We start from the raw sequence: 72089 nt of genomic DNA on the forward strand, positions 1-72089 counted from the left end.
ATTTATTTTCCATTGCAACTTTAAACAAGTCAAAGGAGTTGGTTGTTTTCATGTAGCCTTGGCAACTAGCCTGAATAATATGCAGATGAAATTAAACTTGTCAACTCACCTCAACATGCCTTTTGCAATCATATAACCCACCATGGGCAATGCTTGAGCAAGACTGTCATTATGTTTGACACCTATAAGACAGGGGTACACTTTCGTTTAGTCTGCCGTAAAATGTGTCTTATACTTTTTTTGTTTTGTGGCACTCCCCCTCTGCAATGGTGCTCCTGTTTCTAGATAGACATAACTGATAAATTTTGTTCGGGACAAGAGATAAAAGCCCGCCCACACTGACAATTGATTGGTTGATTTGCAGAAACAGGCCAATCAGGATGCTCTCTGTCTTACATGCGATTCGCACACACGCACATTAGCACACACACGCAAGGTCTCTCACTCCCTCTCCCTCTCTGCCGTGCGTGCGCTACACGGTTTGAAACACAGTATCTGTTTCGCATGCGCGCTTTTGCTCGCTCGGTCTAGATTCCGGGAGATTTTAACTAATTTGCGGGTCTCAGGGAGCCGCTTTCAATATGCGGGAGACTCCCGGAACTTCTGGGAGACTTGGGATGTCTGCATGCCTGGTACACCTTGAGCTTAGTGTTCACTGTCAGCTGCTTGTTTCCCCACATTCTCTTGTTCAGCTTTGCAATGGCAGCGAATTAAATGTTGATGGTAACTGATAAGCCCAGGTAGGTGAACTGATCTGTAATCTCAAGCTTATTGTTGTTGATGCAGATTGATGGTGGTGCAGGGACATCCTGGCCCGTGGTATTTTTGGATGCTAATATTTAGAATGAACTCCATGCAGGCATGAGAAAACTGGTCCATCAAACTTTGAAGATCTTTTTCGGTGTGCAAGTTCAGAATGGCATCATCTGTTAACATCAGTTCCCTTATGAACACTGTGAGGACTTTAGTCTTTGCCTTCAGATGGAACAGGTTAAACAGCTTCCCATCACTTCTGGTGTGCAGGTGAGCACCTTCTTCTGAATCCTTGAAGGCAAAGTACAGCAGCAGCGAGAATAAGATGCCGAACAATGTTGGCGCAAGGACACAGACTTTTTTTACACTGTCCTTGATGGTGAAGGGTTCAGATGGCACACCATTGAAGTTGATAATGCCTTTCATATTGTCTTGGAAGCAGGTGATGATACTGAGCAACTGTGGGCATCAGCCAATCTTCTTCAGCAGCTGGAACAGGCCTCTACTACTTACAAGGTCAAACGCCTTGGTAAGGTCTATGAAGGCAGTGTAAAGTGGCATTCGTTGCTCTCTGCATTTTTTCTGGAGCTGACTCACTGAGAAAATCATGTCCACAGTGGATCTCTCTGTCCTGAACCCACACTGGGACTAGAGATAAACGTGGCTGCCCAGGACCTGCATTGCTCTGGAGAACATTTTCCAGTGTTTTTATTGTACAAAATTCTTCCACATGAGGAATATTGCTAAGTTACAAAACATACTTGCTTTTCCGGATACAGAAAAGTGCATGTATTCATGACCTGTAGATTATTATCATGCATTAATGGCTGAAATCCTGCAGTCTCCAAACACAAACTTCAGTTGATTAACAATTCAGGATTTGGAGTTTTTACCAGATTTAATTACCGATAAAAGTTTTAATATTCTAGCTTCTCATTGGTTTTCTACCATACTATAGTCCATCACACTCTAAAAACAAAATAGGTGTTTACGTCTATATGACTCCTATATGATAATATTTGCAATAGCCTACTCAGCAATGTACTGTATGGGACTTTTCATTACTTTTGTCTCTTTTACCAGGCATACAACTTAATTCTCAGTCATTTATTTCAGAACAAAAAATTAATAAATAAATAATCACTCAGAATAACATTATCTCATTTGTTTTCTCTGTAACACTTTAGAAAACTGTTTCTTACTTACTGCATAACGATTATTCATTAACACTTAACTCACTATTGTTAACTACTAAGGAAGATGTGTTAACTACTCAGTATGTAATATAATTTTATGATTGTGTTAAGTAACAGTTAGTTAATTAATAACTAATATATTCTGTCATACCTCCTGAAGAACTATAATTAATTATCTACTAGTTAAGGTTCAATAAATATTTATAATATTATGTATTAATTACTAATGGGTTCCCTATATTTTCACTTTAGAAAACTGTTTCGGGTTCTAAGTAATTCTTGAGGAATTATCTAATAATTCTTTATTAATTACTAATGAGTTCCCAATATTTTCACTTTAGAATAGACCTAGTGTTTCAGTTGTGAAATAGATCCTGCAGAATTATTTGATAATTCTTTATTAATTACTAATGGGTTCCCTATATTTTCACTTTGGAATACTGTTTCAGGTTCTAAGTAATTCTTGCAGAATTATGTAATAATTATTTATTAATTATTGATGGGTTCCCAATATTTTCATTGTAGAATAAGCTAAATGTTTCAAGTTTGACATAAGTCCAACAGTAGAACAAGGACACAGGTTAGTATTTCAAAGGTGAGTATACTTTAGGTGAGCGACACCCTGGTGAGCGACACCCTGAGGCCAATCCACAGAGGCGGAACCAGGGTGCATGATGGAACCAGCAGAGCGGAGTGCTCGACGGAACAAGTCGATGTCGCTGGTCGGATGTCGGAGTGGTTGGCTCGCATGCCTGAGGTGGAGCCGAGGACTCAGCTGACCAGGACGACGATGGGATGATCAAGGATGACAGGGAAACCGAAGGAAGGGAGGAGCCAGGTGAAGCCAAAGGGGTGGAGGGTCGAGGCGAAGCTGGAGACCCGGAAGTCCATGGTGGAAGCTGAGCAACGACCGACTGAAGTTTATCTGGATGGACGAGGGAGCCTGAAGGAGTCCTTGGGCAGACGGGCCTCGGTGGAGCCAAAGGGATGCAGAGCCAGCGCGGAACCGGCGGGCTGACGGGCCGAGGTGGAGACAAGGGTCTGGAGGGCCGAAGTGCAGCAGGGGACTCCGCGCAATCCTGAGCTGTTAAAAGGGAAACATCTTCAGGGCCTGACGGGAGACTGGGAACCTCTTCAGGGCCTGACGGGAGACCGGGAGACCCTCTTGGGCTTAACTGGGGATCGGGAGCCCATCCTGGGCTTAACTGGGAGACTATCGGGCGAAGATCTGTGGACAGGACCAGAGGCTCTTGACACATTTGTTGGTCGCTGTCAGAGTTGTCGTCTATAGGTTCCCCAAACACTTCTCTAAACTGGCAAATTAAATTCTGTAGGGACGAGGTGACCACAGTCTCCTGAAACCACAACGCTTCGGCCCATCTCAACGCAGCCCCAGATAATTGCAGGATAATGAACGAGATTTTCGACCTTTCTGTAGGGTATTGATGTGCGTGTTGTTCCAGGATGAGCAAGCATTGCGATAGGAATCCGTTGCAGTCTCCCTCCCGGCCAGAGAAGGGCGCTGGTCGAGAGACTGAGTTTATGATGTACACCAGCATGGGAGTGGTGTTTGCGGAAGCGCCGTCTTTGGGTTGTGCTGAATTTATAGCGGTTTGCGTCAAGCAAAACCGTCAGGATATTCACAGGATATTCTGTCAGGATATTCACAGGAGACGAAGGTAGGTGAATTCAAAGCACAGTGTTTATTTGTAATTTAAGTGCACTGTGAATACTAGGGTTTTCAAGTGCGGGCTATGTGATGATTCTAGGGTACTGGATCGTAGACAGGTGAGTACTTTTGTTGCAGGAATGTCACAGCCACAGTCACAGATTGCTCATACTCTTTCCCTTTTCTTACAGATGCCAAATTAACTCGGGGTAAACATGGGAGACTAGAGGGATCGTTGGATCACAAGCAGCAAGAGAATGCTCTGGAGTCCTGGGGGCAATAGAACAAGGACACAGGTTAGTGTTTCAAAGGTGAGTATACTTTACGTCTGGTCGTTCGTGGTTCATCAGAGGATCAGGAGACAACAGCGTATGGTCTGTTCCTGTTGGAAGCTCGACCCCAAACTGAGGCTTAGGTGTCTGCTTTATAGTTCCATTTGATGAGGTCGCTGATACACTCAACTCATGATTCGATTCGATTCACGATTTTGATTTCACAATTCGATTCGATTAATTATATTTATTTATTTATTTATAAAATGAGATTTAAGCCAAATTTTTTTATGAAATGTGTCCTTTTTTATTGCTTGGACAAAATGCTACATGTTTCTATCAGACTTTGGTTCCTGTTTTGTGTGTGTTTTGCTCCTCATGTATCTTCCAGTGATTCTTTATTTGGTCATGTTCCTTTTCTTGTTTAATTTGATTATGATTCCTGTCACCTGTGTTTATTAATTATCCATTGTATATAAGTCTGTGCGTTCTGCCTCTGTTGGGTGTACTTGTCGTTATGTTGATGTGTTTCCTGCTGTTTTCAGTGTTGATGTACCCTGTGTTCCAATGAATAAAGACTGTGTTTGAGTATTCCTCATCTCTGCACCCCTTAGATCCTGTTTTCCCTTGTTTTGTGTTCATTTTTTGAGTAGTCTTTTGTTTAAAAAAAAAACATTTTTGTGTTAAATAATAATAAAGATTTTAGAATGTCTTAAATGCAGGTGCATTTAAGGTCATAAAAAGTCATAAACACCCTAAATGGCAGACTGTGACATGACAAAAGTGGTAAATTACCATTTTAAGAGGTCTTAAATTGGGGGAAGGAAAAAAGGTCCAGAAACGTAGTAAGGACAGCTCTAAAGTAATCCATGTGACATCAGTGGTTCATCCGTAATTTTATGAAGCTATAAGAATACTTTTGTGCATAAAGAAAACAAAATGACTTTATTCAACAATTTGTTGTGGAAAGTGAAATCAGAGTCTCCAGAAGAAAAAATTATGGAGCACAAACTGAAAATAATGAGAGTCAGCAGCATAATGTATAGATGCACAGAAGTGACTCTTTCTGTATTTTTGTATGTATTTGTGTCTACAAATGGAAAAGAGGTCAGTGTTTTGTGCCTCAAAGTGAGAATGTTTATGTCATTTGTTTTCACATGACAAAATATATTTACATACCATGTATTTAATGGCAAAACCCCCTTAAATTAATCAGGTAATTTAATATATTGTATCACATTGATATCCATTTGGAAGAACCCTGGATCAAATTATACAACAGATACAATAGATACAGCCATGTAAGGGCAGGCTTTAGAAAACAAAAGTGACTCCAGTTTGAAGTCAGTTTAGAGCTGAAGAGTGAAAATTTGAAAGAAATTCAAACTGAAAAATATTTTATTTTAAACGTTTGAATGTGTTGACATCTTTTATGAGTCTTTGAAGGATCAAGTGAAAATGGCTTACCAAATGCTGAGATTTTTGTTGGTCTACTTCATTCTAAAAGGTGGGTTTAAAATCTTTTTTTTTTTTAATAAGAAAGATTTATTATTTCTTAGTTTGAACAACATGTTACTTCATTTGCATTGTTTGTCTTCTCTCATTCAGTTTTGTATTTTTAACCCATTCATTTTTTACTAAATTATTAATCTCACTGAACATGTGGGCTTATCTATTCCCCATGACCCACAGTAACTGCCATAAAGCTCTTGTCTCCTCCCGGATGGATGATTAAAATGCCATGTCAATATGAATATGAGGCTCGAGGAAGTATCCCGGAGTTGTCCCTACAGTGGAGAAGCCCCAGGAACCAGCTGCTCTGTCACCTGATCAAGCACAAAACGTACAGCAACTGCACAGCTGGATATTCAGTGCAATACAGCCCAGGGAATATTACTCTCATCATCACTAAGGTGAAGCAGGAGGATTTTGGGAGGCATGTGTGTTCTGTGAGCAAGCTTCATGAATTCTCAGACTTCAGCATCGACTTAAACCAGAAGGAAGGTGAGGATGGTGCATTAAATTAAGTTTCACTTTAATGTCTTTTTGAAAAGTGATGCAACAGTTATGAATACATGAAGTGTATCAAGTTCTCTAGCCTAGCTCACCATGTGCAATCTTGTAATATGTTTAGATCTCTCTGCTGAATTACCAAAAGGCAAGGTAGATCAGTCAGGTACAGTATGTAATTGTGTTCAGTTAATTGAGAATTTCAATTTAAAGACCACTGATAAAATTTCATGGGTAAATTTGTTAAGATGATATTAGTTTATTCATTGAGTGCCTAAATCTTACCCACAGGTTCTGCGAAGGATCAATTCTTCCTTCTTGGCTGCAGTCTTTTTGTGTCCATTTTGGGGTAATAAAACGAGAATAATTTTCATCCTCACTTTTATTCACACTGAGATAGGGGATGCCTGGGATTTATACTGAATTAGAAGTCAGTGTTTTATTATTGTTATATTGTTTTTTTATAAAAGTACCACTGGATGGCAGTATACTCATAAATATCACAAAACACCATTTTTAAGCTACATGTATGAAGTCCACAATACTTGAGGGTTGATGTTTAAATAACATTAATTCACTTTCTTTGTTAAAAAAAAATACAATAAAAGTGCAATATAAAAAATCTGCATATTAATTTGTGTAGTTTTGTGTACATTTAAAATATATAACATAATGTATATATTTATAATTAAATAATATTTAATTGTATCCTTTTATAATTAAATATTTTTTTATTTATAATTATAAAGTTCATATACTGTATAGAAACACAACACAACTCACACACACACATAATTCCAAATATGGGCAAAACACTTGGCCCTATTTTATGGACTTTTCTTGCAGTTTAATTTATTTATTTTAAAATTAGTGTGGGTGTAAGATATGTATTTAAGATCTTTCAAACCTATCAACCTAGCTGCTGTGCAACACAACATAAAGGTTTTAAAATACAGAGTGACATGTTGTTTACCAATTTATTTGCCTTTTTGATGTTAGATTGATGCTTTTTTAATCAGAATTAATCTAGGATGTGATGAAATGACACTGCCAGAATGAATGCCCAGCAGCGCTCATCTTTACAGACACATTGGCTTGCATTCATTATGGGTCTCTGACATCAGCTTGCATGAAACAGTTTCAGCACATAAACACGGATGTGTGCCTGAAGGATTCTGGCCTGATATGCCTGCATCCTTCTCAAAGACAATTCAGCCTTAGAGCATTTAATGTTCAACTTGCTATTTTAGTCAAAGTCATACAACATATCATAAGGACATTGATAGCTGCAAACAATGGCAGATGTTAATACATAAAGACGCTGTGATAACAAATAATATTTGAATTGATACAAATTCATTGTGGCTAATGTAAACACATTAAGTTCTTGTTTTATACGTGTCTTGAATTATATATTATATTTAAAAATGTATGAAGTAGCAAAAATGGTTGTATAACAAGAATGAATAAGAAAAAGATAAAGCTTCCATTTAAAGAAGATCCACCAGTAGCTGTACATGTGTAACTGGAATTAAGCATGTCATTTGATACAGCACTTTAAAGTACCATGCATAAGACATTAGCTTTGTTCATTTTGACCTGTCAGCACAGAATAATAGATTGGGCCTTGACCTACAAATTAAGGGTAGTAAATTTTTTTAAACCATAGTGGTGTCATGGCACACTGATTTTTGTGTGGTTCTTTACCATAGTACTTGCACTATATTGATCAAAGGTTTGGAGTCAGTAAAAATTTTACTTCCTTTTGTTCAGCAAAGATACACTGAATTGATCAATGGTAGCAGTAAATACATGTATAATGTTAAAAGATTTCTATTTCAAATAAATGCTGTTGAACTTTCTAATTGATAAAGAATACAGCACAAAATGTATTATGGTTTCTACCAAATATTAAGTAACAAAATGTGAGACTGGAGTAGCATCATGGCTGCTAAAAATTCAGCATTGCCATCACAGAAATAAATCACATTGTAGTAAAAACAGTATTACTGTTTTTATTGTATTTTGATCAAAACATGCAATCTCGGTGAGCATAAGAGACTTCTTTCAAAGTTTCAAACAGTAGCGGGTGGTGTTCATGGTACTTCAATGTACTTCCAAGAATACCATGGTAATATTATGACAGCTTGTCTTATAACCATGATTTTTTTTTATGTTTTAATAACCAGCATACAACAATGTATATGTTAGTGGACTATATAAAAACAATCCACTGTGGTGCATGATATTCAGAGAATCCTATTCAGTAATACCCTTAGATACTTACCATGGGAACCATAGGAGACCACCTTGTTGAGAGTGCTGCTTGGCTCTGAAGAATCAGGGGTTTATGGTATGATAAAAAATATTATGGGGTAAGGAAGTATCATTTCATTTCAGACTTTTATTATTTTTTGCCCTCATGTTAGTGGATGTTAAATGACAGTGCTGAATCATCAGATTCTCTCATTCAATTTGTTATATAACATCCACACAATCTGTTCATTTACATCCACAACTAGAAATATCTTATTCGACCAGACGGGGAGGGTTGTAACACTTTTCAGTGTATCTGCTGGATTCACATTGGGTTCACAGATTAGGGCAGTGGTTAGATTTCACACAACTGTGAGAGTGACTAACACACACACCCACGCTGTCTGTTATGATTTTAGAGTTGTTAGTCTATGTTTTATCTATTTGTTTCCCAATTTAATTTGCTCTTTTTGTTTAAAATCTGTCATATTTGTTACATTTTTAAAATTAAAATTAAATAGCATGGAGGTTGATAATTAAGGATGCCATAATAATGATTTTTAAGCAAATTTGATTGCCACAATACATATATGCACATCTTCTGAAATATCCATCCTAAATAGGTTTTTGTTTTTGTTTTGTTTTTTCCCCCAATCCATCTGATTGTGGTAAATGTTGATACGTCATACGTTGTTTATTTACAAGGTTTAGGGATGTAGCAATGTAAATTGTAGATTTCTATATGTATACGATTTGAAGACGAATTGAGTTATGGACATTATGAAAACAAAATATGTTAAATGCAATAGGCTTTCAGCCACGCCTGGCGAGCAAAATAAACTGGCACAAATCTGATTAAATAAATTTACACGGATTGCGTGTTGACAAACGGTTAAAACTTTTGTAAGTGTTGCAAATAATAATAATAATAATAAATCGAATGTACTTAAACAATATGCAATCGTTAATAATCCGAAGGAAAGTCCATATGAAGAAAACCGTGTGATAAGCGTTCGCCTGTGATGTGGAGTGTGTCGCGCACTCTGATTGGTCCATTCATCTGAAGCGCACATCATCTACAGACAGGCAGAGCGCCTTCAGAGCGCCCTACACACTGAAAGAGAGAGAGAGAGAGGCAACAGCTTTACCGATATATTCTTCAAAGTTTTACTGGACAACAAATCTTAAACTTCACAAACCTGTCATCTCAAATAGCCATGGATTGTCGAAACGTAAGTGAAGTCCGTGTTTATGTTTGTACAGTTTCAAAAAGAAACTTATGAATTATGCAGATTTGTGATGTTATATTACAGTGTTTGCGATATTCTAGACATTTTCAAAAGGTCTGTTGTTTAAAAAATATCCTCAATTTCTGATTTCTAAACAGTTAGGTAAAACTGAATGTTAGGCTATAGGATATAATCCAGCAAGAATAATAATTTAGTTGAATTAAGATTTTAGGATTTACGGGACTAATGGACACCAATTACATTAAAATATTAAACTTACAAATTAATTAAAAATTGAGAGAGAATCTGCATTATGATTATAGAGCCAGATTAATCAGCTAAAACCAACAAGAGGATTTAAGAGAACCTGCTTTATTCAATAGTATCAATGTCTTGACCGAGTAATCACAGCTTGCACATAATATTTGTTGAATATTAAAACTTTTACTGTTCTTGGAAACAATGATTGCATTTTTTTCATGTTTTGTTTTCAATATGTTTATATTAACAGTACAGAGAATGACATTTGGTAGTGTTTATTCTCAGAGAAATATTTCTCCATAGACTTGTTACTGTGTGAAAGGACTGAAATACCTTAAAGGAGATGTGCTGTGTATGCAGTTGTGTGTGGTGAGAAGGGTACTGGTTTGACAGCTGGTCTTGTGCATTCATAAGTGCTGATTTTCAGAAGTGACATGTCTGTGTCTAAAAAATAACACTTGGATGCTTGATCAGTTTATCACAGCTCACACACAAGCTTTTTTCCACATTACATATTGATGAAAATGATTAAATAAACTACAGATGTTAACTAAGGCTGTAAATAAACTAAACCTGTGACTGGTTAATGTCAAGTTGGCAAAACTGTTTAATTAATTGTCCTAATTGTTTTAACCTCTCTGTACAGCAGGACGACAAGCAGTTGGTTGATTACACAAATCATCCATTGCGAGTTGTGTGTTTGTGGGAGGGTTCAGAACTTTCTAGAAACAGCAATCATCTGTGTAAAATTTGAAGATGTGGCTTTGACTGATGAGACAGATGGTCATTTGCATGTTCCAAACTGATGGGAGAGCTTTCTGATGAGACATACAAGTAAAGTTCACACAAGATGTTCCTTGATTGATGATTGGTCTCAGGATCAGCTCCCGTCATGCTTGAGAAAGCTCTGTTGTTGGGAACATTCTCAGATCTTTGATGTTGGATGCAAATCTATGCATGTAGGTAAAATGTCAATGGATTTTTTGACACACTTGTTGTGTAATAGATCAATGTTTATCCCTGCGTAACAGTGCAGAAACCTCAGAGGAGTGTCACTGTTAGCCTGCGAAGCTCTGAATGCTTTCAGCTTCAGTCCCTTGAATGCAACGCACCCCCAGCAGGCAGGGAAAATTAGTCGAGCTGTCGGAAACGCGAGGCTCGCTAGGGACCGCTGACAGCTTGGATCCCACTGGATGAGGAGAAGAAAAGAATCAAAGAAATCAAACAAAAAGAATGTGCACTCCCCTACACATAATCATCTGCCTTTGAGATACCGTGTATTTTAATGATTTTAATTCTCAGAGAAGAGAAACTCTTTTAGTGAGAGAAACTTAAAAGTTAATGGAAAAGTATCACCAAGGAAATAGGTCACCAAATTAAGAAAATTCTGTCATCATTTACTCACCCTCATCATGTCATTGCAAACATAAAGATATTTTAAAGATTGTTGGTAACTGTGGCGAGTGGGGCGGGGCCGAGGGACGTGGGAACAAGGAGTGAGGCCGGCAATGATTGGGCAAATCAGTGGCACCTGCGGCCCACCGCCGGTCTCGAGTCCCACGTAGGAGATGGAAGGATATAAAACTGTAGCGACGACAGTGAAGGACGAGAGAGGACCAGGCCTGGGCTTTTAGTTGTGTTTTTATTTTGTGCGCGTCAGTCGTCCGTGAGGGGCTGGTGCGCTGTTTTGTTTGTTTTGTGATTATTAAAGTTTCAGTTGATTGTCCGCCGGTTCCTGCCTCCTTCTTCCGGATGAATACGAAGGTTTAATTCATTACAGTGGTGCCGAAGCCCGGGAGAAGGAGGGACGCGCTGCTGAAGATCCCTCGCCGCTGTGGTGAATCCGCGGTGCCACAGAGCAGGCGAGGAGGATGCCGCCATGGACGCTCGAGGCGGTGGACTGGAGCGAGTTGCCGGGGACGGGCGAGCTCGCTGCCGACCGCCCACGATATGGAGGGGCGGCTGCCATCCGTGAGGGAGCGGAGGAGTCGGCGCCGTTCGCCAGGGGGCCGGAGCCTGCTGCCTCCGTGAAGGTATCCGGAGGAGCAGGGAACGGGGGACTCCTGCCGGCTGCCCAAAACCGGAGGAGCCGTCGCCGTCCACCGGGCGGCGGAGGGGTGTCGTGCCATCCGCCGAGGGCCGTCCAGTGCCACCGCCAGGCACCGCGGAGGAGATCGCCCAGTTGGTGGAGGGCCGAGCAGCAGTGCGTCTGGGAACCGGAATTTTTTTTTTTTCTCTCTCCCCTCTCTCGTCTCTGTCGCTCCTCCTTCCATCTCCTTTTCTCTCGCCTCGTCTGTCCTACCCCCAGGTTCCCGCAGGTCCCCGTGGAGCGACGACAGTGAAGGACGAGAGAGGACCAGGCCTGGGCTTTTAGTTGTGTTTTGGTTTTTATTTGAGCGCACCAGTCGTCCGTGAGGGGCTGGTGCGCTGTTTTGTGTTTATTTTGTATTATTAAAATGTGTTTGATTGTCCGCCAGTTCCCGCCTCCTTCTTCCCGATGACTAGGAAGTTTTAAATCATTACAGTAACCAAAACATTTTTATGACATTTCATAAAATAAATTATTTTACGTTCCACAGAAGAACGAAAGGTGTGTAATGACATGAGGGTGAATAAATGAGGACAGAATTTACATTTTTATCCGTTGAATGTTAGAGAGTTTTATTTGTATCAGTTTACACCTGCTGGATGTTTTCATCAAAATGAAGCAGTAATATGAACAGAAATAGCAAAAGATTAAGTTCTAAAAGGAATCATATGGTAATGTAAATGCTGGAAAGTTCACACATCCAAAAATAACTCGTACCTATGCATAAAAACACATTTACCAATATCTAAACCTAAACCCAGTGCACGGTTTCTCCCAAAGGAATTTTCTAATGGGCCTTTCACCAAAAACTGGGCTGATACCTTTAAATAATTCCTTTGGGAGCAACAGAGTGCCGACTTTAGGTTTTGACATGACTGTAACAATACTTTACCATTGGCCACTCCAACATTCCACTACAGTCTTTAGAAGAACCAACATACTGTAATGGCAATTTCAGAACTATTTATTTTAGTAAGCTGGTGGCTAATTCATTCATACAATTTTTGTATGATCTTTTAACACCCCAATAGCAGTTAGGTTTAGAGGTGGGTAGGTTTATGCTTGTTTTATTTATCATTATTTCTTCTAAAGCTCATATGTTTCCGTACAAATCAAGTCGAACAAATCTACATCGTAGTATAGTTACATTTTCTAATGAGATCAGTTGAAAAGGACCTCTGAAGGCACCTTCTGAACGTACTTCAAATATCTTATGGTGCATTCAAGATCAATTTATAATTTCAGTATATATTTATAACCTTCCTCAAACCCTTTCCATTGCGACAGGGTTAAAGAGGAACCATGGACAATCTTTGGAGTTCTTGCAGGAACTTAAGGGTTCCTTTTTGTAAGTTCCTCAAACATGCTCTGCAGTCTGTAATCATTTTACACTTGGTGTTCTTGATACAGATTGGTCTCATGTTGTATTACAGTGTGAAAGTTCGTTGACATTTCAGTGTACATCTTGACAAGGAACTGTAACTGTTCTTCTGCCATGCAGTCATAGCTAAAATGGCTGACTGTGTTTTATCTGAACTGCAGGAGGGATGCACTCAGCCGCAAGATGAAGACATCATGGACATTCCCCTTGATGACCCAGCTGCAAACAAGGCTGCTGCTAAGATTCAAGCTGGTTTTCGAGGTCACATGACCAGGAAGAAAATGAAGGATGACAAGCCTAGAGACGAGGTTAGCAGCATGGGCACTACATCAAAATACATTTTCCAAGGGACACACAAAAAAAAAACAAAAAAAAAAAACAATTGCACAGATATTCAATTCAATTATTTCATATAAATACTTTGATTTATATAGGTTAGATTCACATTTGTGAAGTACACATTCTTAAATCAATAATAAAAATTATTTATGATATGTCTGCTCTGTGTTATAGTTGTAATAAGTGGTTACGCATTCATTTTCAGTAACACAGTGGCCCGTCATTGTTTTTTTTGTTTTTTTTTATTATAGCACGTTATCTCAAGACATTTTTATGTGTAGAACCACATCTTTCAACCGCAGATATTACTTAGAAACAGCACAAGGTGTATAACTATAACTAGTATAAACTGTCCAAAAAGAACACTGCAGAGAGAAATACAACTCTGTGTTTAAATCATTAGTGAAATTTTTAAATCCATCAGCCAGTTGTGTAAGTCATTTTCCAGTTAGTCGAATGTGTGTGTGTGATTTTATTTTTATTTTTTATTTTTTTTACACTCCTGGGGAAATTAAGGCAGAAATTGAAATCCTAATCAATCTTAGATTATATTTTAATCCATCTTGTATAGAAATAACAATAACCATTAAAGCCATAAAGGTTCTTTGGAACTATTGTTATCACAAACTCTACACAATCGTTTCTGTCTGGAATCAGAATTTTCCCAGCAGACGTCAGTATGGTTAAAATGGTATCCTAGCAATACCGTCTTAATTGCTTGTTGCTAAGCAATAATACAGATGGTACCCAGTTAATGTCATGTGAGTACCCTTCTCAGTTGTATTGCCTATGTATGGTAATGCTTTAGACGAAACAAATTTTGATTAAATGCCTTTTGACAAATTTCTTGGTTTGAATGCAGCAGGTCTTTTTCATGCATAGGAACATGAGACAGTCATTTGTAAATGCCAGCATTTCATAAGCATCTTTCAGGAATATTGTGCAAAACAAAAACATGTGTCATCTGTTTCAGAAACAACGAGAGCAGAAGTAGCTAAGAGGACCCCCTTCATCACCACCCGATAGCACATCACTGCAATAACCAGAGCTCTTTTGTTTAAAAAGAACCCTTCAGTGTATGATATGAAAGCATCGACATTCAAACTACATGCAGAGTTTGCCACCTGACTAACAGACTCTCTCACACTTTCCTCTTCTTCCTTTAGCATTTGAGTGTCTGTTTCTGACTTGAAACAGGTTCACAGCATGACATTATAAATTCGATTCATTTTAAGATAGAAGTTTGTTTGTGATCTGTCCGCTTTCAAATCTGAAGCATTTTTTCTTGTTGCTTCAAGCAAGGCAAGCCAAATACTCTGTCTGGAGATTTGTTGATTTGTTTGAAGTTGTGCTTTACTTCTTTGGCTGTACTGAATCTTACAATATACAAGTATGCATTTACTAAAAGCCAATGTTTTTCTAGCATACATTTTGTTATTGTCTGTTTAATAAAGCAAATTAAGTTCCTCACATAAGCTTTCTGTGTTCATTGGATCTGTTACTATTGGAATTTTTGTGTTGATGATAATAAATATGTTAATTACTGTTCAGATATTTTTTTAATTAGTCAAAAAAATGTGTTTTACATGACAAATATATGCAAGCTGTGTGATGCACTGAGAATATTGTTCGTATTTCCAGACAGTGTATTTCAGATCTATGGGATTCAGTGAAGTATTCCCACAGCTTAATCAATCTTTTAAACAGTGAGACTGTATCCTTCAAATAGCACAGATGCTCATTAAAAATGGATTTGCTCAAATGGACTCCTTGCATGCTACCCTGCCTGTGTAAATGTTGTTTTGTGTATTTGTGTTTCTGTACCTGTCTATTTGTATCAGATCATCTTCTGGTAAAATCCATTTTTACCTTGTGTTCTTGTAGCTCAACTAGTAGAGCATGGCATTAGCGGTGCCGAGGTCACATACTGATAAAATGTATAGGGCAGATGTGCTGTAAGTCACTTAGGATAAAAGCATCTGCAAAATGCATACAGATAAATGTAATGTAAATGTCACTGGACTGCATTCTTGAACTTATTGCTCAGGATTTTAAATGATGTCTGTAATACCTGTAGAAAGCTCTGTTAGTAGTTCCATTAATTTCAATGGCAGTTGCTTGGCTGGTGCATGAAATCACAGAAGCACACAATTTGAAATGTGCTATTTTTAAAAAACTGAAAAAAATATAGAACTGCAAACTGAATGTAATGTTTTTGGACACTTAATTGCATTTTATATGTAATTAAATGTAAATGTGTTTTAGTTTAAATGTATTTTAAATGCAGTTAGCTAAATTTTAGAGTGTTTTCGACTTGCTCAAGTAGAACATATGTAATTTAGGTAACACTTTAGAATAGGTAACACTTGTTAACTATTAACTACAACATTTCTCTCAATAAATTCTTAATTTGCTGCTTATTAATAGTTAGTAAGGTAGTTGTTAGGTTTAGGTATTAGGTAAGATTAGGGATGTAGAATAAGGTCAAGTAGAATAAGGCATTAATATGTTCTTAATTAGCACTAATAGATAATATTCTAGTAATATGCATGCTAATAAGCAACTAATAGGTGTTACCTATTCTAAAGTATTACGGTAATTCAATAATTGCTTTTATTGTCTTTAAAATATGGTTATAGTGTGCTGCGGAATATATGGACAAGCATATATTTAAATTAGTGCTGTCAAACGATTAATCACGATTAATCATATCCAAAATAAAATTTGTTTACATAGTATATGTGTGTGTACTGTGTATTTATTATGTTTATATAAATACACACATATGCATGTATAAATCTAAGAAAAACATGTAACATTTGTATATTAAATATAATATAAATTATATGAATATAAATATATACATAAATGCATGTAAAAAAAAAAAAATATATATATATATATATATATATATATACTGTGTGTGTGTGTGTGTGTGTGTGTGTGTGTGTGTGTGTGTGTGTGTGTGTGTGTGTGTGCGTGTGTGTGTGTGTGTGTGTGTGTGTGTGTGTGTGTGTGTGTGTGTGCATATTAAATATACACAGCTGTATACACAAGTAGCTATAGATTTATTTATTTTTTTGGATCACGATTAATCATTTGACATCACTAATTTAAATATATTTACTTGTAATGTTTAGAAATATTCATAATTAAGTTGTAGTTTAGTACATCTAAAATACCGGTACCGTATATGAACTTAAATGCACTACTGAATAACACACTACAGTTACAATTATAAACAAGTACTTTAAATATTACTTAGTACATTAGTTGACATCAAAATGAGTGTACTTTAAAGCACAACAAAAGATTATTGAGACAGTTATTTGAAATGTACTTTAAACTTTTAATTAAAAATTATTACAGTTCACTTTTTAAAAGTGTGCTTAACTGTGTTAAAAACACAGTCATGAAAGCGTTCTTTCTTTAAGTACACTTAAGGGATAGTTCATTTAAAAATGACAATTCTGTCATAATTTCAGGGAAACAGAACAGGAAGTGCTGAAATCCTAAATTTCATTCTTGCAGCACTCTATAGTGCAGAAATAGGCAAAAATGTCACAGGCCCATAAAATCAAGTCCTGCAAGAAGGGTGGCTGTTTGGTATACTTATTACATTAAAATATTATTCATCCATCCATTTACCAAACAGCTTATCCTTTGCAGGGGCATATGACATGTTATCTTGCTCTAGATAAACTAAATAGCTTTTCCGGTTGTGGTTTTGTAGCAGTAGTTACTTATTTAAATAGCACTCTGTTATTTTTTTATTTATTTTATGTTATTATTATTTTTATTTTTTTTTACTTTTAATATATATATATATATTTTTTTTTTGCGCTATAACCTATGGTACTATCTAAATACTCATACTCATAATGATGACTGACAAGGATTAACTTCCTCCTGTTTTTAATTCTTGTTTACTAGTGTGTGTTTTTTTGTTTTTTTTGGGGGGGGGGGTGATTTTGAAGGTTACATTGGGAGTCTCCTGGAAAAACCACAATAAACAGTCAAACCCTGACTCTTGTTGGTTGTAACGTGCCTTGGTTAAACATACATTTTACCAGCAGATTATTTAGCTGACATTCCATTCTTCCCACAGAGTGCTCTTTGTTGGCAGTGATAGAGTGCCTCTAGAACTCATGTTTTAATTACAGTACACAACTCACAATGGGCAGGAAAAAGTAGAGCGTGTTGTAATTATCTCTTCCTGCCCTGTCCCCTGACAGAGTTTTCATTACATCTACTCGGCCTCCTCAATGATATCAAGCAGTTAAAATAGCGCAGTGGCACAAGACTTCGTGAGTGTAAAAGACATATTATATGTGGTTAAAAATCAGGGTGCAGATGTGGATAGATTCTGGGCACATTGCACAGAATTTGCTATGAGGCCCCCTACGCCATGCTGAGAGAATGTATGCCTCACTGGGCTGTGAATATGCACAAACATTGTGGGCATAGCATAAATTGACTCAATATGTCAATTCAATGGCTGCATCCCATGTGAGACATAGTGGTGATACTCCCAAAGCTTCCCAATCTTTGCAAAATTAGAATTTAATACTAAAACATTAAGTGTTGCCATTCCTCCAAGGGGATCATACATCCTTAACCTTACGTAGGAAAGGGAGGCAAACAAGAGCAAGAAATAATTCAGTTTGCCCTGTAACTCTTTATCATCTAGGCTAGATGATAAATCCCAAGGGAGCCATAAGGGAGCTTAGGCCCTACTTAAAGTCCCGAGTGTGACTGAGGGAGATCAGCTCAAACCCTGGCTTGATAATAAGCCACACTACCTAAGACCCACTATAACTAACACTTTGTAATTTTCTTTAAGCACTAAAACAAAACCTACTCAGTCCCTGTGAATCCAGCAAGAACTTTTAGGACTGAAAACAAATGACAATGCAGAGTCTGTGTTTATTACTGCTGGACCTGCGTGCCATCCAACTGCCCACTCTCATAACCTCTCAGCTATACGCTGGAGGAGAATTGATGGAATGCTTGTATGTCATCAGTCCCAGAGGCTCTGAAGTAGCTCAAGAGAAAAGATTCATTTATCTTCCTTCAATCTCAAGACTCTTATCCAGTTGAAGAAGGCAACTGGAACCAGAATGGATGGCAACCAACCCACAACCAACCTCCTTATCCATTACCTCAGCACTGTACTGAATTTACCAGATTACTGTCATGAGTAGTGCAATATCCCTTATTGCAACACACGTTTCTTACATCATTAATCTAGTCTCAGAGCCTGATGTAAGCACTTAACCTCTTGTGCCCCTAGCACACTCCTCTCGGCACATGTCCTCACCTCTTTGAACTCTCTCATGACTGTCTCAATGGGAGTGCCGGTGCATCAAGAAGGATGGACAAGTCTGTGGTGTCAGTTCAGCACTGTTCAGCACTGTTCAGGGGACAATCTCTGCCCCTGATTCAAGTCAGAAGATCAGGTATGCCTGCAACACATCTTGTGCAAGGCATCCACAGCCTGACCCACTGCTCCATGTGGTCTGACAAACAACCAAAAGTTGGTCTGTAACCTTTTGGACGGCAAGACCAGACCCTTCAATAAGGATGCCTCACCCTGTGAAAATTAGCTAGCCAGCATCTCCTCAACATCTTGGGGGGGGGTGGGGGGGGGGGGGGGGGGGTTAGAATCATGGCTTCCTGACACAGTTCCAATCTAGCTGTGGCATGGGCCATAACATCCAATAGTTTCCCACATGTGCGGCTGATAAAAGGAGAGGGCTTGCTGCATACAATTTCTTTGCCATCTCCAACCTCATCCAGCACCTCAGAGCTAGATGTCACCAGCAAAATGCATTCTGCTGCATCGGAAGATGCCAGAGACTGGGCCTCCTGATCCACCAGATTGTGCGAGCCAGCAATCAGGATTGAGAAAAGGTGACCACTGTCTGAAAACTTTTGCTATACCCACAATCTAAGTCTTTAAGCTACCTCGGCAGACATTTGTCCCTGATCCCTCAAAAAGAGGGACAAGTGGGATGATCGTAGCTTCCTCAATGTGAGCTTGTCTCAGTAAGTTCATCCAGCAACTTTGAGTGCTGTATGTGTGTACTCTACTCCCAAGCAAACAACCTGCACATCATAGGTTTCCTCAGGTGTCAAATAACAAGTACATGAATGCACACACAGAAGTGTGTGTGTTTATCATAAAATGTTATTTCCTTTTCTTTCACATATTAACACATCTCTAAAAAAATACTACTTTCTGATCTAAAAATACTCTTTTAAGACCCATTCTCAAAAACAGGCACTTAAGGGCACATAGTTCAAATCAAAGCAAATCACAACTCAAGGAATTCATCATAGCAACAACCCAAGCATGTCTGAATCCATGAGTAGTAACTGAATATCCTGCTCTGTGTTGCGCTGTGGGATGAGAGCCTTAAGTTGCTTTGGAGCCTCTGAGCCCACTTTACGCCCACGTTGGCTCCCACTCACTCTGACACGTCCAGGGACTCAGCCGGGGGTGGGAGAGTTATGAAATATGAATTCCACTCAGGTTTCCAATGGCAACACAGACAAAATCTGCTATAGTGTTGCCTCCTGCTTCTGTTGGCTCATATGTTCGCCTTTCATCTCTGCTTTTTTTGTTGGTAAATATGCCTTTTGTTTAGAACAGAAACCATGTTCATACTGACATATACAAGCTTGTTTATGACAAGAGGTCATTACACCTACACTGACTTACAGTATATGGAAAACGAATTAGTCACTGGCTTAATTACTTCCTGTACTCTACTGTACTGTTTTTAAAGAGAAATGTGAACATAATTGTTAATGTGAATTTGGATAAGGTTCACTTTGCTTTAAGGTGATTAGCACCTAGCCTGTAGTTTACGTACAGGAAAGATTTTCTTTTTTTCTTCCTTCCTTCCTTCCTTCCTTCCTTCCTTCCTTCCTTCCTTCCTTTCTGTGTTTGCCCCAGTTCAATGAATGACTGTTATTCATTAAGAGATAAAGTCAACCTGGAGACCCTGAAGAAACACTGTCCATTTTATAGTGGGACAGAGAAAGAAGGGTCAATTTGGTGATTTAAAACCAGTGGAGGGCAGCATTGTATAAATATGCCCCATGAAACCCCAGCTTCATATCTAAACTGTTTAAAAGGTTCCTGGCATATCAAAATCTTTACTACAGTTTTACTACAGCGTGTTTTAATTGATTAAAAACATGAACAGCTTATAACATTACTGTATGTAGAAAATTACTAATAATCAGCAAAAGTTGAACAGACTGTGTAATTGTTGTATTTGTCAAATTTTGGGGTAAATTTTATATATCAAATAAATCCAGTAACGTTACTGGAAATAAATGACAAATCACTGACAAAATTCTGTTCTTGTATTGACTGAGTTTCATTTAGGCATTATATGACATCATAACTCATAACTTTCATCATAATTATTTTGAAACTATTAAAATACATTTTACCCTAAAATCTACTTTGTCCTTGCTATTTTGTCAATTGCCCATTTGCAAAGTCTAAAATCAGCTGGTTCTTGTTCTATCAGAGTCTTAAAGAGATAGTTCATCCAAAAATATGGGCAAAAATACTATGGAAGCCAATGGGAACTGCTGTAAAACTGTTTGGAGTTCTGCAGAAGAAATAAATTCATACATGTTTGGAGCAACATGAGGGCATATAAACGATAATGGAATTTTTGTTATTGTTTGAATTATCCCTTTAAAATACTGTAAATGCTGCTTTGTCTTTGTCATTGTCGTTGTTTTTATTTTATTTGTCATTTTTTTAATCCCATTATTTTAATTTCTCAAATTTAATTAATATAAGATAATATAATATTTATAAGTCCTGTTGCACAATTATAATCATTATTATTTTTAAGAATCCTGTTATTTCATTATATTATTATCTTAATTAATCAAAGAAAAAGTGATTTGTGAAAAACAACTGTCAGGCCATGAAGCAACAACAATCTCCCCACACATATATTAGAACCCCCTTCTCCCCTCTTACACAAACAGACCCATTCAGCGACTCACAAACATGCCATCATAGTACACTGGTTGTGATAATGCATGCACACATGCACATGTATGTGTGAGTGCCCGTCCGTGTGTGTGTGAGTGCCAATCCGTGTGTGTGTGTGTGTGTGTGTGTGTGTGTGTGTGTGTGTGTGTCAGCAGCAATGGCATAGCCCAGCCTTGGAAGGATGGCAAGACTCAGAGTTAAGGGACGTGCTCAGAGTGATCAAATCATGCTAATTGTTTTGGGAAGACTGTGAATGTTAGTCCCAAGATGAAGGCACAGAAGGAGGCTTTCTCTTGGGCATCGACTGTTTTTGCTGCTCCTCTCCTCCTGATTCTTGCAGTTCTGATTCATTCAGGTAAGAGGGACAAATGTAACTTTTTATCAAATAACAATGCTGCACTGTTGGCATTGACTGAGGGCTTATGGCGTAGTTATGGCTGGAAGTTAAAGAACAATTTCCCTTTTATATTGAATTTATGTCATTGCCGGTCAATGTCTAGTTCGGACTGATTTATTGATGAATAGAAACCAGAACATAACTATATTATCTATTGATGTAGACTAATAAATATTGTATTGTATTGTATTTAGACCCTTTTGGGCTCTTCTATCACACCTGTGATATATTAATTTCATAGCATAAGGTAAAAAATATCAAATCAAGTAGCAAACAAAAAAATGCTAAAGTTTTTAACTGGTATTGCTTTTTGAGCTTTTCTGGAATCTTTTAATCAGTTATCTGGAATCAGTGTGATGTTTTTGTGGATGTTTGGCAGCCAAAAATGTCACAATACTTCTTATCTTAATAACATAATATCTGTTGTTTTTCATTTGGAGCCAAATGTCTTTTTATGAAATGCTATGCTTGAAAAAGTACTATTGCACTTTATTTAACCCCTATAAATCCTATATCATATGTGATATGCAAATAAGGCCCTAAATGACCATCATAATCTAAACTTTGTTGAAAAAAATGTTGTACACAATCTTCTACCTTCTACATGCCATTTTTCATCAAAATTATATTTTTTTATATTTTTAGCATGTAAAAAGCCTTTTAGTAAATTGGTACGTCTTTTGCCTTGAAAATCTTTTCCAGTATTTTTCAGCAGCCTATAGAAATATTAACTATTAAGTGTTTTCTCTCAATAAACTCCTAATTAGCTGCTTATTAATAGTTAGTAAGGTAATTGTTAATTTTTGGGTACATGACTTGATTAAGGAATATAGAATATGCAGAATAAGGCATTAATATGTGCTTTATAAGTACTAATAAACACCCAATATGCTATTAATATGCATGCTAGTAAGCAAAAAGTTAATAGTGAGAATTGGTCCTTAAAATAAAGTGTTACCATTGACTTTATATTCTCATTAAAATTTCAAGAAAAAAACATTACTGGACTGAAGCAACTTAGGTTTAATTCACTGTTTTTACTTTTTTTGAAAAGTCAGGTTAAAATAGTATCAAAAGCAAAATAGTATCAAAAGTAAAAAAATATGCATCAGGCTTTTGAGGAACATTTTTTGTCACTAAATTATCATTGTATTGCATTCACAATAAAAACTACAGAGCACTGATCATAAATATCATCTTACTAAGACTATATTATATTATTGGGAATAAGAATAAGAATATTATTGGGCGATATAGAGTGACAGCTGCTATTTCTATGCATTTTATGTAAGTTGTATGCTCAGGATTTAATTTATTTACATTACAGAATTTCATCTTACTTTCTGGACATAAAAATTGAATACAGCAATGGAAAGTGTATTATTCAGCTTTCATATGTTGTATAAATCTCAATTACAAAAAATTTACCCTTATGACTGATTGTGTGGTCCAGGGTCATGTGTGTGTGTGTGTGTGTGTGTGTGTGTGTATATATATATATATATATATATATATATATATATATTAGGGGTGTAACGTTCACAAAATTCACGGTTCGGTTCGATACAATACACTGGTGTCACGGTTCGGTTCGGTTCGGTTCGGTACGGTTCGGTACGTTTTAGATAGCCTACAGCAAAAAGAAAAAATTAGCAGATAAATTTCCTTGATTTTTATAAAAATGTTTTATTTATTAAAACTAACAAAGTATGTTTTTTTTTTTTTTACATTGAACAATGATGGAGCTATTCTTTACCCATCTTCTATGGTGTTTTCTTAGCAGCATACTGTATAAAACAAAAACAGCTCCTTATAAAAAAAAATGAAAATGTTATATTAGTTATGAACAAATACAAAGATGTAACTTTATATATGGAACTCTATAACTCTTTATATTGAGTGTGTTTTTACTCAATTGGTTCTCTATAGGGCTTATGTTTTTTGGAACAAAGCAGGAATTACGGTCTGTCTGAAATGGGCTCGTGAAGGAATATTGTAACGGGGCTCAATTACATTAAGCATGTTCTTAAAACCTACGTTTTCCACTACAGCACAGTTATTACTCATTGCGCGGCTCGCGAGCCGCATGCGGCTCGTCAAGCTATAACTGGCGGCTCGCATAGTAGCTTACAGTATCACACTGCCACTTGCCTTCAGAGCATGTGAGGCGGGAGCGAGCGGGGAGCGCGAGCGGGCGGATCTTGGACAGAGCGCAGAGCGGCAATTTCAAAAGGACGGTGGACGGAGCGTCGCAATTCCCGCTCCAATTTCGCTCTGCTCACACCACGAGTCTGAAGCATGCTCATTCAAGCCTGACCCTGAATCCATTAGTCTTGCACAGTCATCAACAGTAGACTATTTTCAAGCAAAACTCGGCTCAATAATGGAGTTCAAAAAGTAAAATGAGAATTCATACAGGTGTAGCCTATCAATATAAGTCGCACTAAGACTGCTTTAAAACTTTCACTGAGACCTCAAACAAAAAGCACAAAGCCTGTCTTTAAATTTGATTTCGTTTTGTATTAATTGTATCTTAATTTTAATCAAGGTTTCATCAACCAATTGTCTGGATTTAATAAGAAGTAAATAGAAAATAGATAACCAAGATACGAAGGAGCCGGTGTGAACCTGGAGTTTGTCTCATGAATGAACCGAAACTCAGCGTATAGCCTACTTGCCTCACAGACCCGACAAATAGGCTATATATAAAGATTGAAATGTCTACTTTTAAACAAAACAATTCAAAACGAAAGAAAACAGACTGCTCTCCCTCCCGTATGAAATGTGCATTTCTCTCATGCGCGTTCACTACTGCGAAGATCACGAGTCAGCATCTTTCTAGCCGACAGACATAAAAAAAAATTAAATGTCTTCTGCTATATTTTACATATTCATAATCATTAATTTTGCCGGTTCGTTGTGACAGCTTTTAGGTGCCCTTAAATGTTACATGAATGCATCAGCACTGAAAACATAGAGATTTTTTTTTTCTTTTGGGGGCATTTTGTTTGACATGCATGCCAGCTTTCGCTCATCCCACTATTAAAGTAAATCTTTTCTTAAACGAAAATGTATTGGCCGTGTTATTTCTTTTTTTGTGGGATGTCCAGTTTATATGTAGAAATGCACATTTGCAAAGGTGACTTAGTATGTTGTCGTAAAAGTGTCTCGCCTTTTGATTTTGCTCTGCCAATGTGGCTCTTGTGAAAAAAATAGTGAGGATCACTGCACTACAGAGTAAGGCGCTCGCTCACTCAGTAATACACGCTGAAGGCTCGTTGCAAAATGGCTTATGCGTTTAACAGACCAGAAATAGAAGATCCTCCAATAACCAACAGGGGTGCGTTCTCCGATAACGTTGTCTCTTAGCGCGCTACGAATACTCAAAAGGTACACCTTAACTACAGGTATACCTTTGCTACGTGTGTTCTCCGAACTATACCTTAGGATGTAGCTTAAGGTAAACCTTCTTAAGTTCGACCTTAGCAGTTGCTGTCCATGGTGGAGGCGCTGAATAGGTTGATATCGACGCCTCGATGATCGATTGTGCGCTCTTTCCTTCACAGCGGTATAGGTAAAGTATTGAGAAAACAATGTTCTTTATAAAGAAGCGTTTTAGAAATAGTACAAACTGCATTTATCGGGGCTTATTGAAATACGTACATGCAGAAATAAATATGAGTATGTGTTTATAATTTAGCAAGTGTACAATCCCAAACCCTCACGGCCATAAGTGTGTTAATGTTCTCCACAACGTATGCTGATTATCCACCAGCCGTATCACATTATTGGCGTAAATCGCTCATTTCTGTAATTGGATGATTTCCTCAATAAAAGCGCAAACATGAGAGACATACCGACATTCACTATGTCGGGGAAAAAAGTCCGCAAAAAGAGATCGCCCAGCCACACTGAGGTCTTACTCAGCCCATATCCATCCCCAACAACCTCCAGAAAACTCCCCACAGCATAAAAACGAAGAGCCGCCAGCAGCTGAATTTCGGGGCTGAGGGGGTAGCTCCGTCGAGTTTGTCTTGACAAATCTGGGCCAACAAGATGCAAGAGCTGCAGAATTTGCTCCCGTGGCAGGCAAATTTTTTTACAATGGTCTCTTCTGACATGGTAGTCAGTGGACTAAAATGTTCTCTTATAAAGTAGTTGACATACACTAACTGGCTCCGCGGACGCCGCCGTCTTTGATTTAAAACAAGTACTCGCTGTCTCGCTGCCATAGCTATAAAGTTTGTGTAAACTCATCTTTCTTTATATAGACTCCTAAGCCTTTTCTGTCAAATGGTTCGCCAGCTGATGTGCCTTAGGATAGTAATTAAAAAAGCTAACAACCATTAGTGTATGGAAACTTTATTAATGAAAACACTTCCATACACTGGGTGTAGGCTATAACAACTTAAGTATTTTATGTGTATAATTTTAAAGTAAAGTAAAAATGTAATTTTAATTCTAAATCAGATTTTATATTAAAAGTTCATATAAAATTTTCTATGTGTAATTAAACTGCGATGTAAAAAATCTTTTTGCGTAGTGGTGGCCACTAGCGGTATGAACCGTAAGCAGCGATAAGGTATAGCTAAGAGCGCTCCAGACCAACCTTACGAACGCATGACTTACAGAAGGTATACTTAACTAAGAAGGTTTCGGAAACCACGTATTAACGATAAGGTACTTCTTAAGGTACAACTTAAGAACGACGTAGCGTTAAGGTAGTTTCGGAGAACGCACCCCAGGTCTGGTGTTTGGGTGCACTTTGGATTCCCTGTTAAACGCATTGGCCATTTTGCAACGCGCCTTCAGTCTGTATTGCTGAGTGAGCGAGCGCCTGACTGAGTAGCCTAACATAAACATATAAGTTGGTGTTTTTTTCTTCTTCGGGGGTGTCAGGGGCGTTGCCTGTTACGTCGTTCGGGTTATTGGGCTACCTTGTTGAACGCATATCATTATATTTCACAATTTTTTTTATTTTCCAAATATAATTAATTAGTCCAACGAACCGTTCGGTCCATAATGCGTACCGCGTACCGAACCGAAAGCCTCGTACCAAACGGTTCAATACGAATACGCGTATCGTTACACTGCTAATATATATATATATATATATATATATATATATTCTGACTATAATTACATTTCAGACTATACAGGGTTAAAATAAATTCCATTTGATTTTATATTGGGTTGTATAATGCAATGATATTTAGACATTTAAATGAAAAATATATATATTTTTTGGTTTCTATTGGTTTTTGTTGTCTAGTGTTACAGATAGCAGCATTAGATAGCAAAGACAATGTTACTAGAAGGACAAAGACGACTTTCAGTGTACTTTATATTGCTATTTACAACATCATGAAAACCCATTCCTATCCTCACATCATGATACTTTAGAAGCTGTTTGTGTTGTACAATTGGCCAATGTTGGCATCAACAGAGTCACAGGAGCCCCGTGTGTCACTTTTCATCTAATCAAACTGGTTGTTTGTCGCTCAGTAGGTCCTTTTCATGCCAGGAAATTGGGCCAAACAATTCAAGCTTTTGTGTGCTCATCTCTGGCTGGCCTTTCGCACTGTAAGCAGTTACCAAGGATATTGGCTGTTTCCACACAGCCTTTATTCTGCTGGTTATCAGACAGAGAATGATCATTTTCGATGCTTTACGTTAGAATTCTAACAGCTTTAAAAGATGACCCAAAAATACAGTACAAAAGTAAAACAAATCTTCTTTAAAATTAAGCATTGATATTTATTAATGCCATGTATGGCATTAGTGAGTCAAGACATAGAGGAAAATTGACAGTGATGCGTGAACCTATAGTACCTAGGATCATGTGACACTGAAGACTGGAATAATGATGCTGAAAATTCAGCTTTGCCCTCACAGGCATAACTTACATTTTCAAATATTCAAATAGAAAATGCATACTTTTTATTTGCAATAATACTTCACAATATTACTGTTGTCTTTTTAATCAAATAAATGCTACCACGGTGAGCATAAATACTTCTCCCAAAAACTTTTAAATTTAAATTGTAGTGTATATTGCTAGAACTATGCTTGATTATATAGTTAGTTATTTGTCATTACTTCGCCTGCTGTTCCCGAGAGTGTCATAACAGAGTTGTTACCCATTTGTGGCTTGAATATGCTCAAATGTGACTCGTCAATATCATAAGAGTTGGATTGTAAAAGGTGTCTTGGACTGTGAAAATGCACTTTCTCTAAGTTATGTTTTTGCCCTCTCTGCAATGGGATCTGATGAGTGTTATTATAGCTTTATGTGCAGTGACAGTCAAATAGAAGACAGAATGATGCCTTACCAAACTGACAAATTAAGTATAATCTTCCCTGTGTGTGGAAACAATAGGGGAATTCTAATGAACCAAGGTTAGTATAAAAATGTTATACTTTTTTATTTATATAGTGTGTAATCTTTTCTCCTACAATTGAGTAACTCCAGATTTTACATGCAATTCAAAAACAGAAATCTTAAATTTAGGCCTACATATTTTTTGAGTGCAGTCAACAACAGTTCAGGTAATGACTCTTTATAAACTTTTTGATAATGACTTCACTGCTGACTTGGCCTCTTCACATTTTGGCATATTTTAAATTAGATTGTTTATGTCACAGCATGTGTTCAGGGAGTGAACATCACCAGTCTTGACACTCTAATCAGAGGGACAGTAGGTGGAGAAGCTCTGCTCTCGGTCCGCTACTCAAGCACCAGTCTGGACCCTCCTGTTATCAAATGGCAATTGAAGAGGGACAAACCCGTTACAGTGGTCCAGTCCATCGGTACGGAGATCATTGGTAACCTGCGACCAGAATACAGAGACCGTATCCTTGTGTTTGAGAATGGGACGCTGCTGCTCCATAACCTCAGGCTGTCTGATGAGGGCACTTATGAAGTAGAGATCTCCATCACGGATGACACCTTCACTGGAGAAAGCAGCATCGATCTGACGGTGGATGGTAAGAAAAATTAAACATTACAGAATCATAATTGTAATTAATCTACTGATACCAGCAACTCATAACAATAAAACCATTCCTAAAAAATTGCCAGAGCCAATCTCTAAGCCACAAGTCAACATGGTCACCTCCACTGTGCTGGAACTGACGGAGAATTTCACACTAAACTGCACCCATGAAACAGGCACTAAGACCACCTACAGCTGGGCAAAAGGTGGTCATCCATTACTAAACGAGACCCGTCTTCTGCTGTCCCGGGATCAGAAGGTCCTGACCATCACACGTGTTCAGATTGTTGATGATGATGTCTACAGCTGTATGGTGGAGAACCCCATTAGTAGCATGAGAAGTCCACTAGTCAGACTCACCGTTTACAGTAAGGACGGGTTATTTGAACAAAATTCATTCATTTGTGTCATGTTTGCTGAAAATGGCTAAAAATGTTCTGTTGTTTCCAGAAAGAAGCTCTCTTTATATCATATTGTCTACAGTAGGCATCTTCGTCCTTGTCATTCTTGTAACTGTGTGTGCTTGCTGGAAGCCATCAAAGAAGTATGTTTTTTTTCTTTCTTTGCCCCTTGTGTCTATCCTTAAGTTAAATATGATGGTGTCAATTGATATGTCACCACAAATACTTTAATTAACAGATCAAAAAGACAGAAGTCCAAAACTATTAAACCAAGATCTATTCAACAAAACCATTACATCAGGTATCAAGATGTCAAACCAGAGGGTGTGTATAATTATGTTTCTTCGTATTGATTTACTGTCCATATTAAATGTTGATAACAACAAATACACACTAAGCAAACAGGTCCATGTATTACCTTTTTAATGAATTATGATAGAAATTAAAAGAAATGTTCTGATGTATTGTTGATTGCCATAAACCATAACCCTCAGTATAGTGAACTGACAAAATTATCAGTTAAAATATCTGCTTTATTGTTTACTACCACGGGAATAAAAACTGTTGACTCGTCTCTCAATTCGAAAGAAGAAAAAATATTCTGTTAAACAGACATTGTAATGTTGCCTTCCATGCTATCAAAAAAGATCAGGAATCATTGAGGACAGCTTATTCACAAGTTCATTCTTATCAAAGTAAACATGTATAAGAAGTTTTTAATCAGTATCCCACAGATTTACAACAAAATGTAGTGTACTATTCATTGGTAACTATTTAAACATTCACCATATCAATATATATTCAGCGTCCTGACGATGCTGACATTTTGGTCAAATATGCTATTTTCAAGTGTACAATACATACAATTTGCAACAAATGGTTATTTAATATAGTAAATATACAAGTGTAAGGACAAGAGAAAGCAATTTTGTGAGAAAAGCGAATAAAACGTATCAGTAATACCGCTATGTTTCTCTGCTCCACCATTTAAATTTTTATATCTTTCTAGATGATGCCATCCCAATAATGATTGATCATGAGCTCAGGAATCCTGTATCACTTTACATCCTAAAAGAGAAGGTATTATCACATCATTATTTAATCCCCCTCTCCCATCATACCTGCTTTATGTTTAAAAATAGCTTTTCAAGTGGATGAGTGCTTCATTACCTCAGTAAAGCTGTCTATGATTCAGAGAACAAAGGTTGAACCAGCATTCACCTGACTGCAACATTTCTTTACATTAAACATTAATATTTATGCTTTCACCACACATTCTTATATACTGTACAGCATAATAGGTTATGAGATTATCATATTTCTGTGCTACAATAACAGCTTAGTTTTGCATGTCTTGATAAAATGAAAGTGCATTGATGTAGGCGTGTAAAGACTGTAAATGCCTGCACTTGACATCCTCAGGATTCTCCTCCTGGCGAACCAGCGTCAATGTGTGAAACATGCACCTCCAACAGCAGCAGCCCTCCGAGCTACAGCAGCTCAATACCTCCTCCATCCGACTCACTTGAGCTGCCAGCGCGCTCCTCTCGCAGATACCCTCGCACCTCCACTAAATCTCCACCGCACCATCGCCGGAGGAAGGTACACAGTCAGAGCCCACCAGCCTCCTCCTCAACTCGCAGCCGAGAGTCCAGTCGGGCCTCTCAGCGCCCTGCGTCATCGTCTCCAGCCAGGATACCTAGGGATCTATCCACCCCTCCACAGGAACCCAGAGACTCCCCAAAAACATAAATGATAGCACTGACCACTTTTGCAGAGCCCATGCACATGCTGCAAAAAGACAGATACTCTTTTGACCTGCACAAATACTTTTGCCTTAATGTATGTAAATTTGTAAAGACATATATATGTTTATGCTCCAAAACTCTGCTTTTCAAACTTGTTTAGCTTTATCATGTTAAAGGGATGAAAAAAAGAAGAACATTTTGCCATTAACTCACTGTCATTCCAAACCTGTAAGATCTTCGTTCATCTTCGGAACACAAATTAAGATATTTTTGATGAAATCCGAGAGCTCTCTGACCCTCCATAGACAGCAAGAAAGGTAGTAAGGCTATCATTAAAATAGACCATGTGACATCAGTGGTTCAACCGTAATGTTATGAATCTATAAAAGTATTTTTGTCTGAAAAGGAAACAAAAATAACGACTTTATGAAAAAAAATCTTCTTTTCTGTGTCAGTGTTCGACACAAATAAATGGTGGCGGAGACCGACCGGAAGAGAAGAACTCATTAAATGAACTCATTATTTTTATTTTCTTTGCAAACAAAAAGTATTCTTGTAACTTACATCTGCTGTCTATGAAGGGTCAGGTTTCATCAACAATATCTTAATTTGTGATGTCTTACTGGTTTGGAACAACATGAGGATGAATAATGACAAAATTTTAATTTTTGGCTGAACTATCCTTAATACACTTTTTCAAAAGTACATTGTGAATGTTTAGTGGATTTAACACGCTAGGATAGTTTTGCTGTCAGAGATGTCTGGGTACGTCAATGTGATTGCGCTGGCTTGACAAAGCCTTTAAGCTAAATCCACCAGTTTGGCACAGTCCTACAGATTATTTATAGTTTAATTATATTTGTTTAATTACAACTATGGGCTTTTCATTAGCATTGTGTCTGCGCTACTAATGTCATCTAGCAGAACTACAAAATAAAGCTTTAGCAAACATCCCTTTCGTGCATCACGACTCAGACATAGCAAACATCTCTCACGGGTCAATAAAAGTAAAGGCATGTCTCAACAAATAAAAGCAGGCTATTTTCAAAAAAAATTTCAACATATTAGGAATATTTTTTTAACATTTAGCTTACCTGCTAGTACCAGGATACAGTATATTGTTCAACCAGTACTGTATATCCTTTTTGGGGGGAAAAAACATCAGAATACCATAGCAACCATTTAACAGAATACTATACTGTAATTGCATAACAACCATTCAGTACACCCTAAACAACATTTTTTTGTTATGTGTATGCATGTAAATATACTGACATACAATATAGAGTTAATATAAAAATACAGATATTGACTCTATACTGTATGTCAGTACATTTACATGCATTAACATAAAACAAAATGGGGGGAAGTCGTGGCCTAATGGTTAGAGATTCGGACTTGTAATCTAAAGGTTGTGAGTTCAAGTCTCGGGCCGGCAAGAAATGTGGTTGGGGGGAGTGAATGTACAGCGCTCTCTCCACCCTCAATACCACGACTGAGGTGCCCTTGAGCAAGGCACAGCATAAATGGCTGCCCACTGCTGTGTGTGTGTGTTCACTGCTGTGCTTGGATGGGTTAAATGCAGAGCACGAATTCCGAGTACTTGGCTGTACTGTATGTCACGTCACTTTCACATTGACTCTATATGTCAGTACATTTACATTTACATTTGTTTTTACACCTGCCCTAGAAACTGTTCAAATAACTTAGCACCCATAGACCATAACACAATAGCAATTTTGTTTGACCCAACTTTTTGATAAAAAAAAAATCTATTGAAAAAATTAACCCATCAGTTGGGTTAGTCCATGTTTGACCCAAATTTGAGATGAAACCACCCTGTTGCATACTTCAGAAGACTTTGTCAAGCCAACAGTGAAAGTTTGTCTTTCCTTTTCTAGTTTTTCCATTTCTTGTTTTTATTTTGGTGAATGTAAATCACAAGTAGAGTTGATCTGTAATAAAGATGTTAAATAGAAGATTGAGAAAGACCTGAGTCCAATCTTTCACACATTTGTTGTTATTTTGTCCAGTGTTTCTTCTGCCCATAATCTGAGCATTATGTAATCTTTCTCACTGAAGTTCATACTGTTCCTGAAAAGGGAGAGACAATGTGCATGCTGATTCACACAAAGGACACAGTAGACTCCTTGTTATGCAAGGGCACGGCCGTTGAGAACAGGCATTGTAAAGGGAGCAGGCTGTTCTTGTGTTGATTCATACCCATGCATAAATGTATAAGTTGGAGACAGAAACCCAAATAAGTGCAGGGAATGCTAATAAATAACCCGGAGTAAAAAACAATGCCCCCCAAAACAGTTTCAAGCATGAAAAAAAAAAGTTTTAAAATACTTTCATAAGTAGTCATGGAAGCGTTCTTTTTTTTTTTTTTTTTTTTTTTTTACAAATTTAATTACAAATAAATTATTATTAAAATTAAAATATATATATATATATATATATATATATTAATTCCGACTTTTTTATCTTACAACTTGGGAGTTTGTATGTTTGTTTGTTTACCTCGCAATTCTGAGTTTAAATCTCATTCGTTATAACCTCGCAAAGGAAAGTCCCAATTATGAGACTTTTATTATTATTATTATTCCTTGATGAAAACGAGATTACAGTGTTAACAACAGTGGCCATTTAAAATGATAACACGATGTTTCAAGTTATTTTTTATAATAATAATAGTAACATAGCCCCGTTTAAAGCTGATACACAATATAAATTAGATTTATAATAATTGTAATTATATGGAATTCTGTGTTAAACCACCATATTTATTTTCAGTCACTGTGGAACTAAAACGAGCAGTTTTTCTTTTCCCAATCGAACTTTCATTTATGAACACATCAGGCGTGACCTAATCGCCACAAGTTTTGAATGGCGTTGCTTTCGACGAATAAGAGCTTACCTTTACAAGCTGTAGCCAATAGAAGCATAAATGGGCGTGTCTAAAAGTTATGATTCTGTTAGCGTCATTGACAACGGAGCTATAATTCTGACAGTTACAGCTATGTAAATATTACCGCTATTTGTTTGAGGACAGAAACAATATTATACTGTAAAAAGACTCGTATAAAGAAGTTTTGTTTTTGCTCAAAGGACCGGTGTCTTGCTTGGTAATAAGGTCTGAACATCAGTGGCTCCCAAAATGCCGTAAATGATAGTTATACGTTAAGTTACCCATTCATATCCAAGTTACCAGGGGTTTCCGCGAAAATGAATCAAGCAAAAACAGCTAACGTTAAAGAAAGGGTTTGCTCTTCGATAACACAAAAGAAGCTCTTAAAAGAATACAAAAGGACAACATTTGGAAGCAGGAGAAAGGCCAAAGATGTGAGAGTGTTGGCAGAGAGGAACCCGGCTGTGGCGCCTGTGGCTGTTTGGGTGGAGAGCGGCGATGAGAGTCACGAGGATCCCGCGGTAACAACTTACAATAATATGATAACATGAGAGATGTAGAACACGATTTTCCTTGACTGGCACTTTCAACTATTACGGTACATGTTGGTGTCTCATTAAGTGTATCCATCCATCTCAGGATGATTACGGCCTGTTAAACAATTACAGGGAAATTTATAGAAAATACATTTATTTTAGAAAAAAAAAAACATTAATCACATTCCAACATTTGGGCCCAAACTAGCTTATTAGCTGCTACTGAGTAAAATCTCAATTTCGGGTAAAATAACTGTTTACTTTGCCGTTATCTGAGCAACTATCATTAACTTAAACTTGAAAATTAAAGTTGAAATAAAATAAACATTAATTGTAATAAAATAATTGTAAAAAATAAATAAATAAATAAAAATAAAGCTTAAAAAAAGCTTTTAATTCCACCTAGTTGCCCATGCAACATTTCTATTTTTCATTAAAGTTGAAGTATTAAAACTAAAACTGAAAAAATTAATAATAATAAATACGTAAAAATCTATAGTAAAACAAAAATGAATAAAAACAGTACAAATTAAAAAAAATACTTTAAAAGATGAAAATGGAAAAATAAAAATCCTAATAAAAACGGTAATAATAATAATATGGTAATAATACCACTGGTTATTACTTATTGTGTGTGTGTATATATATCATGACATGAAGAAACAGAACAAACTGCGACAGACTGAATCCAGAAGAACTGTGGCAACGTCTTCAAGACACTTCAAGAAACCTACCTGCAAAGCTCCATTACTGTTAATGGTTTTCGCACTTGTGTAAAAATGCTGTAAAATGAGGATGTTGTCAAAAATAATGTCATGAATAGATTTTCTTTATCAACTAAATTCTATAAACTAAACAAAATCAACATTTAGTGTGACCATCCTTTTCATTTCAAGCAGCTTTTGTCCTAGGTGCACTTGTGCATAGTTTTTCTGCTAGCTTTGCAGGTTTATTTTTTCAAGTTTATTTACGCATCTTGAAGAGGTGTTTTTAGGATATTTTTAGAGACACAATTTTTTGACATATCTCAAATTAGTTTTACACAAATTGCAAAACCAAATCAATAGACTTGTATAAAAATGACATCTTGAGACTGAAGAAGATTTATGGAAAGTTCCTACTAGTGGATATCTGATGCAGACGGCTAAGGCATTCACAACCACACGTGTCCTGTAAATGTATCCCTGTGTGCATGGAAGGTCCAGGCTTTGCGCACAGAAGAGCTTCTAGAAGAGACCAGACGAGAGAAAGAGGAGAGTCTGCGCCGATTTCAGCATGCAGTCCGTGAACGTGTGTTGCAGCAGACCCGTCTGCGCAAACAACAGCAGCTACTGAAATCATATGAGACAGTAAGAGATCACTTCATGACATCTTATTATGGCTTTGCTTTACTTGAACTATATATGGTAGTGGAAATTCCAAATGTGTCCTAACGAATTCTTAAATACCCATGCTCATAAAATTATTAATGTGAACACTATCTTCAGGTTGAATGTGACAGCAAAGTATCACAACAAACCATCAATTTATTCCCTTCCTGGACACATGGGGAGAGAGCAATCTGCAGTCCCAGCTCTCGCTGTGTCAGCGCTCTGGGGACGGAGGCTGTTTCTTCACATCACCATACACATAATGTACGGGTATTTACAGAGCTTCATACATCTATGTGGATCTTCTGTGTTTTGCTTGTGTGATTCGGCAGAATAGAGATGTAAGGGTGAGTTTCTTTACGCTTGTCCAGGTCACTAAAGTCAGGAAGCAGGTGAGACACAGACTAGCTGCTCATCAGACAGTGAAAGAGGGTGATGAACTCTCACAGCTACCTGGTGGGAGATGGAAAAGATCCACAGCGAGAGAAGTGAGTCATGCATGATGCATTAGGGTCATTTTTGAGACCTGAACATTCAGTGTTGTAGTATTAATATCTTCGCCTTTTGTTATATACAGAAACCTGAATCACACACTTGGAGAGATCAGAAGGATTATGCTGAAAGTACAAATGATGGAGGAGAGGAGAACGAGCAGGATGTTGAAGTGGAAGATGAGATGCTTTTGGGGCAGCATGATCAACCTCTTCATTTGCATCGCCACAGAAGCAAGACTGTTACTTTTCAGAATGACATGGTAAGAAGATCTAGTGTGGTTTAAAGAGATAGTTCACCCCAAAATTTGAATTCTGTCATTAATTACTCACCCTTATGTCGTTTCAAACCTGTAAGGCCTTTGTTCATTTTTGGAATACAAATTAAGATGTTTTGTTGAAATCCGAGAGCTTTTTGACCCTCCACGGACAGCAAGGGTCTTCCTGCGGTCAACGCACAGAAAGTAGTGAGGACATCGTTAAAGTAGTTCATGTGAAATCAGTGGTTCAACTGTAATTAGCCTTTCGCTAAGCCCCGCCCCCCTTAGTTACGGTTGCTACTTCCGACAAACAAATGGTCAAACACCTCCAGCGCGACAGATTGCCATGACGGGAAGAGGTATACCCGTGAGTGTCAGTGACCTTTTTTGGAGTAATACCTCCGCGATATCCTCCAGATCGAGGCAAAAGGGGTTACAGTATGCCGTGGAGGAAAAAAAAGCGAAATCTGAGAAACACCATGACCTGTACCTCAAATGCAACCAGCACAGCCTTGTGTACCAGTCATGCTCTTGCACTGCCGGGAAAGTTCTCTTTCATATGTTATGGTCTATTATTGTCTATTGCGAGTAGCTATTTTTATTATTATCTTGGTGAGTAAAGGTTTTAAAAATGATAACTAAATACTAATTGAGTCTTAAATGCATAATGTAGACATATAGGCTAGCCTATATAGGCTAATGTTGGCATTATTCTTTTATTAAATTTCAGCTGCTATGGCGAAGCAAATAAGGCAGAGTCTTTATCTTAATTAATTTCGTTATTGCCGAATACCCATCTTAATTTAGAATTTATCTTAATTAAAATTTTTAAGAAAGACTCGTTTTTATTGGTGCGTTAGCCTGTTTATAGGCTAAATGAGTTTAGAGTTCTGAGATGTTACGATGTCACAGAGGACTTATTTTATTTCTTTGTTCAAACTTCCAAGTGGCCTATTACGTTAGTCATGTATAAATTATGTTAAAACATGTATAAATGACTCATTCTTGACAAAAGGCAAAAGAGCTGTGTGCGTGCGTACATTTGAATAATGTCGGACTGTAAACGGGTTCGGGCTTTTAAAAAGCTGTCAATCAAAATGTACTTGTCTGACTCGGGCCGAAACCTGTCGGGCTCGGGTCCTGTGTGGCCTAACATTTAAGGCCCGATTACAGCTCTATTCTAGTGTCCGATCTACAAACGCCGTGGGCGCACCGATTCACCATCTTGCTTGGAGTCAAAGTTTGTCGGAACTGCCTCACATAGTAACGGTTGCTATGATGTGTGATTGGACAATGGCCGTTTTGGGGGAGGGGCCGGCAAAAGGCTAATTTTATGAAGCTACATGAAAACCTTTTATGCGCCATTTTGGAGAGTACCAAGATGCATGTGCATACACACACACACACAAATATATATGTATAAATATATATTTGTGTGTGTGTGTGTGTGTGTGTCTGTTATTAGATTTTTCCCTTCCCATCACACAACAACCTTGCGGGCCCCTGTTGGTCCCTGGTCAACTCTTTGGAAATCCCTGGTCTATTATTTATTTTTTATTTTTGATGGTTTGTTTGTTTGTTTGTTTGTTTTTAACTGGCATGAGATACTAGAGATATGTTAAGGCTGTCACGTTTTAACATTTAATTAAATACATGTAACTTTTTTACACATTCATGTTTTCCAAATTTGATAATATTAAAATTTATTTCCACTTCTAACTATAATTGTGATTATTTTATTCTATTAGCAGCACTAGTTTTTAGATTAAGAAAAAACAACAAATCTGCATATAGTTTTATGGAGGAAAAGTTCATAAAAAGTAATTAGCTTTAGACAATGACATTTCATTTGGAAACAACTATTTTTCTACAATTAGTTTTCTCCTCTTTATCACATCACACATACTATTTCTTTTCACACAGTACAAATGGATTTAAATACATGATAATATATAGCTGTCTTTATAATTTAGGGATGGGGTCCATCATGAGGGGATTGTCATATTGGGAGGGTTCTTGGTATCCAAAACTTCTAATACTACTACTGTAACATTATTTTAATGAGCTACCAGTTTGTTGCTTACTTAATTATTATTGTAACACAATTGATTTTAAATTCACCAGTCCCTAAACCTCACACACTGCTTGGTGGTTTTACATATTTATAGCTTAGACGTTCTCTGCCTGTTTTAGTGGGTTCTTTTAGAATAATGATGCACTTTCTGAATCAGTGCTATCTTACACCAAATGGTCCTTATAAAATGTTCAACATAAAATAATATTATTCTGTAATACAATGCCTTTTATTATTTCTTAGATACATATTGGTGTCTCTGCAGGTGTATGAGCAAGATCCCACTGTTTCCTTCACAACTGACTACAGAGCTTCCCAAGTGCTTTGGCCTCATGAGAATCAGGAGGAGCTGAAGAGGCAGGTAGGGAATTATGCTTTATAATGCTTTTTATTAGGGAGATCAGTGTACATTTTTATAATTGTGGCAAATAAATGTAAAAAATACAATTACATTTTCTAATAAATACCTTATAATTTAAAATATACATTATTTTAATAATTATTCAAACAAATTAAATAAAAGCAATACAATTAAAGCAATTAAATTATTCTAATTCTATTCTTTAAAACAACATGTCCCTTTTAGACTTGCAATTTGTTCATTTATTAACTGCTTGTTTTCTTAAAAAAAAAAACTCACAATCTTTCTATTCTAATCTTTTTGAATTCTGTCTGTTCGTTTTCTTTTTTTTTTACGATTAACAAAAAGAAAAACCTATGCTATGTCTTGAGCACTTGCATATCATTGCTCTTTTGATGGTTTTAATTGCTTCCATTGTCATCATTTGTAAGTCACGTTTGGATAAAAGTGCTAACTGACTAAAAGTAAATAAATAACTGTTGTCTATTTTAATATATTTTAAAACCACTGCCACATGATTCATACAAATTCATTCTAATATGCTGATTTGCTGCTCAAGGAACATTTCTTGTAAGCACGGTTGTGCTGCTTAATATTTTTGTGCAAATGGTGATACATTTTTTAAGTATTATCTGTTTTACATTTAATTAATCACTGATTAATAAAAATATAATTTCTGGTAGTGTATTTAGTGTTTAGTCTTGATTTAGGTGGAATCTTGTTTTCTTCAAAGTGCTAACTGTTGTTTCAGAGACAGTCTCAGTTCCTCATGTATCGACGCCACTTCTTGGACATTGAGCGAGAGCAAGTGAAGGAACACCAAAGGCACAGGAAACATCTAAAGAGAACTGCAAGGTCAAATCTCACCACATGTTTACAAGTATCTTCTCTACAAAAGCAACACATTTGCATTGCTTATCTCACTTCTACTAAAAAGCATGTCTATTTTCATTTCTTTCCCCATAATGGTTGCTCACTTCTCTTTTGGCGTCTCTCTTGTATTCAGGCTACAGTAAATGGTTTACATGACTGTCTAGTTACTGTAAAATAATGATAACACTGCACTAAAAATAAGACTGTTAGAATGATTGCTCTTAGACACAAAGACCAATATAAAAAAAGGCATGAATATTACTCAAAAATGTCACTCCTATAACAAATACACATATTTTAAACTTCTTAACTAATATGGGTTTTCCTATACCTCAACTGGTAGTGGTTTATTTTAGTAATCTGTCCTTAAGCCTAAGTGCATTTTTTTGTACTGTTGAAACAAGTAACCACACATCATTTTTCTTTTATTATGTTGTCCAAGAACACAAAAGACTCCATGTGCGCTTTATACTTTCTTTTATAAACTCAGAGAACTTTTTTTTCCTGTGTGTAGGATTAAGAATGAAAAAGAACAACTCAGGAAAGCAGAGGAGAAGGAGATGGAGAGGCAGCGACAGCAGGAGGAAGAAAGTAAAGACAAGGCTGAGAGGGAGTATTTGATTTTGGAGCGATTGAGACTTGACGAGGAGGAGGCAGCAGAGAAGGTAGAGAGACGAGAGAAAACAAAGAGGAACAAAGAAAGCAAACGGTACATACTGCACAAGTTATCTTGCTATGAGTATGTTCATTATAAGGGTAAATACATCAAAAGCTTGGGGTGGGAAGTTTGAAAAAAAAATCTATTATACTCACAGAGGCTTCATTTATTTGATCATGAATACTTTAAAAACAGTTATATTGTAAAATAGTATTATATTAAAGCATTATATTTGCTATCTGTGATAGCAAAGTTGAGTTTTTGGCAGTCGGTGACATGATCCTTCAGAAATCATTCTAATTTGCTAAATTTGTGTTTAAAAACATTTATTATTATAACCCATATTAAAAACAGTTGTGCTGCTTAGTGTTTTTGAAGAAACCGTGGTGCATTTTATTCAGGATTCTTTAATGAAAATAAAGTTCAAAAGAACAGCATTCATTTAAAATAAAAATATTTTGTAACATTGTAAATGCCATTATTGACACTTTAAACATCTTACTGACCCTAAAATATAACCATAAACGAAACATAAATACACCATAACTTCTATTGTTTTCCAGAATTGTGCTCTAATTGTATGTAAAGAGCTGTGATGATTTTGTGACAGATACATTGAAGCCATGCAGGCTCTAATGAAAGAGAAGCTGGAGAAGAATAAAACAGAGCTGCCTCCTCTGTGCTGCTGTGGAGACTCTTTCTGGGACAGTCATCCGGATACCTGCGCCAACAACTGCATCTTCTACAATAATCCAAAAGGTAAACTACTCACTCTGTGTTTTTAGTTTTTATTAGAATTATAGAGCTTTTCTTTGTCTTGTTACACTGTGTTTTGGGTAATTCAGATTTTTTTTGTCCAAGTAACACAACATTTTGTCAGGTGATTGGTTCCTATTTCTGTGGCATAGCCCCGCCCACAGAGAAATATCATTGGTCGTAATTCCTGTGTCTTATAAATGAACTTCAGAAATGTTCTGATTGGTTGTGATTGTGTTGCTGGGAACTTGTCACGTCGTGCCTGTTTTCATGTCATAAATGTTGTTACTCACAGTACCATGACTTGACAGACAATGCATGTGGGACCAGTCACAACTGACATCTTTTGTTATTCCACTTCTCATGACGAAGTATAACGGTACATATTTTTACCAGACAGTCTGAAGTTAAATCATGGATTTAGTTCATCACAGCAACAGCCTTATTTTATAACAAGATAAAAACTATTTTTAAATACCCTTTTGAAAAAAGATGTCATAGTTTTAAAACGAGTACTTATTATGAAGGAATATACTTCAAAACAATATATTCAAGTGAAAGCGAATGTAATGTTTTAGAATCATACAATTAAACGAAAATATAATATATTGTTTATCTTTAAAATATGGTTAACATTTACTGCTAAATTAACTGACTAGCTAAACTAAAATACATTTGAATGTAGTTTCTTTAGAAAATGTTGCATATTGAATGTATATTTGTTATTTGTAATGTATTTTGTGATAAAGTTTAGTACATTTAAAATATTTTCACTTTAAATGTAATACTGAATAAAACACTCCAGTTAATCAAGTATCTCACTTGTGCTTAAGCATCTTAGCACATCAAAAAAAATAAAAATAAAAAAGATTTAAAATGAATTTTTTACTATATAGAAATATCTGTTAATAACTTTACCATTATTACAAGTGTACCTTTAAGTTAAGAAAACATAACCATGAAAGTGTTCTTTGAGTACATTTACAGTAAGTGGCCTGTTTTTATATTGTATCTATTGTATCTGCAAATGTAGTTTTTTTTAAATATACTTTTAGGATTACAAGTACACATTCGCTACAATTAAGCAACTCCTTCACAAGGGTAATCGTGGCCATTGCTCAACTTTTTGGACATTTATTCAACTTTAGAGTTTATTTATTGGTCCTTTCTGATTGTTTTCTGCAGCGTATACTCAGGTCCTGCAGTCTATCTTACTAAGCTGTGATCTGAAGTAAGGAGGCTTTGGACAGCATTCGTCCACCTGGAAAGCGTCTTCTATGGATGTCCATTTTCAAAGGAAGTGATTTTATTCCATATTTAGAGTCATTATTGAACATGTTTTAAGACTGGCAGCCTGAAGTGTTGTGTTGTATTAATGTAATGATTTTATGGTGTGATATGTTTTCATTGTTCTCCATAGATGGTTTTAAAATACCTGACATACCTCCCTGTAATTTTTTACAGCATTTTTACTGTTTTAATAAACATTATTGAACTGGGAAAATCAACTGCTGTGATTGGTTATTGTGTCACAGCTTGGTTTTCTTAAATGCACGTAAATGTGTATGTGACCTTTGTACAGTTATTCAGCCATTATCCTCATATATTCCCTCATCATATGCTTCAGGTTGAGATGTCAGTAAATGAATGGCAGTCATGTTTATTTCTGTCTGTGGAAATAAGAAGTACTTATTTCCATTCCAGAAACAACATCCTTATTTCTTTGATAGGTAAAGGATTGGGCTTATTACATATATAACTATATATATATAACTATAACTATATATATATATATATTGTCAGTGCAAGCAGATGCTCATGAATTGAAAGGATTTGTGTAATATATAGTATAGAACATAAAGGCATAAACACTGTGTCAAAGTTATTTTTTATTTAATTTTTTATTTTTTATTAAAAAGATAGTTCTAAACTAAAGTAAATATTTTAAGTCAGCTATTATCTATTTATTTATTATTATTATTATTATTAATTGAAAATAAAGTTACAGGGTACAAAATCATGAAAAAAAAGAGCTTTGTTGCTGGATATAAGAATAGTGTCTAGGTTGGATTTTAGTTCCTTACAGAAAACAAAAAAGTAGCACCCTGAAATGAAGTTTTTCGAAAAAATATTGGTCCTTAATAATTTGATCAAAGTTGTGATAACCATATAAAACATATTTGTATAACAAAGAGAAATTCTGTGAAGAAAAAGCATGTACAAAGATACAGAAATCCTTCAGAAATATTTTTTTGTCTATATCTGCATTCCCAAAAGAGATAAGATGAGAAGATTTGTCTTCAGCACCACATACAGGACTGTATGTAACCATCAGAAACCATAATAACATTATTATTGACCCAATCTGAAAAAAAAGGTTTAATTTTAATAAAGAATATCACCATTATTAAAACTAAAATAGACGTGAGGACTAAAATTATTTTTATAAATTAGGTGCCAAGGCAAAAGTACTTCTTTATGAAAATGTGATTATTTAACAGGCAATTTATAATATTGTAATTACAATGACATTGTAACTACATAACAATAAGAAAGGGAGATCTCACACCTTCGAGAAAACTAGATTGGTAAGAATTGTTAAGTACTGCTTTAACCAATTTATTTTGAAAGTAAAAGAAAGCCGAAGAATGAAGGGTTAATTTGAGCCCTTGTGACGTCACGATGTATCACATGTTCACGCTGCCAGATCCAGTGTGTGTGTGTGTGTGTGTGTGTGTGTGTGTGTGTGTGTGTGTGTGTGTGTGTGTGTGTGTGTGTGTGTGTGTGTGTGTGTGTGTGTGTGTGTGTGCGCGTACACTGCGTACAGGCAGCCCTGTATGGAAAATGGAGACGCTACACAAGCACTGGAAGAGCTAAAGATCAATAAGGCCTAGCTAATACTCATGTGATTTGTAAGTCCAGACACACCGGTATTAATAGCACCCAGGTTGAATCGCAGATGGACACCGGCCAAGGCAACCATGGAAATCTTTGGGAATTCAGAGCGCTTTACGGTTTTTCCACCTCTGGAACTGGGAAGTGACAACACGTCTCCGATACTTTAAATGCAACTTTTTCATCCGGCTTAGGATCACCGGCTTTCAGCGAACATGATTACATGGACTCGTAGTTTTAGGTCGCAAGAAATGAGCGCAAACTGATCGGAGACAAAACGATTAAGTTAACGTTAGTCTGCATTCGTTGTGTATTTTAGTTGTTCTTGATTTTAATCTTAAAATTGTGGATTTTACAAGTCTTAATAGATATGGGATTTTTTTATACATAATTTATAAAGTAGATTAATTTTTTTTTTTTTTTTTTTTTAACTACGAGACAACTTTAACTGTAAAAATGAGATCTCTTGCCCCGGGAATCAAACTCATTACTTCTTTCTCTAGAGACAGCTGGTGAGTAACAGGCCCATGTAAACACAGCAGACTATACAGATAGCATGCTCTGTGATGTTGAATGTGTTCCCATCATGTGAGATCTTATTGTAACAGACATGATTATTTATATAGAGTTTTAACGCTGCTTGAGAGTTCCTCGAACATTACTAAATACATGTCACCTTGTTGAATAAAGGCAATTAATATATATAATTTTATTTATTTATTTATTTTTGCACAAATTAACTACTCTGTAAATTGAATCACAGTGTGTATATGCACAACTTCATTTATTGCTTTTTTATTTTATTTATTAAGAATCTTAAATCACAATTGAAACATGATTTATGAATATATGCGGACCTCATGAATGGAAAATTAGTACTTAAGTTAAAGTACAGTACTGTGACCTAAATGTTAGAGGTTTCTGTTTTGGAGCATGCATCGCCTTCAGAACTGATGTACACAGTGTTAAGCGTGCTTCCCCCACAGGAAATGTATAAAAACATAGATAGATCATTCAGTGTGTGTGTTTGCCTTAGGTGAGGCTGTTTTCCTGTAAGTCATGTAGTGTGGTTTCATTTCTATCACTGCCTGGCTGTTTTATTTAATACTACAGACAACTCCAGATTTCACTTTAACCACTGTTGATGCTTTTTGACTTGTACATTTTTTATTTCAATAACTTATTCCTTTTGATTAGGTACCGGTTCTTCATCCTCCTCCTTACGTTTGTCTTCTACACCACCTACCACCTCTCTCGAAAGCCTATCAGTATTGTAAAGGTAATAAAAGTCAGAGGACCTGGCAACTAAACATTAACTAGCTGCGTGATAGGCCTAACCTAAAAAGAAGACATGCAACAAAAGGATTTTGTTGTACTGATAAATCACATGGTTGTGTTTACATGGAATAAATTAAGAATAAAATGTGTTAAATAATAATTTTATATTTTGACAGAGTCAGCTGCACAGAAACTGCTCTAATGTTGTTCATCCAGCAGACCTCAACATCACTGACAATGACACCTGGTGTGATTGGGCTCCTTTTGGTGAGTTTGATTCTTTGCTTAAAAGTCTCTTATGTTCACATTTAATTGATAAAAAAAATACAGTAAAAACTTAAATGGTGACACATAATGCAATTTAAAATATATTTTTCTATTGTAAAATATTTTAAAATGTAATTTATTCCTGTGATGGCAAAGCTGAATCTTCAGCAGTCAGTCTTCAGTGTCACATGATCCTTCAAAAATCATTCTAATATGCTGATTTGGTGCTCAAGAATCATTTCTTTTAAACTTTTGTGACCCTGGACCACAAAACCTTAAGTGTATTTTTATATATGAAAGCTGAATAAATAAGCTTTCCATTGACGTATGGTTTGTTATGATTGGGCAATATTTGGCCACGATATAACTATTTGAAAACCTGAGGGTGCAAAAAAATCTACATACTGTGAAAATCACTTTTAAAGTTGTACAAATAAAGTTCTTGGCAATGCATATTACTAATCAGAAATTAAGTTTTTGTATATTTACGGTAGGAAATTTACTAAATATCTTAATGGATAATGATCTTTACTCAATATCCTAATGATTTGTGGCATAAAATATTGAAATTATAATTTTTTTTATGATTCTTTGATAAATAAAAAGTTCAAAAGAACATAATTTATTTGAAATCCAAATCATCTGTTGGATAAGAAATGTTTTGACCAATTAATATGCCCTTTGCTGATAGAAAACAACAACAACAAATTACTGTTTACTAGTTTCTATTAACCCATCAATGTATTTCTTTGTTTAAAATTCAGACCAGAACAATTACCAGAACTTGTTTGGAGTCTTGGACAACTGCTTTCTTGTTGCATATGCTATCGGCATGTTCTTTAGGTATGATATTGGGTTTTCTTGGTTGGACTTTCTTGGTTAGTGTTTTTTGCTTGAGGTATAACAGCTGGTTCTGAAATATTTTTAACAGTGGGATATTTGGAGAGCGATTGCCCTTGCGTTACTACCTGAGCTCAGGGATGATTCTCAGTGGCATTTTCACTGCTCTGTTCGGCCTGGGCTTTTACTGGCAAATCCACTCTTTGTGGTATTACTGCATAGTTCAGGTAAGCTAGTTCTCCTTTCTAAATTTAAGCCAGTGTATCTCCAAATTTGTATCAGTCCATCAAAAACTTCATTTAAAGTACCAAAGCGAGCACCATAATTTTACAATATGAAACCAAAAAAAAAGAAGTGATTCTTTTCCAATGACACATTTCTTGTCATAAGGGAGTTTTTCCAAATTAAATTAAAAGTATGTTTGACTATTATCAAATAAAAACCTTATCAAAGCATGCTTGACATGTACATTATGTTGAGCATCTTCTCCCAGAGTTATTTCATAGTAAATCTTTAGTCATGCTAGTATGAGTCACACAGATAACACATGACCGAATCTTGATCATGACTTGCTGATTCCTATGTTTTTTTTCTTTTTTTTTCTTTTACAGGCCTTAAATGGGCTGGTGCAGACTACAGGCTGGCCGGCAGTAGTAGCGTGTGTCGGGAACTGGTTTGGGAAGGGAAAGTAGGTGACTGTTGTGTTACTTGCTGCTTCTCAGTTTGTGCGCTGTCTACAGTGCAGAATTGTATCTGCACTTTTTTTTAAAAAAAAAACGAGATCTAAATGATCTCTCTTGCTTCCACACTCCAAAACTTGTCTGCTGTGAACTGTTCTTTTAAATCACAATTGTGACCCATTTTACTACAGCAATATGATACATTTCAGAGTGAAAAAGGATATTTCACTAGAAAAATGTGGCAATACTTGCTTTTTTTATCCAGCCATGAAAACAGGGTATTTAATTTAGGAACTAAGCCTGATGTGAACTTTAGTTAACAAAACAATTCATAAATCTCTATTTATAAACAGTTTATTAACATTATCCAATAGCCTGCATGGCCTAAGTGATGTCAAAGGAAGACAGAGTCTTTTTTAATGCAAGGCAAGGTATTAAACTTGATTTTAAACAGCTTCATTGGTGAATTGTGCACATTAAGATGTACACTATAGTTCACAAGTCTGGGATCAGTAATTAATCAGTCATTGATCAGAAATGACAGTACAGTAATGTAAGACGTTACAAAAGATGTCTATTTCAAACAATGCTATTAAACTTCATAATCATGCAAAAATCTCTTAAAATTCAAATTACAGTTTCCAAAATTATATAAAACAGCACAACTGTTGTTGGGATCAAAAATTGTAAGAAGAAATGTTTTATTGTGATTTCTGAAGACTGGAATAATACCTGCAGGAAATTCAGATTTGTCTTCCCTGGAGTAAATTACACTTTAAAATATATTCAAATAGAACAGTCCTTGTAAGGACATCTTACAATATTACCGACTTTTAAATGGTAGTGTATTAATAAGCTGTTGACTTCAATCTTCAATGTAATAAAAAAATTGACTACAATCTTCAATGTAGTTTAAAAAATTCCCAAATTGCTCTCTGATGCAGGCGTGGATTTATCATGGGCATCTGGAATTCTCACACCTCAGTAGGAAACATTCTGGGCTCCCTCATTGCTGGAGCCTATGTGTCGTCCGCGTGGGGCCTGTCATTCATTGTGCCTGGTATCATCATCGCTGCTGCTGGAGTCATCTGCTTTTTGTTCTTGGTTGAAAGTAAGTCACACCTTAGATTGGAGGGAAATTTGCCATTATATGCAAAACAGGAGCAGAAGCGAAACTAAAACAAAGATTGTGCAACTAAATTACAGCCACATCAATTTTCCATTACTTTAACTTAGAGATTTTTTTATTGTAACCACTTTTGATAGTTACTATTTGAAAATTAAATAAAGTCAACACAAACACAATACTGACTATCTGCAGATATAAAATATAAGTTCAACAAATTTAAGATTCATTTTGTGGAAAAAAGAATTGCTAACTAAATCACAACCTTGTTGTTTATGTTTTTACAGAACCTGAAGATGTGAACTGTACTCAACCACAACACCATGTGAGTTCAGTTACAATTTAAAAAACTATGCAAAATATTTTGGAGTTTGACTCTTTGACCTACATATGTTACAAAACCATTATTTCACTTGAATAACCAGCTAAACAGCAGTGCTCCCTTCCCATTTGTGTTTTGTTTCTGTGATTTTCCGAAGTTGCGTTATTTGCAAATTGATTATGTGAAAAGGCTGGCTAACACTCATTTACTGCCATTTGGTTACAAATCAATAACATTTTGTTGTCAAACTGAAAGCAAAATTAAATGTTTGCAATACATTTGGCCTCTTTTTTGCAGCAAGAGAATTGAGCAGATGAATGTAACATTGTCATGCTGTGCGCCTGTAGTTCACAACACTGTAGTGGATCTGGTAAAGACATGGCCTAAGAATTGAAAGCAGAAGTAACAGAGAAATCTGCACAAGTTTACAAGCATGAGAAGAGCAATGATACAGCTTTTGATCTATGTGATTAATGATGTTGGTTTCAATGATTAAAGGCTGGATAATGTAAAATCCAGAACAGATTTTAAACTCTAGGCATCAAACACTTGCTGACATACTGTATGAATAACTAAATGAGTGAGCATCATGAACTGAGAGACTGTCAAACACAACACATTTACACAGAAATATGGAAATTGTTGACACTGCCACTCTATTCTATTTCTATTCTGTATACTTGTTTTCTTTTTATTTATTTAAAAATTACCCTCAAAACAGCATCTCTATAGTGTCTGCTAAATTATGAAATGCAATGTTGATAGGAGACACATGTTCTAAAATCAGATCAAAATATCAAATATGATTGATATCCTCTGACTGAAACAAACAAAAAAAACTGTCTGTGCGCACCCTGTGATTTTCTGTGAAACTCAAAATCTGCAGGCTGACTCTTCCAGACTAAAACATTGTGGCATAAATATATTCAAATGTTGTGTAGTGTATTCCACCCATGCGTATGTACTTAAAGTACTGTCACTTAATGTTCTTCCTTTAACAAACACTTTTTATCTTTATTGGTATAACACTAACAGTCTGTAATGTGTTCAGGAGAGTGTGGAGCAGGAGCCTCTGCTGAGGAACTCGTCCAGTAATGAGGAGATCTTCAGCACTAACACCTCCACAGCCGCAGAGACGGTGGAGGATCACACAGAAGCCATCAGCTTCTGCGGAGCGCTCAGGATTCCTGTGAGTGACCCGTTCTTCTCAGATTTACACCCACAGCTGTTAGTCAGCGAATGTAAGGTGTTATTTTGAAGAGAATGAGAGAGGAGCCAATCCTGTGAAGTGTCTGGGGTTCTTGGATCAGAAATAATGCTTTTGCTTTCCAAACCTAAATACAATTTTTTTGTTAAAATAATAAACTGTTTAAGATTAAATCTGTTCTTAAAATATGAAGTCTTATTTAATGGTATTTAAACATATTACTCTGTTTGGGCCACTTGTCAGACAATTACAAAATATTCCTAATGGGAAGTGTTAGAAATTAGGCAATATGATGTTGCAGAATTGGTTACAAGTGTACAAGTTGATAGAGAACAGTATCATTTACGTTCAGTGGTTGCTAGGCATGTTCTGATATTGACTTCTTTTTTTTTTTTTTTTTTGTGCTCCTGATTCAATCTGAGTCATTGAATATTGAGTATCTGCCGATACCGAGTGATCCCTAGCTGTTGGACAGGAGTAAATAGCATCCTGTCATTTTTGCTCATCGTGTTGTTTTCGTCCTTCAGGGTGTGATAGAGTTCTCCTTGTGTTTGCTTTTTGCCAAGCTGGTCAGCTACACCTTCCTCTACTGGCTTCCTTTATACATCGCTAATGTTGGTAAGAATGCTTCATCAGATTCTCTCATATTTACTCAGTTCTTAGACACAAATGAACTGTCAAAAAGTCACTGAGTCTGCTCTCTCTTAGCTCATTTTGATCCTAAAAAAGCTGGTGACCTGTCTACGCTGTTTGATGTTGGAGGAATTGTGGGTAAGTATGTGGTATTTAAATTGTTTATAGGAATAAGAAATATCTAAGGTTGATTCTTGAGATTGGTGGCACTATAAGGGTATTTTCTGTGTTAGGTGGCATCCTGGCTGGACTGATATCTGACTACACTGGAGGCAGAGCCACTACTTGCTGTGCCATGTTGATCATTGCTGCTCCAATGGTTAGTTGAACTGTTCTCTTTTTCTTTCTTTCTTTCTTTCTTTCTTTCTTTCTTTCTTTCTTTCTTTCTTTCTTTCTTTTTTTTTCTTTCTTTCTTTCTTTCTTTCTCAGAGTTTGGGCAAAATGCAAACATCTGTTTCAACAAGATGTTCCAGATTGAGTATGTAAAAGAATTATCAAAACACATGCATGTTTATTTGCTAGCTTTATGGACTATAAAATTTACACTTGGAAGTTTATATCAGTTTTAATGTGCAATGCTTATGTCCAGTGGCACTGTAAATGTTTGTTGTAAAACACTGCTTCCATGAGTACTATTCGCCTGGTCCAAAAAAAACAAAGCTGGCTAGTTTTGCGCAGCTACAGAATCTGAAGTGTTGTCGGTAAATCATGCAGTTTGCTCAGAGTTTTTACAGACATCTGAAACCCTCAAGCTCGAGTTTACCTGTGAACCTGTGTAAACGCGTGGACGGGATTCTCTTTCCTTTGAGATCTGCTGCTTATTCATGTTTGCTTTTCTTCCCCAAGCTGTTCCTGTTCAATAAGATCGGGCAGAACGGCTTGCCAACCACCATAGGTGAGTATGGAGTACATGGCTTTTGTACTTGCACATAAATTAATAATTTGATAAAATGCACTTATTGCGTGCATGCATGTTTTGCATTGTACTTACAATTACATGCAGGCACAAATATATCTGTAATTAATAAATCTGTAGTAACATTTATAATCACACTGTTGACCTATCCCTTACACCTTAAACCTACCCAGAACCCAACCTCACCCGTATCCCACCTCAATAGCAACAAAAATTATTTGCAATACAATTTGAACATACATGTACTTATTTTTTTGATGTAAGTACATAGTAGTAAAAGCCACCTAATGTAAAGTGGGACCAGCTTTTAAGTATAATATTTAAACCTTATGTTTGCCTTTGAAACATCATAATAGTAATCATAATATTGTATAATGTCAAGTATAAGGAGATCAGAGGATCTTGTAAATTATCAAATAAGGTGCCAAATTGACAACAGATAAACAAAATCTTTTTTTTTTTTTTTTTGGTCTGTATCTCCTCTGCTTTTCGGACCTGCAGGCATGTTGCTGTGGTGTGGTGCTCTCGTGAATGGACCCTATGCCCTCATCACCACTGCTGTATCAGCTGACTTAGTAAGCGCTGGGCACCTTTCCTCCATGTGCTCTTCACGTGGATATTTCTAAAGTCTTTAAAAAAAAGGTTCAAATCCGATACATTGAGACCAGCCTACAAGTCCTGCCGTCAATAACTGATCAATAATCTATTTTGTAATGCAACAAGCACTTTGTATTGTACATTTCATAATGGTTTTTTTTTTTTTTTTTATCTTTTAGGGAACCCATGAGTGCTTGAGAGGGAACTCCAGAGCACTGTCCACTGTGACTGCCATTATTGACGGCACTGGATCAATAGGTATGCTGAGAATGTGGCTTTTTTTATTTTTTCTTGAGCTTGATGCTGACTTAAGTCAAACATTTTGTGCTATAATCTGGCAGTGAATATTACATTCACAAATCATTTTTGAAAGGTTATTGACAGTCAATAAAAATGTAACATTCAGAAACCAGTGTTTGTTTTGGAAACTTCACAGTGTCCTGTGATGGTAGTCCCATGTTGAGAAATGTGTTTAATGGGCTCTAGGTGCCGCTGTTGGACCTCTGTTGGCTGGTCTGATCTCTCCCACCGGATGGAATAATGTTTTCTATATGCTCATTACTGCTGATGTGCTGGCCTGTCTGGTGAGACTAAAAGATGATGTGTATTATTATTTTTGTTATAATTACTGTTGTTATCCAATAAATAACAGCTAATTTTCAGTTGTCCTGATGAACGTGTTTTCATGCTGGTGTTTCACAGTCTCCTCTTGTTCTTGTTTGTGTAGCTGTTGTCCAGGCTCGTGTATAAGGAGGTCAGAGGATGGTGTGGACACACAACAAGGCTGAGAGGGTAAATATCCCTAATTTGCTCTTGTTCTTTGTGTTTAAGGAGAAATATGTAAGAAGATTTCCTCAGGCAATCTATCTCATGAACTCTCAACAACAATCTTGGAACACATAACACTATATACATTACCTATTTAACACCATACTTGTTTACATTTCAAATGTGCACATATAATACCTGTACATCATAATTGTCTATATTATATTTTGTGTTTTTGCTTTTTTATACATTGTCTATTTTCTCTATTCTTTATATTATTCTTTTTATTATCTGTGTCCTGTCTTGTCATTGTCATTCTGTTGCGCTGTGGAGCTTCTGTCACTAAAACAAATTCCTCGTATGTGTAAACATACCTGGCAATAAAGCTGATTCTGATAAATACACTATATACACTACTGTTCAAAACTTTTTTTTATGTATTTGAAAAATGACTCTTATTGCTCACCAAGGCTGTATTTATTTGATGCATAATACAGTTAAAACAGTAATATTGTGAAATATTATTGCAATTTAAAATAACTATTTTCTAGAATGTATAATATTGCTGTGGCGGCAAAGCTGAATTTTCAGCATCATTACTTTAGTCTTCAGTGTCACACGATCTTTCAGAAATTATTCTAATATGCTGGTTTGATGCTCAGTAAGCATTTGCTATAATTATCAATGTTGGAAACCACTTTTGATGCTTAATGTGTTCAATAGTTTGGAATAATAAAAAAGAAAGAAACGGGGGGGGGGGGAACTCGTCCAGTAATGAGGAGATCTTCAGCACTAACACCTCCACAGCCGCAGAGACGGTGGAGGATCACACAGAAGCCATCAGCTTCTGCGGAGCGCTCAGGATTCCTGTGAGTGACCCGTTCTTCTCAGATTTACACCCACAGCTGTTAGTCAGCGAATGTAAGGTGTTATTTTGAAGAGAATGAGAGAGGAGCCAATCCTGTGAAGTGTCTGGGGTTCTTGGATCAGAAATAATGCTTTTGCTTTCCAAACCTAAATACAATTTTTTTGTTAAAATAATAAACTGTTTAAGATTAAATCTGTTCTTAAAATATGAAGTCTTATTTAATGGTATTTAAACATATTACTCTGTTTGGGCCACTTGTCAGACAATTACAAAATATTCCTAATGGGAAGTGTTAGAAATTAGGCAATATGATGTTGCAGAATTGGTTACAAGTGTACAAGTTGATAGAGAACAGTATCATTTACGTTCAGTGGTTGCTAGGCATGTTCTGATATTGACTTCTTTTTTTTTTTTTTTTTTGTGCTCCTGATTCAATCTGAGTCATTGAATATTGAGTATCTGCCGATACCGAGTGATCCCTAGCTGTTGGACAGGAGTAAATAGCATCCTGTCATTTTTGCTCATCGTGTTGTTTTCGTCCTTCAGGGTGTGATAGAGTTCTCCTTGTGTTTGCTTTTTGCCAAGCTGGTCAGCTACACCTTCCTCTACTGGCTTCCTTTATACATCGCTAATGTTGGTAAGAATGCTTCATCAGATTCTCTCATATTTACTCAGTTCTTAGACACAAATGAACTGTCAAAAAGTCACTGAGTCTGCTCTCTCTTAGCTCATTTTGATCCTAAAAAAGCTGGTGACCTGTCTACGCTGTTTGATGTTGGAGGAATTGTGGGTAAGTATGTGGTATTTAAATTGTTTATAGGAATAAGAAATATCTAAGGTTGATTCTTGAGATTGGTGGCACTATAAGGGTATTTTCTGTGTTAGGTGGCATCCTGGCTGGACTGATATCTGACTACACTGGAGGCAGAGCCACTACTTGCTGTGCCATGTTGATCATTGCTGCTCCAATGGTTAGTTGAACTGTTCTCTTTTTCTTTCTTTCTTTCTTTCTTTCTTTCTTTCTTTCTTTCTTTCTTTCTTTCTTTTTTTTTCTTTCTTTCTTTCTTTCTTTCTCAGAGTTTGGGCAAAATGCAAACATCTGTTTCAACAAGATGTTCCAGATTGAGTATGTAAAAGAATTATCAAAACACATGCATGTTTATTTGCTAGCTTTATGGACTATAAAATTTACACTTGGAAGTTTATATCAGTTTTAATGTGCAATGCTTATGTCCAGTGGCACTGTAAATGTTTGTTGTAAAACACTGCTTCCATGAGTACTATTCGCCTGGTCCAAAAAAAACAAAGCTGGCTAGTTTTGCGCAGCTACAGAATCTGAAGTGTTGTCGGTAAATCATGCAGTTTGCTCAGAGTTTTTACAGACATCTGAAACCCTCAAGCTCGAGTTTACCTGTGAACCTGTGTAAACGCGTGGACGGGATTCTCTTTCCTTTGAGATCTGCTGCTTATTCATGTTTGCTTTTCTTCCCCAAGCTGTTCCTGTTCAATAAGATCGGGCAGAACGGCTTGCCAACCACCATAGGTGAGTATGGAGTACATGGCTTTTGTACTTGCACATAAATTAATAATTTGATAAAATGCACTTATTGCGTGCATGCATGTTTTGCATTGTACTTACAATTACATGCAGGCACAAATATATCTGTAATTAATAAATCTGTAGTAACATTTATAATCACACTGTTGACCTATCCCTTACACCTTAAACCTACCCAGAACCCAACCTCACCCGTATCCCACCTCAATAGCAACAAAAATTATTTGCAATACAATTTGAACATACATGTACTTATTTTTTTGATGTAAGTACATAGTAGTAAAAGCCACCTAATGTAAAGTGGGACCAGCTTTTAAGTATAATATTTAAACCTTATGTTTGCCTTTGAAACATCATAATAGTAATCATAATATTGTATAATGTCAAGTATAAGGAGATCAGAGGATCTTGTAAATTATCAAATAAGGTGCCAAATTGACAACAGATAAACAAAATCTTTTTTTTTTTTTTTTTGGTCTGTATCTCCTCTGCTTTTCGGACCTGCAGGCATGTTGCTGTGGTGTGGTGCTCTCGTGAATGGACCCTATGCCCTCATCACCACTGCTGTATCAGCTGACTTAGTAAGCGCTGGGCACCTTTCCTCCATGTGCTCTTCACGTGGATATTTCTAAAGTCTTTAAAAAAAAGGTTCAAATCCGATACATTGAGACCAGCCTACAAGTCCTGCCGTCAATAACTGATCAATAATCTATTTTGTAATGCAACAAGCACTTTGTATTGTACATTTCATAATGGTTTTTTTTTTTTTTTTTATCTTTTAGGGAACCCATGAGTGCTTGAGAGGGAACTCCAGAGCACTGTCCACTGTGACTGCCATTATTGACGGCACTGGATCAATAGGTATGCTGAGAATGTGGCTTTTTTTATTTTTTCTTGAGCTTGATGCTGACTTAAGTCAAACATTTTGTGCTATAATCTGGCAGTGAATATTACATTCACAAATCATTTTTGAAAGGTTATTGACAGTCAATAAAAATGTAACATTCAGAAACCAGTGTTTGTTTTGGAAACTTCACAGTGTCCTGTGATGGTAGTCCCATGTTGAGAAATGTGTTTAATGGGCTCTAGGTGCCGCTGTTGGACCTCTGTTGGCTGGTCTGATCTCTCCCACCGGATGGAATAATGTTTTCTATATGCTCATTACTGCTGATGTGCTGGCCTGTCTGGTGAGACTAAAAGATGATGTGTATTATTATTTTTGTTATAATTACTGTTGTTATCCAATAAATAACAGCTAATTTTCAGTTGTCCTGATGAACGTGTTTTCATGCTGGTGTTTCACAGTCTCCTCTTGTTCTTGTTTGTGTAGCTGTTGTCCAGGCTCGTGTATAAGGAGGTCAGAGGATGGTGTGGACACACAACAAGGCTGAGAGGGTAAATATCCCTAATTTGCTCTTGTTCTTTGTGTTTAAGGAGAAATATGTAAGAAGATTTCCTCAGGCAATCTATCTCATGAACTCTCAACAACAATCTTGGAACACATAACACTATATACATTACCTATTTAACACCATACTTGTTTACATTTCAAATGTGCACATATAATACCTGTACATCATAATTGTCTATATTATATTTTGTGTTTTTGCTTTTTTATACATTGTCTATTTTCTCTATTCTTTATATTATTCTTTTTATTATCTGTGTCCTGTCTTGTCATTGTCATTCTGTTGCGCTGTGGAGCTTCTGTCACTAAAACAAATTCCTCGTATGTGTAAACATACCTGGCAATAAAGCTGATTCTGATAAATACACTATATACACTACTGTTCAAAACTTTTTTTTATGTATTTGAAAAATGACTCTTATTGCTCACCAAGGCTGTATTTATTTGATGCATAATACAGTTAAAACAGTAATATTGTGAAATATTATTGCAATTTAAAATAACTATTTTCTAGAATGTATAATATTGCTGTGGCGGCAAAGCTGAATTTTCAGCATCATTACTTTAGTCTTCAGTGTCACACGATCTTTCAGAAATTATTCTAATATGCTGGTTTGATGCTCAGTAAGCATTTGCTATAATTATCAAACCACTTTTGATGCTTAATGTGTTCAATAGTTTGGAATAATAAAAAAGAAAGAAACGGGGGGGGGGGGGGGGGGGTGACTTTATTGGCAGATGACTTCATTAAGGTTTATATTTGACCTTCTTTTTTTAGCTAGTGGCTTTTAAATATCCTGAATGGTGCTGATTGGGCTAATTGCCATTCCATGTTCTTAGTAGTAGTGGCTACCAAAAATGTCATGGCCAAAGAGATGCTGTACTTGAATTAATTGGGCCTTCCTGTCTTTAATATGATTCAGTGGAGGATATTTTTAGTAGTTGCAAGGCAATCACAATTACTCCAAGAAGCTGCGACTCGCTTCGGGATTTGTTAATTTTCACTGTGTCCCAAATGACTGGTAGAGATCTGTGTCAAGGTGGAAAATTATGTGTGCACTTCAATTTCTCTGACACCCTTGTAATTATAAGTCAATTTGTAGCTTGAACAAAATCCGGTTATGAATTTTCCATAAAAAAAAGCTTGATTTGTGCTAAGACATTTTTTGGTGCTTTTTTTATTATATTGAAATGCATGCATTACACTAATGGTCTCCGCTATCCACTTTAAACATTTTGTCAAATGAATCTGATGATTAAAAGGGAAGCGTTTAATTTTGCACCATGTGTTCGCAGTGGTTTCATCTGCTCTTTTCTTTCAGGTTCAAAGAGATCTAAGCCGGCCGTGGAACAAGAGAATATATCACACCTGCGACAGAAAATTACCTGCAGCATAACGACAAAAGGGGACCATGGATCGATGCAACACACCAAGCCTTTTTATGCCCAAGGGTTATTTTATATGAAAATTGTAACATGAGACTTTCATCCTTTTAAACTGACAATGGAACAAAGCTCAGCTGCTGCAGTAAAGGAGAAGGGGAGTTACAAACACCCTTATCCACACGTGGCCTGAGCGGGACAAAAACAACAGGATCACTAAGCTTCTTCATTTTAATACAGAATGTTTTTAGTGACTGCTCAATCGAAATGTAGCTTTTTTCTAGCATTAAAATAGGCCATCGGTGCTTTGTCCTTTTATCTGCTTGGTTTCTGTGTGGTCATTCATATGTTTCCTGTTTGTTATTGGCCTGGCTAGCTGTGAATCTAATCAGAAGCGATGATTAAGGATTATGGATGCACGTTACTGGTAGCTGGTTTTCTAGCTTTAGGGGATAGATATTATCAGCTCCTGTCAAAATGAGAAATCGCGTGAAAGGCAAACCCTCATATCTACAAAATAATGCTCTGTTATAAATCTTTTGTGGACAGTTTAAGCTGTTATTAGTCATAATTTTTTTTGTTGTAATATTCAGTTATGATTATTTATGTTACTTTATTAATTTATGTTAATTTATTTATTATAAAAAAAGGTAATGTCATACTGTTATGGGGCAAGTTGTTACAATACTTTAAATGTTTAACAGTAAAACATGAGAAACGTTGAAAAAACAATTAATTAAACAGAACAAATGTACAAGATAACATGAAAGTATAACGCCATTGTTTTGTTCAACAGAAATCGTAATCAGTTTTGTAATTAATGGATTAATTCATAAATTATAACTATACATTTTTACATTTTCAGTTTGCCCTAACCTGATATTTATGAAAATTATACACTTTGAAATTAATTAAAAATGGCAAAAAAGGACACAATATTACATGTATTTACTTTATTTGATAAATAATTGTAGTTGTGTATTAATTGGAGGTGGGACCATACCATGCAAAATTTTATACACAAGTAAAATATCTGTAAATCTAATCTTATTTTCCCTTAAAAACTCGTATTTAGTTAAGAATATACAGTGATTATATAAATTAGACCTTTTTTCCAATGTTTTAAAAACCTGCTTATAGAGTCTTTCTATTGAATGTAAAGTAGTCACACCTGTCTGTCCAACTGGTGAGACATTTTTGTGTGAAAAAAATCATAGCATAATAATAGATAACTTTGAGCTTCAGTGATTAAATTATTCCTAAAATGTCTAAAATTGGTCAGATTAAATTTATCTATATTCTCAAATGTTTTTACTTTTTTTTTTTTTTTGAGTTGCGAGTCAAGTATCACTGTATACCTAAATATTTATACTTATGTACTACTGATAACCTTCTACCTGCTAACATCTGGGTCCGGATCTCTATTTGCAGACTTGAAAAAAACATACATACAGTTTTGCTAACAATAAGATGTAAACATTATTTTTTTAACCAGTTAGTAATATTAACAATTTCTGCTGATAATTTGTCCGCATCTTGCTTTTTACTTTTAGCATGCAAGTCTATACTGTAACTGTATCACAAACATCAGGCAAGTCATTAATTTACAAACCGTATAACAAAGGACCTGATATTGAACCTTGAGGTACACCAACTGAATTTATAACTAACTGAAATGTTATGGCCTACTCAAACACACTTGTCTGTCAGTTAAACATGATCTTATCCGTTTAATTACTTTAGTTAAAAAATTATAATTTGATAACTTAATTATAACCACATGATTTAGTCAAATGCTTACTGTTAAAAAGCTCCCACCATGCCACCTTTATTCAACTTTGATTTAATATTTTCTAAAAGAAAACAATTTGCTAGTTTTTTTTTTTTTTAAAGCTGCTAGAAGAGTACGTGTTGTTGTTGGCATCCGTCTGTCTCTGGAGACAATGGAATATGCGTCAAAGAGTCTCTTTGGTTAGTATGCAGCGCCTGCTGTGACTGTAGAGTCCAATTTTGGAGCGGCAGGCTCTATTGCAGTTGCTGCAGGTGTAATTTGTGCCTGGGTCTGGATCTATCGGTGCTATATCTGCGGATACAACCCTCTGTATGCGCTTTCTCCGTTCTTCCCACTCATCCTCTTTTTTCTTCTCCAACACTTTGATGCCTGCTACGACAACCTGCTTCCCAGACTGCTGGATTGATGTTGCCTGCCTTCAAGTCTCGTTTACAAATGTCTTTGTAGCGAAGAACAGGCCTTCCTGCTGGTCTGGAGCCTGTAGCAAGCTCGCTGTAGAGTAGATCTTTGGGTATACGACCATCCTGCATGCGACTGACATGGACTAGCCAGTGCAGGCGTTTCTGAGAGAGTAATGCAAACATGCTTGGTATTCCCGCCCTGGCCAGAACGTCCTTGTTTGGGACACGGTCTTGCCAAGTGATGCCCAGGATTTTCCTGAGGCAGCGCAGGTGGAATGAGTTGAGCCTGCATTTTTGCCGGAGTACAGGGTCCATGCTTCACTACCGTATAATAGAGTACTGAGCACACAAGCTTGATACACCCTCATCTTGGTGTGGGTTGTCAGCATGGAATTATCCCAAGCTCTCTTTGCTATGCGGGCCATAGCTGCTGTTGCCTTACCAATCCGAGTATTTAGCTCGGCATCCAGGGAGAGGTTGCTGGAGATGGTAGAGCCAAGGTAGGTAAAGTTATCTACCACTTCGAGGGTGTAGTCGGCAATGGAGATATTCGGGATGCTGCTTACATCTTGGCCTATTATGTTGGTCTTTTTGTGACTGATGGTGAGGCCAAAATCTCTGCAAGCATCCGCAAAACGGTTGATAAGTTGTTGTAGAGCTTCTTCGGAGTGTGCAGTCAAGGCAACGTCATCTGCGTAAAGCATCTCCCGTATCAGAACCTTTCGCACCTTGGTTTTTGCTCTGAAGCGTGCTGTGTTGAACAGGTTTCCATCGGTTCGAGTGTGGAGGTATATGCCTTCTTCTGATTTACTAAAGGCATGGGTCAGCAGCAAGGAAAAGAAGATGCCGAAGAGCGCTGGAGCCAGTACGCAGCCCTGCTTCACTCCACCACTGATAGGGAATGGGTCTGAGGAAGAGCCATCGTACTGAACAATGCCTTGCATATCATCATGAAAAGAGATGATAATCCTCAAAGGCTTTTGGGGGCATCCTATCCTTTGCAGTAGAGTGAAGAGGCCTTTATGGCTGACCAGATCGAACGCCTTAGTCAAGTCGATAAAGGCGATGAACAATGGTAGCCTCTGCTCACGACATTTCTCTTGTAGCTGCCTCAGTGAGAAGATTGTGTCAACTGTTGACCTCCCTGCTCTGAATCCACACTGAGCTTCAGGATATACGCGCTCTGTAAGTGCCTGTAACCTGACTAGTACTACCCGGGCAAAGGCTTTCCCAACTATACTGAGAAGTGATATTTCATGGTAGTTGTTACAGTCACTACGGTCTCCTTTGTTTTTATAGAGAGTGATGATGGTGGCGTCACGCATGTCCTGGGGCACTGTTCCTTCTTCCCAGCACTGCAACAAGAGCTCATGCAAATGGTGAAGAAGAATGGTCTTCTTCCCAGCCTTAATGACCTCTGGAGGAATACCATCACTGCCTGGTGCTTTGTTGCAGGCTAGAGAATCGATGGCCTTACGAAGTTCTTCCATAGAAGGGGGAGCATCTAATTCATCCATGACGGGCAGGGGGTTAGTGTTCTAGACTGCTGAGGTAGTGATGATGTTTTCTCTTGCATAGAGTTCCTGGTAATGTTCCACCCATCTCTCCATTTGTTTACCCCGATCTGTTATAATGTCTCTCGAGGAGGACTTTAGGGGTGTGACCTTGGTAACGCTTGGGCCGAAGGTCTTCTTCATGCCATCATACATGGCGCGGAGGTTACCACAGTCAACTGAGAGTTGGATACACTGACAAAGATTCAACCAGTAGTTGTTGGCACAGCGTCGAGCAATCCTTTTGGCATCATTTCTGGCTTTCCTGAGAGCTGTGAGCGTCCTCTCTGCTGGCTCCCTTTTGTGGCTAATCAGAGCTGCTCTCTTAGCTGTGATGACTGGCTCAAGTTCCAGGATTCCTGCTTCAAACCAATCTGGGTTCTTCCTCTCTTTCTTACCGAAGGTGTCCATGGCAGAATTTAAGATAGCGTCGCGGATATGATTCCATCTTTCTTCTGCGCTGCCCATTGGGCAATTTCTGAGGGCCTCTGTGATGGAGGCGGCGAATCGCTCACACAGAACAGGGATTGTCGTCCTTGCTGTATTGATGCGTGGGCGTCCTTTCTGCTTTGATCGGTGGATCCGCTTCGGTTGAAGGCGCACCTTGCTGCAAACCAGTGAATGATCGGTGTCACAGTCAGCGCTGTGATAGCAGCGTGTAATGAGAACACAGTTCAGTGAGTCTCTTCTGGTGATAATGAGGTCCAGCTGATGCCAGTGATGGGATCTTGGGTGTCCCCAGGATACTCTATGGTTGGGCTTGGTGGAGAAGAATGTGTTAGTTATGCAGAGAACGTGGTAGGAGCATAGCTCAAGCAGTCTCTGTCGGTTTTCATTCCCCCTCCTTGAGCTGCCACCTTACCGTGGTGGAGGGGTTTGAGTACCCAAATGATCCTAGGAGCTATGTTTTCCGGGGCTATATGCCCCTGGTAGGGTCTCCCATGGCAAACAGGTCCTGGGTGATGGGTCAGACTAAGAGCGGTTCACAACAGACCCCCAGCTATAGGTTAAATAGTTTTACAGCCATTAGACAATGGCTCCACTGCCATGTGGATATCTCCGGGAGGAGTAAAGGCTAAGGAGTAAACATGACAGAAATCCGGAGTGGGGCCCCTTAGGCGGTAAGAATGACTATGTGTCACCTTTCCGGCAACTCCTACAGCCAAGCCAGGTGCCAAATGTCGTGCTTCGCACTCCTTTGGACCCCACTAGCGAGGCCGAGAGGGGGATTCTGACGAATGGGCCGCCCAGGATCTCCATACACCGTGCCCAGGCTATGCGTCCTGGAGAGGCCACTCCAGTATCGCTGCTCACAGTGATAAAAAAACAACACGGGAGGCAGCAGTTACGAGTGATAAGTCCAGAGTAAATTGGCGTATGCTCAGACGCTACGGGTTGTCTCTGACGGTGGGAGGGATTATTGAAATCCTACTGGTCAGCTACCGCACGCCTCAAGCTGGGCAGCCCCCAGCCAGTAAGGTGCTGACCCACCACAGTCTGCCTGCTTCATTGGGTGTTTGGAGCTAAGGGAACAGACCGACAAGCAGATTGAAAACCTCGCACCAGGCAAAGAAATAAAAAAGCATAAACCACCAATCTTGCGACTAGCAAGCTGGAATGTCAGGACTATGTGCCCTGGCTTTTCCATAGACCTTGATCAGGTTGATGACTTCAGAAAAACAGCAATCATCAATCATGAGCTTTTGAGGCTGGACATTGACATTGCTGCACTACAGGAGACCAGACTCCCCTCAAATGGCAGCATCAGGGAACAGGAGTACACTTTTTTCTGGCAGGGAAAGGAACCAGACGAACCAAGACTGCATGGTGTTGGGTTTGCAGTCAGAAACTCTCTGCTATCGTCAGTCGAACCGCCAGCAAAAGGTACAGCCCGTATCCTCTCCCTTCGCCTCTCAACCTCCAAAGGCCTAGTGAACATCCTGAGCGTCTATGCTCCTACACTCAGCTCCCCAACCGAGGCCAAGGATGAATTCTACGAGGAACTTGTGACCATCATTAAAGGAATTTCCCCCAACGAACAACTGTCCGTGCTTGGGGACTTCAACGCCCGGGTGGGAAATGACTGTAACTCCTGGCCCCGCAGTATTGGTCATTTCGGCATTGGCAGAATGAATGAAAACGGCATATGGGTCTTTAATTGCTTATTATTATTAAATTTAATTACTGCAGTACAGTACATACTGTGTGTGTGTGTGTGTGTGTGTGTGTGTGTGTGTGTGTGTGTGTGTGTACATACAGTACAGACCAAAAGTTTGGACACACCTTCTCATTCAAAGAGTTTTCTTTATTTCCATGACTATGAAAATTGTAGATTCACACTGAAGGCATCAAAATTATGAATTAACACATGTGGAATTATATATGAAATTATATACATAACAAAAATGTGTGAAACAACTGAAAATATGTCATATTCTAGGTTCTTCAAAGTAGCCACCTTTTGCTTTGATTACTGCTTTGCACACTCTTGGCATTCTCTTGATGAGCTTCAAGAGGTAGTCACCTGAAATGGTCTTCCAACAGTCTTGAAGGAGTTCCCCGAGAGATGCTTAGCACTTGTTGGCCCTTTTGCCTTCACTCAAACAACCACAGAAAGAATATTTAATCAAGCACGGTGAGTAATGGCTTCTCCAGCTATTGTTATTTGCACCTCTTGCCACATGTACTTTTTATCTATTTCTGTCGCTGATGAGGGATTCACATGTGATAAATGCAGGGAAATAGTTAGGCTGACAGAGAAGATTTCAGAATTAGAGACACGCATCCAAACTTTAATTGAGGACAGTAAGAATGTTAGGGCTCTAGATACGGCTTTGGATGCGTCTAGCTCAGGGATTCCTATACATTGTTCGGTTCCGGAAACAGAGCCCCTCCAGCAGGGCAACTGTGACGGTGAGGCAGCGTAGTCGCGGGTCAAAACACTGCACTTCTGTTCCGATCAAAACATTAAACAGGTTCTCCCTACTCAGTGATGCACCCTCTGAGTAACCTGATGAAAGTGCTCTAGTTATTGGTGATTCTATTGTACGGAATGTGAATATAGAGACACCATCCACCATAGTCAAATGTTTACCGGGAGCCAGAGCACCTGACATCTTGGCAAATTTAAAAGTGCTGGCTAATGCTAAATGTTTAATACAGTAAGATTGTTATTCATGCCGGCCCTAATGATGTTCGACTTCGCCAGTCGGAGATCACTAAAAATAACATTAAAGAGGTGTGTGAACTTGCAAGCACGATGTCAGACACTGTAATATGCTCTGGTCCCCTCCCTGCTTACCGTGGTAATGAGATGCATAGCAGATTGTCATCACTCAATGGCTGGATGTCTAAGAGGTGCCCACAGAATAACATAGGTTTCATAGACAATTGGACGAGCTTTTGGGGCAGACCTGACCTGTTGAAAAGAGATGGTCTTCATCCCTCCTGGGGTGGCGCCACTCTTCTCTCTAGAAATATGGCAAATAGTCTTAGTGTTTATACTTGACTAACTGGGGCCCAGGTCAGGAAGCAGACAGACTGGCTAAACCGACCGTCTGCTAGCTGCCTCCCGTCACAGAGGTCAGTTAATTCTCAGCACATAGAGACTCTTTCACCTAGATATCACACTATAGAGACTGTGTCTGTTCCCCGAACTAGAAAATACAAAAAACGTCCAAACCAAGTTAAGATTTACAATTTAATTGAGGTTCAACAAATAAAAAACAGAAGCAATATGGATAAACAAATGATAAAGCTTGGCTTATTGAATATCAGATCCCTTTCTACGAAAACACTTTTTGTAAATAATATGATCACTGATCATAATATAGATGTACTCTGTTTGACAGAAACCTGGCTAAAACCTGATGATTACATTATTTTAAATGAGTCCACCCCCCAAGATTACTGTTATAAACATGAGCCGCGTCTAAAAGACAAAGGGGGAGTTGTTGCTTCAATTTATAACAACGTTTTCAGGATTTCTCAGGTTGCAGGCTTCAAGTATAACTCGTTTGAAGTAATGGTGCTTCATATAACATTATCCAGAGAAACAAATGTTAATGATAAATCCCCTGTTATGTTTGTACTGGCTACTGTATACAGGCCACCAGGGAACCATACAGACTTTATTAAAGAGTTTGGTGATTTTACATCCGAGTTAGTTCTGGCTGCAGATAAAGTTTTAATAGTTGGTGATTTTAATATCCATGTTGATAATGAAAAAGATGCATTGGGATCAGCATTTATAGACATTCTGAACTCTATTGGTGTTAGACAACACGTTTCAGGACCTACTCATTGTCGAAATCATACTCTAGATTTAATACTGTCACATGGAATTGATGTTGATAGTGTTGAAATTATTCAGCCAAGTGATGATATCTCAGATCATTATTTAGTTCTGTCCAAACTTCATATAGCCAAAATTGTAAATTCTACTTCTTGTTACAAGTATGGAAGAACCATCACTTCTATCACAAAAGACTGCTTTTTAAGTTATCTTCCTGATGTATCCAAATTCCTTAGCATATCAAAACCTCAGAACAACTTGATGATGTAACAGAAACTATGGACTCTCTCTTTTTTAGCACTTTAAATAAAGTTGCTCCTTTACGCTTAAGGAAGGTTAAGGAAAACAGTTTGACACCATGGTATAATGAGCATACTCGCACCCTAAAGAGAGCAGCCCGAAAAATGGAGCGCAGCTGGAGGAAAACCAAACTAGAGGTATTTCGTATTGCTTGGCCGGAAAGTAACCTATCCTACAGAAAAGCATTAAAAACTGCTAGATCCGATTACTTTTCTTCTCTTTTAGAAGAAAACAAACATAACCCCAGGTATTTATTCAATACAGTGGCTAAATTAAAGAAAAATAAAGCCTCAACAAGTGTTGACATTTCCCAACACCACAGCAGTAATGACTTTATGAACTACTTTACTTCTAAAATTGATACTATTAGAGATAAAATTGCAATCATTCAGCCGTCAGCTACAGGATCACATCAGACAGTGCACTATAGACCCCCTGAGGAACAGTTCCACTCGTTCTCTACCGTAGGAGAGGAAGAATTGTATAAACTTGTTAAATCATCTAAACCAACAACATGTATGTTAGACCCTATACCATCTAAGCTCCTAAAAGAGGTGCTTCCAGAAGTCATAGATCCTCTTCTGACTATTATTAATTCCTCATTGTCATTAGGATATGTCCCCAAAACCTTCAAACTGGCTGTTATTAAGCCTCTCATCAAAAAACCACAACTTGACCCCAAAGAACTAGTTAATTTATAGACCAATCTCGAATCTCCCTTTTCTGTCCAAGATACTAGAAAAGGTTGTATCCTCACAATTATATTCCTTCTTAGAGAAAAATGGTATATGTGAGGATTTCCAGTCAGGATTTAGACCGTATCATAGTACTGAGACTGCTCTCCTTAGAGTTACAAATGATCTGCTCTTATTATCTGATCGTGGTTGTATTTCTCTATTAGTTCTATTGGATCTTAGTGCTGCGTTTGACACAATTGACCACAACATTCTTTTGCATAGACTTGAACACTTTGTTGGCATCAGTGGAAGTGCACTAGCATGGTTTAAATCGTACCTATATAGAATATCAAAATCAACTGCGGGCGGCAGATCCTTTTCCTATTTGGCACCTAAACTCTGGAATAACCTACCTAACATTGTTCGGGAGGCAGACACACTCTTGCAGTTTAAATCTAGATTAAAGACCCATCTCTTTAACCTGGCTTACACGTAACATACTAATATGCTTTTAATATCCAAATCCGTTAAAGGATTTTTAGGCTGCATTAATTAGGTGAACCGGAAACACTTCCCATAACACCCTATGTACTTGCTACATTAGAAGAATGGCATCTACGCTAATATTTGTCTGTTTCTCTCTTATTCCGAGGTCACCGTAGCCACCAGATCCAGTCTGTATCCAGATCAGAGGGTCACTGCAGTCACCCGGATCCAGTACGTATCCAGACCAGATGGTGGATCAGCACCTAGAAAGGACCTCTATTGCCCTGAAAGACAGCGGAGACCAGGACAACTAGAGCCCCAGATACAGATCCCCTGTAAAGACCTTGTCTCAGACGACCACCAGGACAAGACCACAGGAAACAGATGATTCTTCTGCACAATCTGACTTTGCTGCAGCCTGGAATTGAACTACTGGTTTCGTCTGGTCAGAGGAGAACTGGCCCCCCAACTGAGCCTGGTTTCTCCCAAGGTTTTTTTTCTCCATTCTGTCACCGATGGAGTTTCGGTTCCTTGCCGCTGTCACCTCTGGCTTGCTTAGTTGGGGTCACTTAATCTACAGCGATATCGTTGACTTGATTGCAGAAAATGCACAGACACTATTTAACTGAACAGAGATGACATCACTGAATTCAATGATGAACTGCCTTTAACTATCATTTTGCATTATTGACACACTGTTTTCCTAATGAATGTTGTTCAGTTGCTTTGACGCAATGTATTTTGTTTAAAGCGTTATATAAATAAAGGTGACTTGACTTGACTTGACTCTGTGGTCCAGCTCCAGGCCAGGTCATCTGGCGCAGCGCCCCATCACTCTCCTTCTTGGTCAAATAGCCCTTGATGCCTTCAGTGTGACTCTACAATTTTCATAGTCATGAAAATAAAGAAAACTGTGTGTGTCCAAACTTTTGATCTGTACTGTACATACAGATAGCTGGGTAGATTAAATACAAATTGTAATCTGTTACTGATTCCAAATTACATGACAAAAGTTTCAGTTAGTCATGTAATCCATTGCATTACACATTTTAGGTAACATAATCAGACTACTTTTAGATCATTTTTGATCTTGTTTATCACATTGATTTAAATAGGATAATCTTGTACCATATTGACATAAAAACAAAGAGTAAGAAAATACTGTATATTCCATTTGTTGTTATCCACAGCATTAAGTGCATTAAAAAATAATTATATGTTTTTTTAAGGAACTGCAGGAGGAAAATTTAAAAGATGAAAAAGTGGAATTTGGGAGAATCAATAAATTTTAAATAATGTATTGCTATTATGTAAATAATATGCAATCATGTAATCAATAAAAAAGTAACTAGTCTGATTTGAGTACTTTAAAATGGAATTTAATCTAATTACAAGTATTTAATTCGTAATCCGTAATCCAGATTTAAAATTTAAACATTTCTAATCATAATTGATGAAGTATAAGGAAAACTGTAAACAACACAGCAAGCATTCAAATATTCTTTATTGAGAAAGTTTGGGTAGATAGATATTGCATGTGTCATGAAAAGGAATAGTGCTGTATGTGTGTCACCTCTAAGCAGTAGATGACATGAAGTACATAGTCAGCTCTCTGCTCTAACAGTTCCTTGGCAACGCTGGAGAGCAGGGGAGTGAATGATAGCCTACTTAAAGGGCAGAGCTGTGACTCCTGGCGAAGCGACCACATACATCAGCATCTCGGAGTGAGCATCTCGGCTGCACCAGATTTAATGGCACATGCTGAGGTATGGTTTTATTTATGCTCTGTCAATTATCATTCTACAAATGGCTGTTTTAGTATCATAGATCCACTTTATATCCTACTAAATCAGCAGCTTAAAGTAACTCTTTTTGTTTGTTTGTTTATTTGTAAGTGTTATTTGCTGTTCCAGAGGAGGTAGCTACAGATTGTGTATCTGTTGATCATCTGTTGGTATCAGAGGTCATCATGGGGTCGAGTTCTTCATCTTATACCCCTAAAACTATTTATCTGGATGTGGATGGAAAAGTGCAAAGGGTGAGTCTCAAGATTTCACATATAAAAGCTGTATGCTTAAAATTGCATCAAAATGAGATGCATTTTAATCATAAAAGTGCAAATGCTTATATATGATTAGCTATGTCAGGGTTTTATCCAAACATTCAATGACCCTAAAAAGTATTTGGTGGCACACATAAAAATGTATGAATGTCATGGGCTGATGGGGTTAGTAAGTAAATGGTGCTAGAGCTTCTCTGAACTAACTTCAGCTTTTTTGAATAATTTTTACAGTAATTTTTAATAGACAGGTGTGCCAATAGCTTCAAGCAATTCTCTAAAAGTTCACACAGGTAGAAGTAGTTCATCACATTATCTATGAATATGGTTTACCAAAGTTCGACAAACAGAAACTGTCGATGAACCATTTGTCTGAATTTTAAACACCATTTTTATTGTTCTATCCTTCAAAAATTATGAAACTATGAAATTATGAAATTTCTGGATGAAAGTATGCTTGCCCTGGCTTTCATAAATGCCATTGCTTTACATTTTTGTATCTAATACTTTAAGGCTAACATGTCCAAATACATTTTAGAGCAATCACAGACGATCTCAATCACAAAAAAAAAAAAAAGATTGTAAGATGTGTTTTCTGTTTGTACTGTTTAACGGTTTTGAGGTCAGTGAGATTTGTGATGTTTTTTAACATAAGAAGAATCTTATGCTCACCAGAGCTGCATTTCATTGATACCATAACATATATCATGAAATGTTATTATTTATTATTAGCTCAAGATAAAAATTTCAAAAGAACAGCATTTATTTGAAATAGAAATATGTCTTTTAAATGTCTTTACTGTGACTTTTGATCAATTTAATCCATCAGTGATGAATTCTTATTGTATTCGTTAGTATTGTAATGAATTAGTATTGCAATTAGTATAATATTAATTTATTGTTTTTAAAAAAAAATTTACTAGTAGTGTAGCTACTTGTATAATAGGGACAACATTTTATTAATATTAATATTATTATGCTTAAAGGCAATAGTCATTTAATGTATTTTATGACAGGCACTGTTTTTAGGATAACTACTTGTATTAAAAATATATTGGGGGTCAGTGTTTGTGACAGGTGCCTTTGACACAAACAAGCACTTGTGACACCTGCCAAAGGCAAATCCAGCCCTGCTCACTAGAGCCACAGTGTCATGGTGACATATTCAGTGCCTCGCTGATAACAAGACTCATGATTAGTAAATGATTTGCAAATAATGCTATTTTATTTCTACTTCTTCATCATCTCACTTAGCATTCAAATGACTCACTTAGCTGTCATGTATGATCTCTCATGTTTAAGGTGATTTTCAGTCGCCACTGTAGCCCATGTGATATTAAGGAACTTCTTTGTTCATCATCCAACATTGCCAGGTCAGTATCTTCTCATACATGAACTGTTTAATGCAGATTATCATCTCAAAAGTGTCTCAAATATGTTGTTCTCATGTTTCTCCAGAAACACTGCTATACTTCTGATTGACTCAGAAGGAGCAATAATATCTATCGACCCCACCATGCCTGCAAATACACCTAAGTAAGAACTCAACATAGTAATAATAATACCAGTTGTTGTTGTTGTTACTGTAATTAATATATCATTGTATTTTAATGAATAATTCAGAAGCATTCATTGTTTTACTTTCTTTCTTTGTTTCAAGCAACTTATATAAGGTTATGCCTCATTCCACAAACCAAGGAGGAGGTATGGAATTTTTTTTTTGCTAATTACATTATTAATAATTAGCCATGTGTTAAGTAAAATTGGATTAAAAATTAATGCAAATGACAGTAATATACCCTATAAACTTATTTTTTATTCCCCTCAAAAGAGAAGGAAGACATGTTCCAGAATGTCCTGTCACAAGTGGCAGAGCAGTTCAGCAGGTGAGCAGTATGTCAAATTCTGTGGAAATGAGTCTGCATTTGTTTTAAAATAATGTTATGATTCAGATCAGTGAGTGCATGGAAATGAATGTAATATTTGTTTCAGGGCTTTTAGGATCAATGAGCTGAAGACTGAAGTGACCAACAGACTAGCCATGCTGGAGAAGAGAGTGGAGCGTGAGTGATTCTCTGAGGGCCAATGCATGTCACAACTCACACCTGATTCTGAGAGCTAATAGTCTTTGTATTGTTACAGTGGAGGGACTGAAAGTGGTGGAAATTGAGAAATGTAAAAATGATCTGAAGAAATTAAGGGATGAAATGACCTCTAGAGGAGGAGTGAAGTAAGAGCAACTCATTTTATTTTATTTTATTTTTTACACTGTAATTCCATTAGGAAATCGGTTTATTGGTTGTTTATCTCTTACAACCAGAGTGAACTGCAATTGCAAATACAATTTTACTGATGATGGGAAGAAACTGTCTCCCAGGCGAGATGTCCCAAGCTACCCAAAGGTAAAATAAATAAGTAAACAAACAAACTCTTTTTGTTTCTTGGCTTACATACTGCAGCCAATTA

At 37.0% G+C, this 72089-nt stretch overlaps 5 protein-coding genes across 6 annotated transcripts in view; all 5 read left to right on the top strand.

The window, feature by feature from the left end:
* The first annotated feature begins 9275 nt into the window (after positions 1-9275).
* Positions 9276-14930, top strand: nrgna (neurogranin (protein kinase C substrate, RC3) a). The gene is made up of 3 exons (XM_059549897.1): positions 9276-9388; positions 13278-13424; positions 14429-14930. Exons 1-3 carry the CDS (start codon positions 9374-9376, stop codon positions 14447-14449), a joined length of 183 nt encoding a protein of 60 aa, XP_059405880.1. The 5' UTR covers positions 9276-9373; the 3' UTR covers positions 14450-14930.
* Positions 14931-21604: 6674 nt separating this feature from the next.
* Positions 21605-31523, top strand: hepacamb (hepatic and glial cell adhesion molecule b). The gene is made up of 7 exons (XM_059549891.1): positions 21605-21839; positions 28527-28868; positions 28963-29244; positions 29327-29420; positions 29516-29601; positions 30287-30357; positions 30700-31523. Exons 1-7 carry the CDS (start codon positions 21752-21754, stop codon positions 31027-31029), a joined length of 1293 nt encoding a protein of 430 aa, XP_059405874.1. The 5' UTR covers positions 21605-21751; the 3' UTR covers positions 31030-31523.
* Positions 31524-34169: 2646 nt separating this feature from the next.
* ccdc15 (coiled-coil domain containing 15) lies at positions 34170-42768 on the top strand. Its single transcript, XM_059549892.1, has 10 exons — positions 34170-34457; positions 35672-35821; positions 35960-36106; positions 36214-36330; positions 36420-36596; positions 38933-39028; positions 39780-39883; positions 40416-40610; positions 41170-41318; positions 42501-42768. The coding sequence occupies exons 1-10, from the start codon at positions 34254-34256 to the stop codon at positions 42548-42550; spliced, it is 1389 nt and encodes a 462-aa protein (XP_059405875.1). The 5' UTR covers positions 34170-34253; the 3' UTR covers positions 42551-42768.
* A 1353-nt stretch (positions 42769-44121) lies between these two features.
* On the top strand, positions 44122-58379 carry LOC132140190 (glucose-6-phosphate exchanger SLC37A2-like). Its single transcript, XM_059548997.1, has 27 exons — positions 44122-44722; positions 45408-45489; positions 45665-45755; positions 46520-46598; positions 46687-46822; positions 47207-47283; positions 48220-48386; positions 48689-48726; positions 49775-49912; positions 50458-50548; positions 50639-50701; positions 50797-50882; positions 51410-51458; positions 51981-52054; positions 52256-52334; positions 52563-52660; positions 52804-52868; positions 53590-53713; positions 54259-54349; positions 54440-54502; positions 54598-54683; positions 55207-55255; positions 55778-55851; positions 56053-56131; positions 56360-56457; positions 56601-56665; positions 58001-58379. The coding sequence occupies exons 1-27, from the start codon at positions 44667-44669 to the stop codon at positions 58014-58016; spliced, it is 2214 nt and encodes a 737-aa protein (XP_059404980.1). The 5' UTR covers positions 44122-44666; the 3' UTR covers positions 58017-58379.
* Positions 58380-69221: 10842 nt separating this feature from the next.
* LOC132140311 (high affinity cGMP-specific 3',5'-cyclic phosphodiesterase 9A-like) overlaps positions 69222-72089 on the top strand; it is a 9657-nt gene continuing 6789 nt past the window's right edge. Inside the window, exons 1-9 of one of the 2 annotated variants that reach the window (XM_059549097.1) lie at positions 69222-69330; positions 69460-69602; positions 70926-70996; positions 71082-71159; positions 71284-71327; positions 71455-71509; positions 71616-71686; positions 71766-71853; positions 71944-72025. In XM_059549097.1, the coding sequence (XP_059405080.1) occupies positions 69534-69602; positions 70926-70996; positions 71082-71159; positions 71284-71327; positions 71455-71509; positions 71616-71686; positions 71766-71853; positions 71944-72025 (558 nt within the window). In that variant the 5' untranslated portion in view covers positions 69222-69330; positions 69460-69533. The remainder of the gene's footprint in view (positions 69331-69459; positions 69603-70925; positions 70997-71081; positions 71160-71283; positions 71328-71454; positions 71510-71615; positions 71687-71765; positions 71854-71943; positions 72026-72089) is intronic. The other variant, XM_059549099.1, reaches the window with a different exon arrangement.

This window comes from Carassius carassius, chromosome 5, assembly GCF_963082965.1.
Source record: "Carassius carassius chromosome 5, fCarCar2.1, whole genome shotgun sequence".
Lineage (NCBI taxonomy): Eukaryota > Metazoa > Chordata > Actinopteri > Cypriniformes > Cyprinidae > Carassius > Carassius carassius.

Coding starts and splice junctions, on each gene's coding strand:
- ccdc15 (XM_059549892.1), top strand. CDS start 34,254: ATGAATCAAGCAAAAACAGCTAACGTTAAAGAAAGGGTTTGCTCTTCG. Junction 35,822..35,959: donor TACTGAAATCATATGAGACA/GTAAGAGATCAC, acceptor CACTATCTTCAG/GTTGAATGTGACAGCAAAGT. Junction 39,884..40,415: donor CATCTAAAGAGAACTGCAAG/GTCAAATCTCAC, acceptor TCCTGTGTGTAG/GATTAAGAATGAAAAAGAAC.
- LOC132140190 (XM_059548997.1), top strand. CDS start 44,667: ATGAGATCTCTTGCCCCGGGAATCAAACTCATTACTTCTTTCTCTAGA. Junction 45,756..46,519: donor GTGTGATTGGGCTCCTTTTG/GTGAGTTTGATT, acceptor TTTAAAATTCAG/ACCAGAACAATTACCAGAAC. Junction 56,132..56,359: donor TGACGGCACTGGATCAATAG/GTATGCTGAGAA, acceptor AATGGGCTCTAG/GTGCCGCTGTTGGACCTCTG.
- hepacamb (XM_059549891.1), top strand. CDS start 21,752: ATGAAGGCACAGAAGGAGGCTTTCTCTTGGGCATCGACTGTTTTTGCT. Junction 28,869..28,962: donor CATCGATCTGACGGTGGATG/GTAAGAAAAATT, acceptor AAAAATTGCCAG/AGCCAATCTCTAAGCCACAA. Junction 29,602..30,286: donor TCAAGATGTCAAACCAGAGG/GTGTGTATAATT, acceptor ATATCTTTCTAG/ATGATGCCATCCCAATAATG.
- nrgna (XM_059549897.1), top strand. Junction 13,425..14,428: donor ATGACAAGCCTAGAGACGAG/GTTAGCAGCATG, acceptor CATCTGTTTCAG/AAACAACGAGAGCAGAAGTA.